This window comes from Marmota monax, unplaced genomic scaffold (assembly GCF_021218885.2).
Source record: "Marmota monax isolate L192 unplaced genomic scaffold, Marmota_monax_Labrador192_F-V1.1 WCK01_AAM20220418_F8-fsc00068, whole genome shotgun sequence".
In the NCBI taxonomy this organism is placed as follows: Eukaryota; Metazoa; Chordata; class Mammalia; order Rodentia; family Sciuridae; genus Marmota; species Marmota monax.
In genome coordinates, this window is record NW_026692352.1 from 1,795,357 (window position 1) to 1,865,690 (window position 70,334).

At 37.0% G+C, this 70,334-nt stretch overlaps 5 protein-coding genes across 5 annotated transcripts; 3 read left to right on the plus strand and 2 right to left on the minus strand.

Annotated features, from left to right (window-relative positions):
* Positions 1-14,048: 14,048 nt before the first annotated feature.
* LOC124091226 (olfactory receptor 51F2-like) lies at positions 14,049-14,999 on the minus strand. Its single transcript, XM_046442195.1, has one exon. The coding sequence runs from the start codon at positions 14,997-14,999 to the stop codon at positions 14,049-14,051; it is 951 nt and encodes a 316-aa protein (XP_046298151.1).
* Positions 15,000-20,628: 5,629 nt separating this feature from the next.
* LOC124091215 (olfactory receptor 51F2-like) lies at positions 20,629-21,573 on the minus strand. Its single transcript, XM_046442182.1, has one exon. It carries the CDS (start codon positions 21,571-21,573, stop codon positions 20,629-20,631), a length of 945 nt encoding a protein of 314 aa, XP_046298138.1.
* Positions 21,574-35,533: 13,960 nt separating this feature from the next.
* LOC124091189 (olfactory receptor 51E2) lies at positions 35,534-53,154 on the plus strand. Its single transcript, XM_046442150.1, has 2 exons — positions 35,534-35,610; positions 50,730-53,154. The coding sequence occupies exon 2, from the start codon at positions 50,774-50,776 to the stop codon at positions 51,734-51,736; it is 963 nt and encodes a 320-aa protein (XP_046298106.1). The 5' UTR covers positions 35,534-35,610; positions 50,730-50,773; the 3' UTR covers positions 51,737-53,154.
* Positions 41,475-43,097, plus strand: LOC124091190 (olfactory receptor 51F2-like). The gene has a single exon (XM_046442151.2). The coding sequence runs from the start codon at positions 41,496-41,498 to the stop codon at positions 42,438-42,440; it is 945 nt and encodes a 314-aa protein (XP_046298107.1). The 5' UTR covers positions 41,475-41,495; the 3' UTR covers positions 42,441-43,097.
* Positions 53,155-69,236: 16,082 nt separating the features above from the next.
* On the plus strand, positions 69,237-70,199 carry LOC124091154 (olfactory receptor 51I2-like). Its single transcript, XM_046442124.1, has one exon. It carries the CDS (start codon positions 69,237-69,239, stop codon positions 70,197-70,199), a length of 963 nt encoding a protein of 320 aa, XP_046298080.1.
* The last annotated feature ends 135 nt before the right edge of the window (positions 70,200-70,334 follow it).

Sequence of the window (70,334 nt, forward strand, 5' to 3'; positions counted from 1 at the left end):
TGCTGAGAGGCAGAGCCGCCCCCTCCCCCCAGCGCCTGCAAGGTAGACGGAACTGTGACCACCATCAGAACAGGCCAGACCTGCAACCGAGAGACAGAACAGGCCCAGTGGCCTGAGGAAGGGTAGAGCCGCCCCCCCCCCCCACGCCTGCAAGGTAGGCGCACCTGCGACCCACTGGCAGTACAGCCCCAGAGGCCTGCAGAGGGGCAGTGCCGCTGCCTGCGCCTGCAAAGTAGACAGAACTGTGACCACCGACAGAACAAGCCTAGCGGCCCACAGAGGGACAGAGCCGCCGCCCGCGCCTGCGAGGGAGACTTTGCAACTATACAAGACCAATATAAATATATAGGGGGAAAATTCAATAGCACAACAGTTTCACCAAGTAGAAAGGAATGCGAACAGTATGAAGAGACAAGGAAAGAAAGGACCACAAGCATTGCAGGTCAACTCAACGTTAGAAGAGGTAATAGCTGCAGCAGATGGAATGTCAGATAAAGAATTCAGGATATACATGCTTCAGATGATCTGGAGTCTCAAGGAAGACATCAGACAGCAAAATCAGACAATGAAAGATCACTTCAACAATGAATTACATAAACAAATCCAAGAAGCAAAAGATCAACTATACAGGGAGATAGAGGTTATAAAAAACAAACAAACAGAAATCCTAGAAATGCAGGAAGCAATAAACCAACTTAAAAACTCAATTGAGAATACTACCAGCAGAGTAGAACACTTAGAAGACAGAACATCAGACAATGAAGATAAAGTATTTCAACTTGAAAAGAACATAGACAGCTCAGCAAGACTGTTAAGAAACCATGAGCAGAACATCCAAGAAATATGGGATAACATCAAGAGACCAAATTTAAGAGTCATTGGGATACAGGAAGGGACAGAATTTCAAACCAAAGGAATGAGCAATCTATTCAATGAAATAATACGAGAAAACTTCCCAGACTTGAAGAATGAGACAGAACCCCAAATCCTAGAAGCCTACAGGACGCCGAATGTGCAAAATCATAAGAGATCCACACCTAGACACAGTATAATGAAGATGCCCAACATACAGAATAAGGAGAGAATTTTAAAAGCTACAAGAGAAAGGAAGCAGATCACATTTAGGGGTAAGCCAATCAGGATAACAGCTGATCTCTCAACACAGACTCTGAAAGCTAGAAGATCCTGGAATAACATATTTCAAACACTGAAAGAAAATGGGTTCCAACCAAGAATTGTGTTTCCAGCAAAATTAAGCTTCAGGATGGAAGATGAAATTAAAACCTTCCACGATAAACAAAAGTTAAAAGAATTTGCAGCTAGAAAACCATCTCTTCAAAACATCCTTGGAAAAACATTACAGGAAGAGGAAATGGAAAATAACAATGAAAACCAACAGTGGGAGGTAGGACACTAAAGGGGGGAAAATAATCAAAGAAGAAAACAAACCATGTTTAGTAACAGAAATAAACAAATATGGCTGGAAGAACAACCCATATCTCAATAATAACCCTAAATGTTAATGGCTTAAACTCACCAATCAAGAGACACAGGCTAGTAGAATGGATCACAAAACAAGACCCAACAATATGCTGCCTACAGGAGACGCATTTGATAGGAAAAGACATACATAGGCTGAAGGTGAAAGGTTGGGAAAAATCATATCACTCATATGGACTTCGGAAACAAGCAGGAGTATCCATACTCATATCAAATAAAATAGATTTCAAGCCAAAGTTAATCAAAAGGGATAAAGAGGGACACTACATACTGCTCAAGGGAACCATACACCAACAAGACATAACAATCATAAATATATATGCCCCAAACAATGGTGCAGCTATGTTCATCAAACAAACTCTTCTCAAGTTCAAGAGTCTAATAGACCACCATACAATAATCATGGGAGACTTCAACACACCTCTATCACCACTGGACAGATCTTCCAAACAAAAGTTGAATAAGGAAACTATAGAACTCAATAACACAATTAATAACCTAGACTTAATTGACATATATAGAATATACCACCCAACATCAAGCAGTTACACTTTTTTCTCAGCAGCACATGGATCCTTCTCAAAAATAGATCATATATTATGTCACAGGGAAACTCTTAGACAATATAAAGGAGTAGAGATAATACCATGCATCCTATCTGATCATAATGGAATGGAACTGAAAATCAATGATAAAAGAAGGAAGGGAAAAGAATACATCACTTGGAGAATGAACAATAGGTTACTGAACGATCAATGGGTTATAGAAGACATCAAGGAAGAAATTAAAAAATTCTTAGAGATTAATGAAAACACAGACACAACATATCGGAATCTATGGGACACATTGAAAGCAGTTCTAAGAGGAAAATTCATTGCTTGGAGTTCATTCCTTAAAAAAAGAAAAAACCAACAAATAAATGATCTCATACTTCATCTCAAAATCCTAGAAAAAGAAGAGCAAAACAACAGCAAAAGAAGTAGAAGGCAAGAAATAATTAAAATCAGAGCTGAAATTAATGAAATCGAAACAAAAGAAACAATTGAAAAATTTGACAAAACTAAAAGTTGGTTCTTTGAAAAAATAAACAAAATCGACAGACCCTTAGCCATGCTAGCGAAGAGAAGAAGAGAGAGAACTCAAATTACTAACATACGGGATGAAAGAGGCAATATCACAACAGACACTTCAGAAATACAGAAGATAATCAAAAATTATTTTGAATCCTTATACTCCAATAAATTAGAAGATAGTGAAGGCATAGATAAATTTCTTAAGTCATATGATCTGCCCAGATTGAGTCAGGAGGATATAGACAACCTAAACAGACCAATATCAATTGAGGAAATAGAAGAAACCATCAAAAGACTACCAACTAAGAAAAGCCCAGGACCGGATGGGTATACAGCAGAGTTTTACAAAACCTTTAAAGAGGAACTAATACCAATACTTTTCAAGCTACTTCGGGAAATAGAAAAAGAGGGAGAACTTCCAAATTCATTCTACGAGGCCAACATCACCCTGATACCTAAACCAGACAAAGACACTTCAAAGAAAGAAAACTACAGACCAATATCTCTAATGAACCTAGATGCAAAAATCCTCAATAAAATTCTGGCCACTCGGATACAAAAACTTATCAAAAAAATTGTGCACCATGATCAAGTAGGATTCATCCCTGGGATGCAAGGCTGGTTCAATATACGGAAATCAATAAATGTTATTCACCACATCAATAGACTTAAAAATAAGAATCATATGATCATCTCGATAGATGCGGAAAAAGCATTCGACAAAGTACAGCATCCCTTTATGTTCAAAACTCTAGAAAAACTAGGGATAACAGGAACATACCTCAATATTGTAAAAGCAATCTATGCTAAGCCTCAGGCTAGCATCATTCTGAATGGAGAAAAATTGAAGGCATTCCCTCTAAAATCTGGAACAAGACAGGGATGCCCTCTCTCACCACTTCTGTTCAACATAGTTCTCGAAACACTGGCCACAGCAATTAGACAGAAGAAAGAAATTAAAGGCATCAAAATAGGAAAAGAAGAACTTAAATTATCACTATTTGCAGATGACATGATTCTATACCTAGCAGACCCAAAAGGGTCTACAAAGAAACTATTAGAGCTAATAAATGAATTCAGCAAAGTGGCAGGATATAAAATCAACATGCATAAATCAAAGGCATTCCTGTATATCAGCGACAAAGCCTCTGAAATGGAAATGAGGACAACCACTCCATTCACAATATCTTCAAAAAAAATAAAATACTTGGGAATCAACCTAACAAAAGAGGTGAAAGACTTATACAATGAAAACTACAGAACCCTAAAGAGAGAAATAGAAGAAGATCTTAGAAGATGGAAAAATATACCCTGTTCATGGATAGGCAGAACTAACATCATCAAAATGGCGATATTACCAAAAGTTCTCTATAGGTTTAATGCAATGCCAATCAAAATCCCAACGGCGTTTCTTGTAGAAATAGAGAAAGCAATCATGAAATTCATATGGAAAAACAAAAGACCCAGAATAGCAAAAACAATGCTAAGCAGGAAGTGTGAATCAGGCGGTATAGCGATACCAGACTTCAAACTATACTACAGAGCAATAGTAACAAAAACAGCATGGTACTGGTACCAAAACAGGCGGGTGGACCAATGGTACAGAATAGAGGACACAGAAACCAATCCACAAAACTACAACTACCTTATATTTGATAAAGGGGCTAAAAGCATGCAATGGAGGAAGGATAGCATCTTCAACAAATGGTGCTGGGAAAACTGGAAATCCATATGCAACAAAATGAAACTGAATCCCTTTCTCTCGCCATGCACAAAAGTTAATTCAAAATGGATCAAGGAGCTTGATATCAAATCAGAGACACGCCGTCTGATAGAAGAAAAAGTTGGCTACGATCTACATACTGTGGGGTCGGGCTCCAAATTCCTCAATAGGACACCCATAGCACAAAAGTTAATAACTAGAATCAACAAATGGGACTTACTCAAACTAAAAAGTTTTTTCTCAGCAAAAGATACAATAAGAGAGGTAAATAGAGAGCCTACATCCTGGGAACAAATCTTTACTCCTCACACTTCAGATAGAGCCCTAATATCCAGAGTATACAAAGAACTCAAAAAATTAGACAATAAGAGAACAAACAACCCAATCAACAAATGGGCCAAGGACCTGAACAGACACTTCTCAGAGGAGGACATACAATCAATCAACAAGTACATGAAAAAATGCTCACCATCTCTAGCAGTCAGAGAAATGCAAATCAAAACCACCCTAAGATACCATCTCACTCCAGTTAGATTGGCAGCCATTATGAAGTCAAACAACAACAAGTGCTGGCGAGGATGTGGGGAAAAGGGTACTCTTGTACATTGCTGGTGGGACTGCAAATTGGTGCAGCCAATTTGGAAAGCAGTATGGAGATTTCTTGGAAAGCTGGGAATGGAGCCACCATTTGACCCAGCTATTCCCCTTCTCGGTCTATTCCCTAAAGACCTAAAAAGAGCATGCTATAGGGACACTGCTACATCGATGTTCATAGCAGCACAATTCACAATAGCTAGACTGTGGAACCAACCTAGATGCCCTTCAATGGATGAATGGATAAAAAAAATGTGGCATTTATACACAATGGAGTATTACTCTGCATTAAAAAATGACAAAATCATAGAATTTACAGGGAAATGGATGGCATTAGAGCAGATTATGCTAAGTGAAGCTAGCCAATCCCTAAAAAACAAATGCCAAATGTCTTCTTTGATATAAGGAGAGTAACTAAGAACAGAGTAGGGTCGAAGAGCATGAGAAGAAGATTAACATTAAACAGGGATGAGAGGTGGGAGGGAAAGGGAGAGAGAAGGGAAAATGCATGGAAATGGAAGGAGACCCTCAGAGTTATACAAAAGTACATACAAGAGGAAGTGAGGGGAAGGGGAAAAATAATATAAGGGGGACAAACGAATGTCAGTAGAGGGGGTAGAGAGAGAAGAGGGGAGGGGAGGGGAGGGGAGGGGAGGGGAGGGGGGATAGTAGAGGATAGGAAAGGCAGCAGAATACAACAGACACTAGTATGGCAATATGTAAATCAATGGATGTGTAACTGATGTGATTCTGCAATCTGTATATGGGGTAAAAATGGGAGCTCATAACCCACTTGAATCAAATTGTGAAATATGATATATCAAGAACTATGTAATGTTTTGAACAGCCAACAATAAAAAATTAAAAAAAAAAAGAAAAAAAAAATTCTTTGTATTTTATCATATGGAACATATCAAATTTTGCCCCTATGGTTTCTGACCTATTCTGACCTCTTCATGTTTTTTTTTTTTCAGTTTCATTATTAGCAAATTATTCCCCACTTTGGGATTATATAAATAGTAACTGTGATTTAACCTAAAATATATGTGCTTTCTTGATAGTTACTTACTTACTTAACCATGAGGAAATAATTTCAATATAAATTGTGGTGATCTGATTTTTTTTCCAAATGGATGGTTGGTTTATCTTACTCCTATTCAATAACTCACTTTATTACTACCAGTTTAAATGTCTATGTCTATATTTAACAATGTTCAAAGTTCACCTGGGCTTCTTCCTGTACTCTTAATTCTGCTCTAGTGTTCTATTTGTTTCCAAGCAGGTACTGAATTCTTTTAATTATATTTAATATGGTAATGTAGAAACATTTATCTGCATCTGATTCCTTCAGTAATCACAGCAAATCCTTTGGTGCTAACAAATACATGTCAATCCCTTCAGATGAAAAATTTATTTTCTTGATTTTTTTTCTGTATCAGCCTCCATTCTCAATTATAAAATAGCACAATATTTCAGGTTTTATATTAAAGATATGACACAGCATCAGAATAATTCAATGTAGAATTTTCCACTAAAAGGAAAGAACAATATAATTTGTTATTCAAATAAAAATAAATAATATGAGAAACAAAGAACCTAGTATTTTTAAAATTTATTTTGTAGTTGTAGATGGATGGCATGCCTTTATTTTATTTGTTTATTTTTATGTGGTGCTGAAGATCAAACCCAGTGCCTCACACATGCTAGGCAAACACTCTCTACTGAGCTATAGCCTCAGTCCCAAGAACATAGTATTTTTAGGATCAAATATTCAGAAGCTCAGTATTAAGCTTCAAAAAGATAATTTCTTTTGTTTAAATATAAAAGTGATTTGTCACAATTAGCATATGAGCTTTTAGTTATTTTTTTCTAGTAATGGGGATAATAATGCTCTATTCAGAACAAAAGACTTTAATATCTTTAACGATATCAGAACATTCAAACCAAGCTGCTAACAAACAAATGTATTTTAGGTCAGTTGATTGAAGTTATATACGTCAGCACTCACTATGAAAATGGTCAAAATAAATCAAAGTGTTCCTAGCTCAAACCTATAATCCCAACATACCCTACTAGGCAACAGAAACATTAACTTAGTAGATGACTGTTGAAGGGGAAAAAAATCATATGAATATTTGCCATTTTAGAAAAATATCCTCTTATTTCCCAGAAACATAAATGTGGAAGCAGGGGACAGGGCACACTAAAATCACTGGTAAATGTCTTCACATGTTAGAGCATTGACAGATCTGAGCAATTTCTTAAAGAATCATAGATCTTGGGGCCATGAATGCTTAGAGTTTTCATCATCATTCAGAAAGAGCTTATACAAAGTAAGCTAAACTTTAACAGGAAAAAATATAGATAAAATGTCTGGTGGCCCTTTTGGCATTCAAGAAAAATTCAGTATCAGCTAGGTCATACCTAATTATAAGAAATGGGTATCATGAATCAACATCAGTTTATACACCTCCAGAACCCAAAGCATTCATCAAGAAGGTTCATCTTTCTTGTATTGGAAAATCCAAGATGAACTATGATTATACCTTAATTGTGGAATAGATGTCTAAGCCACTGGACCACTAAAACTTTCACGGATGTGGCTTATCAGTGCATATTTGTAAGGAAAATTTCTTTTCTTGACTTTTTTTCTGAAAAGTGTTTATTAGCTACTTCTTGTCCATTTCACATAATGACCAAGGTTCATCAATAGAGCCGACTAGCATGAGTCTCTGAGGGAAATTCTACTGCTCCAAGTTTCTTCAGACTGTATTATGACAGAGATCCATAGAGACATATAGGCCTGGATCAAGGCCATGTCAATAGCCACATAACAGGCATTGGAAGCTATGTCAATATGCTCTAGAACAGCAACAGCAAAAGAAAGGCTACGGTTTAGTTGAGTTTGCAGTAGTCAACTCTCATTTTCTAAGGTCTCTCTTTTTTCCAGAGACCAAAATGATAAAAGAAGATCTGGTGAGAAATTCCACCTCCACCTTGTAGATCTTTAAAGGCGCCGTTAATTCCTGCCATCTTCTTCCAATGTTGACTCTAAAAAACAAGGAGAAATCAGACTGCTGCTGTACCATGGGAACAGTGAGCATCATATCTGGAAACTCAGAGACTTCACTGGCGCTACTTATGCTCCATATCCTGTAGTAAAGGCAAGTGAAATACTATAGCAAAACCGGTAAGAAAGGGAAAGACCAATGAGGATACAGTACTTTGGGAAATAAAAATTTGGTTAAACCACCGGCCAAAGTGATAGCTAAGGAAAAGGTGATGTGTAATAGTGAGATTTTTTTGTATCATAAATATAAGCTATGGTTTCATGACCAACTACAAAAATGAAGACTGCATTATCTATGCATATTTAATATAAATACATTGACCAATTATGTTTTCCCTTTTCCCATCATTTTGTAGGAGGAATGCTAGTACTGCTTAACTTCATAATCTATTACACATGTCATCAGTGTGCAAGAATCACTGCCCAAAGCTTGGAAAATTTGTTTATCACTTGGAGATCCTGTACTCCCAATAAACACTATGCTTGAAGGCTTTCTCATCTCTACTTTTTGTAGAGAAAAACAGGGTGGTTTGTGTGTGTGTGTGTGTGTGTGTGTGTGTGTGTTTGTGAATCCCTGATATCTATTGGATTGAATCATAAAGCTATCAAATATATTTGATAAATAGTAAAAAAAAAGAGTGTACTGTGGTTACCTTGAATAGGTTTGCTCTCAAGTCCTTTTTTTCTTACTCAAGTCTGCACATATCTCAATGAAAACCAACCCTTCAGTTTTCCATATTAATTGTATTCCAACTAGGTTTTGGCCCCTGGAAGATATTAATATAAGACTGAGGGCAAATCAAGGCATAGGAATTTCTCCATGCCCCTCTGTGCTTTGGGTAGCTTCTCTGGCAGTGTTACATTTTTCCCGTGTTCCTCCCTTCTATCTCCCTGAGATCCAATAACACCAAAAAGTCTCCATCCAGGAGGTTGGTGGTAGTTTCCTGTAATTGGGTTAGGACATCATCACCTGCTTGGCTCTCAGACTCTTCACCACCTAAATAACAATATCCTTCTTTGAAAACATGACATGACTTCATATTTTCTACATAAACGCCAACTTCTGTTTTCTATTTTTCATTTAACTTCCAGAGAGCTTAACTTACATATGAAACAGAGAGATGTTTATAGTAAATATTTGAAAGCTTTAGATAATATATTTAATGAGATTTTTTGTTCACAGCAAAAGATTGGGAACAAGTTAAGTGTCTGTGAACAGGAAGACTATTTTTTAAAATGTGATATGTTTCTAACATAAGATCTTATTCACATTTTAAAAGCCATACTTCATGTTACAAATATTATGGATATCAATATATACACTCTCAAAATAGTTTTAATAAATAGAGTGAAATGAACATTGGATATATGAAATACCAAGCATTTATTTGACTTTAAAATCTTTAAACAATCTGTATATTAATGTGTGTGTGTGTGTTCATGTATATGTACTCAACAAAAATTGTAAAGCTTTCAAGGAAATGATGTTCACTACTTTCAGAATAGTGTTGATCTCTAGCAAGCACTTCCTAGGAAAGGAAGGGAAACAGAATGGGGGGGGGTAAACAAAAGGGAAATACTGAGCCTTTGATCTGATTTGCACATAACTTGCAGCCATGCACACATATGTGAAATGGATATTTGTGTGCAGAAGACTTAATAGAGTGTACTTCTGCAATAGCATCTATAAGAGAGTAAAGGGAGACCTCATTGGGTAGAAGGAAATGCTGTCTTCCTCTTACTTAGAGGCCTCAGAAGTCCCATGGGAGCCCCAGAGCTGGAATGATCTTCAGACCTGTCAAAGCAAGGGGCTGGTCCTCTTGTATTGGCCAACCGTTGGAGAAAGGACTTGAGAACAAAAAGAAGGTGTTCTGCTGTGCATGTGGAAACTCCATACAGCTTTGGTTACTACTCAGAAAGGGAATCAGCTGTAAATATTGATTTCTTCTTCAGTTATAAAATAATGTTTTCATAAGAAAACACTTTCCTAAATTATTCATTTAGGCCCTTTCGAATTTTCATGCCCAATGAATAATCCAACTGTGAATAGCATCTTTATTAATTTTTTCATATCTTAATTTTCATTGACATTTCTCTAATTAGAATTTCTGAACAAAATAACAACTTAACAACTGCTAATACCTATTCCATTGTCCATTTTACCTTCCAGGAGAGCTATTCAGTTCACACTCACACTAACTTCTCACAAGTATATTCTGCTCATCTACACTTAGCAATATTATGATGTTTTACTTAAATCTTTGTTAATTTATTAGCTATATCATGACAGTTAAGTGTTTTATTCTATGACTTCTTGATCACTACAAATGCTAAAGAGGCTTGGAAACTTTTTATAGGGTTACCAGGAACCTGGTACTGAGCCAGGCAGTTAAAGGAAAATACAGATATGTTGTTTATTTTTTTTCCAACTATGGCCATAAAATTTTCTTTTTAAATAGTAAAAGTTTCATATTTTCTAGTTATAAATATTTAATGACTGTAAGCAAACATTTTAGCAAATGCTATTAAACAGACCATTTGATGCCTCATGAGCAATATCACCTTGTAAATGATCTGCTTGAAAGTAAAAGACTGTATTTTATAATGTACCCAATGGTGATGAATATACATTATGCATGGGACACTTTCCTTAAAGCAAGTGCAGTTTCTTTTTTCTTCCTCTCTCATTATAGTTATTCCAGTGGAAAACACCTTTCTTGACCCTAGTTGAAAATATTGGCAAACAATATAAATTTTATGCTTATGCTTAGAAATAGAAAGTCCTACTTTGGGTCGGAAAACACATTTTCAATATAGAAATTGCAAGAATCCAGTTTGATAAACTAATTAACACTTGCATCTTCATTCAAAAACAATAACTCTCCCTGCTACCTGAGCTAGAGCTAAGGTAGGCCTCCGTATATTTAGGAAGAGGCTGCATTTGGCTGGCTCCCTTAAGCACATAGTTTACATCTGTACAACAGGACACACTCATGCAGCCTTGTCATGGGCAGACTGGGAGAGAGAAGTATCGACCCAATGTACAAAAATGACAATTCTCCTTTTTCTACCACCACAAAAAACTCCTCACCCCTTTTCTGGCTCTTTGATTTTTCTCAGAAAAAAAAAAATCACTTGGAATTCCACTATCTTTCCCAGCTCTCTCTGAAGGATAGCAGTATGTCTGTCCCCACCCACCTGCTTCTTCCTCCTCTGGTGAACAATTTTAGATCCTTTTTACTTATTTGTTTTTGTTATATTTTTATTTGTGCTTGCAATTGTACACAACACTGGGGTTCATTGTGACATATTCATACATATACATAAAAATTTGCTCTATTTCATTCCCAAGTACCACAGTTTTCTCTAGACTAGTCTTCTTCACAAATCTTAAAACAAGCACCCCATTTGATAACATTTCCCTGTGTTACAGTGTACCCTGTCCAATTTATGTCTATGTCAAAATCCTCAGACCTAAAAAGAAAAGAAAAAAAGAAAGAAAGAAGTTCTTAGAAAACAAGGCTAAGACAACAAAGGCTGACAGTTTGCACAGAGGCCATTTGCCTCTTTTTTTAAGATACAGAACTAGCTATGTATTAGGGTGTAGAGAAAAATGTTTGCAAATTCAAAATGCCAAGAAGACTGTTCTATATGTGTAATCCTACTTCCCCTTTAGGTATACAGATTGATAGCCAAAGACAGTCTTATATTTCACTTTTTAGTCTGTTCTCTTTATACCTGCAATAATTTCTTCAGTTCTTTCCTGAATTATATATTCACAGACATTTGACCTATCTTCTATTTTGATAATCTTACAACTCAAATTGTAATTTAGTATCTATAGTTTTCCTGCCTCAGCCATAACCAGATAGAAAAAAATCCAATTTTAACATTGTATTATAGTAATCAATGAAGTCTATGCTATTGGATTCATTTAAATGTAAATTTCTCCCTACAACTTTGTAACCCTTTCTGAAGATTTTTGGTAGGACTTCGGCAACTTCAGTTTTAGCATTAAGATTCTACAAAAGATTTGGGTATTACTCTTGCTTCTAGACCAGACTATTAGTTCCTGGAAGGCTAGAAAGGCAAATTTCTAATCTGCATTCCACAAGGTAAAGCACAAGGTAACCAGTAAATGGATTATTTCTTTTTTTATTGATTTTTTAAAATAAATGACAGCAGAATGCATCACAATTCTTATTACACGTATACAGCACAATTTTTCATATCTCTGGTTGTATATAAAGTATGGTAACTTCTTTCAATATGTTTAATAACCTGGATCTCTACTGCTGGCCATTGAAAAGGAGATGGGGTTGTGATAGGAAAACTAGAGATTTGCTAGAAAGGAGAGAAAATGCCTCCAAAAAAGACCTGAAATTTGTCAACTAGTGGTTTTCCAGCAGATTATAATTAATAATACCTGATGAACCGCAGAAGCACTTGGCTTGCTATCATTAATGGTTACTGCTGTTATTATTTAAATCCCAGGTTGGAGCATCTAATAAAACTGCTGTCATATTCACAGTGATCTTAATCATGTTATAAGCCCCATACCCCATCATGCTGGTTGTGAAGCTACTGTATTTCAGCTCCAAAACAACAATTCTACAGACTCTCAGCTTATGAAAGAAGGCTGAAACTGATGAATCACATAGTTTATCAGTTCCCCACATATACTGCTGATTGGAAGATACTAGAAGGAAGACTGGAAGATGCTAAAGAGACAAGTATATCCATTATGTTTGCTTACTGCACCTGTCATTGCCTTACAATAGTTCTTACTAAGTTGGATTAGTTCCAGTTTGTAGTGTTACACTCTCCTATACTTCTAGCACTAGTCCCAACATGTCCCTTCAGAATGGAGCAAACCACCAGTAGATCAGTTCTAAAAATTTGAGTTCCAACTCCATGAGAAGTCCTCCTCTTGCTCCTGGAGTAAGCTCCAGAGGGAAGTGCTTAACCCTCAGAGGTTGGGTCTTAACTCTAGGTGTTCTACCCTCTGAGCTGTTCAGGTACCAGAATGAAAAGATCAAAATTCTCTCATTATAGGTGCAAGTGTTAGTTCTAGGGGAATACAATTACAAGCCTCTATATTTTAATATGCCCGAATTCTACTCAGTGCCCAAAGTCATACTAGTGGAAGAAACTTACTGCAGTTATTAACTCTGTTTGCTTTCTTGCTTCCTTGCTTTTTTAACTTTTAGTCCTCCAATTAAACATTCCCTGGGTTATAATATGGGTTACTGATATGATTTCTATGTTACCATCTAAAGCCTGATTTGCATACGAATGACAAAATTCTTTAAGGAGAAGGTTCAGATATAGCACTAAAAACACAATCAGATTAAAAGTATTTCTATATTTGCTTATTGATGATTTCAAGGTTTCAAAGAAAATTAATTTATTTGGAGAAGTTATTTTCTAAAAATAAAAACAGATTTAGGAAGTAATTATCATAAAATTATTGACACACAAAAAAACTTATAGTCCTGAAGAGTTATGAGAAAGTACAAATATTTGACCAATTAGGTTAGGTTGCTGATGAAGCAATAAAGTATTTATTATTATGATAGTAGCTCTTAAACAAGGAGGGCAGGAAGGGCAGGGGAAAGTATGAATATTTGGAACAAGTAAGTAGCCAAGGGTACTGTCAATTTTATATGATAGATTCACACGAAAAGTTTTGGTGATTCAGAATTGTTAATACAATTTTTATTCTTATTTATGAATTGGAGTGATGCCATTTCTCACAGTAAGGCAAAATTTAAATGAGTCAATAGACATTCTACTTCTTGTATTTAAAAAAAATAGTTGTATGCATGAAAATTAAGTTGAGTCATTGGCTAACTACGTCTTTCATCTTGAATTTTAAAATGATTTTATTATCCCTGTGAATATTTTAAGATATTAGTTAAACCAATTAAAACCTCACTTCATATCAAACTCTATTAGCTAACAAACTTCTTACATAATAAAAGTTAGTCTTTGGGAAATTTTCAACACAGCATCACTTTAACTTTCTGACAGGTATTTTACTCTTCCATGCAATAACAAACACTAGAGAAAATTTTAGAAGAACCATCTAGGTCTTTGTCACACTTGAATGGAAAACTTTCAGCACAGCCTTGCGTATCTGTTTGGTCTTCACACTGTAGATAATAGGGTTCATCACAGGAGGGATCAGCAGGTAGGCATTGGCAATCAAGGTATATACATAAGGTGGGGCTCCTTTTCCAAATCTGTGCACAAAGGACAGACTGATCAATGGAATGTAGAATACAGCCACAGCCCCAATATGGGAGACACATGTACTAAAGGCTTTCCTTCTCTCTTCAGGGGAAGCAATGCTGAGGACAGTCCTAATGATCAAAACATAGGAAAGCATAATGAAGATTGAGTCCACTCCAGCAGTGGTGATCAGGGCAGTCAACCCAACTGCACTGTTGATCCTGGTGTCTGTGCACGAGAGCTTCATTACATCAGGATAGAAGCAATAGGAATGGAGGAGCACGTGGCTACGGCAATAGGACAACCTTTTAAGAAGTACCACCATAATTGTAAGAGTAAGGGTCCCCCTGGTGATAATTGCTACACCAATCACCACTATTTTAAGATTGGTTAGGACAGAAGCATACCTAAGGGGATTAGAGATGGCCACAAAACGATCAAAAGCCATAGCCAACAGTACTGAAGATTCCATGACAGTGAATAGTTGAATGAAGAACATCTGTGACAAGCAGGCATTGAAGCTGATCTCCCTGGTATTGAACCAGAATATGCCCAGCATGGTGACCACAGTGGATATGGACAGCCCAAGGTCTGTGGTGGACAGCATGGACAGGAAATAATACATGGGTTCGTGGAGACTGGGCTGCGTGATAATGACGAAGAGAATCAGGCTGTTCCCTGAGAGGGCAGTTGCATACAGAAAGCAGAAGGGAATGGAGATCCAGATGTGAAAGGCTTCCAGCCCAGGAACGCCAGTAAGCAGGAAAATGATGGAAGAAGATGTGAAGTTTTGGGAATTTGACATATGGAACTCAAACAACAAAATCTTAAGGTGTGTCCTGCAATGATAAACTGTATTTATTATGCATTCAACCTGAAATTAAATTTTTCCCAGATGAACATTTCTAAAAGCCAATACTTGTGTTATACAAAGAGCTCATGAAATCTGGTTTTGCAAAGCAAACTATTAAACTACATCAAATGAAGGAGCAGAAAAGAGTTATTGCAAAATTACATGAGGATACAGAATTTTTTTCAGAAACAAATGAAGCACACATTACTAATGTAACTCTACATGTCTTATGAGTGCTAAGGCTGGAATTTTGGAGATTATTTCCAGAACTCATGTCATAGGGCAGTCAGATGTTACTGGTTGAAATATGGGTGAACAGTTCTATGAAATTTAGAATGATAAACAATACATGCAACAATTTCAGTAGCATGTTTTTGAAAATACTTGAACTGTAACTATATAATTTTATATGATTGCAAATATCAACAATTAACACAATTACAATAGAATCACTTGAGCTTAGAGGATCTCCAATATAAATTTTATGGAGAGCTTATGATTTTTATCCTCGATCAGAAGTCAATTTTACTATTACTGCGTAGTCTAAATTTTGATTTGATACAAATGCTCTATCAAATCCAAGCTGGTTTATCAGAGAAAAATTACTAAACTGTAAGGTCCTTATCTCTTATATAACATATATTTCTTAATGCATATCCCATAGGATCATTGAAAGAATTGAAATTATTATATGTTAAAAAGTCAAGAAGATACATCACTATGGTTAAATCTCACCAAATATTAAACATAAATATTAAAAAATTACCCAAACATTTCTCAGTCATCTCTTACCTATATGTCTCTTCCTAACCCTTCTTCACTCATTTACTTGTCCTTCCATTTGACAGCCTTAGAATGATGGAAATATGCTCAAAGTCAGACTGTACAATGGTCTTTGGTTAAAATTTCCTCCTAATTTGGTCTCTTCTTTCTCCAGAGTTATATTTTTTTCATTGTTCTGGATTCATCTAAAGAACATTTTCTCCTCTCCTTATAGCCCTTCTATCTAGGTTCTTTATCGATGTTGACTCAGTTATTTTAACATCAATTATTACATAGTATAAGCCATAATTCAGAATAAGGGGAAGGAACCAAATCAGATAATACCCTTAAGGAAAGTAAGAAAAAACTAGGGGAGTTCAGTAAACAAATGTGTAAATAAACATGTAAACAGAGAGATTATGTTTAAAGTACAGAGTTTGCACATATTAGAAACTTGTATGTGGAGGCATCAAAAGGCTTCTTTGAGTAGGTAAAGAATTGCTGTGCAGAGGCTGAAAGGTGGAAACCATCGTGAAAAAAAATCTAAGTATATCCACAGGCAATGGAGTTCCAGATATGTTAGAAATACCACTACAGTGTGATATGCAAACTACTGAAAGGTAGTGTTCAAGACAGTGAAATGAATCTCACGTAACTTTCCTATGTATGTATTTGTATATGCCACAGTGAATCTCAACATCATGTGCATACACAAGAATGGATCCTAATTAGAATAAAATACATTACAAGCCTGTAAAAATATATCAAAATAAATTCTACTGCCCTGTATAACTAAAGAGAACAAGTTAAAAAAAAAAGAGGAAATAGGGATTAAGTATGGAATTATCTTGCCACATTCAAAAGAGCAAGGAATTGGTACCAGAACTACAGTCTACATGGATGTGCTGATTTCTTCCTGAACCTAAACATAACTAAATAACAACCTCAACTTGCCACTGAACCCATGTCACTCTTACATGTGTCTCTATCCTCCACCACCACTCAAAACACGAGTTGTCTGAACTCATCATTTAAACCTCTTCAATGGTTCATATATAAACTTGAAGTCTGGCTTCTCTTGTTGATGGAAACATACTCTGCTGCATTAGTCACATATGGCTACAAAAAATTACTAAAACTTTAATCGCTTGACACAAGGCCCTTTTTTTAAATCCCATAGCTCTATAAGTACAATGTCAAAGCATAGACAAATGAGATCCTCCACTCAGGATCTCACAAGGTTGAGTCAGAGGTTGCCACCAGGTCTGTGCCCTCATCTAAAATTCAGGGTCCTCTTTCAAACTCGTGCAAGATTATTGACAGCATTCCGTTCCTTGTGGTGCAGGTCTGGGGTCTGATTTCTTTCTGGATGAGGACTGGAGGTTGCTCTAAGCTCCTAGAGGCTGCTTTCAGTCTTACTTGTGTAGTCTTTACCACAATGATATGGTAATTCTTCAAATCCAACAGGGAATCTCTCTGCTACTCCTTGCCTCTTACAAAGGCTCCTGTTTAGGTCAAACACACTCAGCATACTCTTCTTTTCAATTTAGATGAAGTTCAGTAATAAGAGACTTTATTTGCATCTATAAAACCTTTTGACACATACTCACACAAATGATATCCCACCACACTCAGAGGCCCCAGTAATATTAAAGTGATGGTTAACATTCATGCAAATGCATCACAATGAGTATTAATTTTTGAGGTGCTGTGAGAATTCTGCCCACTACAGCTGCCAAGGCATTGCAATAACCAAATGTTCATAGGTTCAACTTCTGCAATGTCCCTGGGATAATTATATTTATCCTCCAGTTCCATCACCATTACTTTACATGAAACTCTCATCAGTTTTTTTCAGGATGTCCATTAATATGTGCATAAGTAATTTCACTTCACTATGTTTCAAAGGTTTTTGGGCCTTCCTTTCATGAATGTTGGTAACATGTTTAGAAAATACATCCTCATATTCCTCATACAACCCTTCATTGACTTCAGCATAAAGTCAGACTCTATCTTTTTATCCCAGCCAAAAATATTTTCTCAGTCTGATTAATGTCTACATCCATAATGACCTCCCTGCTTGAATACCTCAAGAAACATTGTGATATATTCAACCTGTTTTTTTCCTTATATCACCACAATATCAAATAGAGGAAGTTCTTTCATACTGGTGTGCTTTGCAATTATTCATGTATGTTCCTTTTCTTTATTATTCACTCTTTGATTTACAGAACCACATATAAATTTATTATGAATTTGTCTATTTTAGGAAGCAAACAGTGGCATCACCCTTACTAACTAAATCAAGTCAAAAGAAACTGTCTTCCTCTGAACTGATAGCATTTTATATATCTAGAATAGGGGTTGTTTCATGGTGTGACAATGAGTTATTTGGAAATATGCCTTTCTAACCAAATTATTTATATCATTCCTCATTCAACATCACATCTTGGTACTGCACTTTATCTGGAACATTGTGAACAGGTAATGTATGTTTTCAAAATAATTCTAATCCAAGAGTTGCAAGATGAACAAGGATTTTAGAAACATCTCAGATTTCAACATTTTGCAGTTTCATTTGTTTAAATCAGGCTGCAGGGCCTGAAATTACATATCACCAAGCTTTCCTCCATTTCCATAAACTGAGGTGTACGTGAGTGTGTGTGTGTGTTCCTATTGGGGTTTTTGATGAAAAACTCTTCCCTGTCATAGGAGGATAAACTTTGGCATGCTCCCCCAATTATTGAAAGTGTTTCGCTTCATATGATAATAATATGTCTGTTCTGTGCAGAGCTAACTTGACTTCTCTCTCTTCTTTGAACTTGACTTCTCTCTCTTCTTTGATTATGGAGTCAGCAGTATGATTATAAGATCAGGCAAACCTGGGTCAACTTCTGTCTCTGAACCCATCAAGATGGAGCTCTTTAAATGAGCACTTTGCATCAGATTCCAAGTCTCTGAAATTAGTAGCTCACCATTGGCATGGAAAGATTCAATAAGATTATCATTTGGAAATCACCTCATATGCTGACTACTTCTTAGAATATGAACAGTGGTGATGAAGGTGAAAATGATGGTAGCTGTGGATGGTGGGGACAGTGGCAGCTTACCTTAGGTCACAACTTTAAAATGTGGTACAACTAACTGAAAACTCACACTTGGCATGGATATATTAAGCTGCTTTAAGCAGAAAGAAAAATGGCATGTAGAACAACTGAGCCTCCTGGGTTAAATAAGGTGCCTCTAAAATAGAGATTTCAGGAAAGAACTTCCCACAATTTTTCTTAGGCACCCAGGAGAGCTCTTTGAAGTTACTAAAGCCTTCCAGATTCTTAAAAGAAAGAGAATGTAGAAAGAGCTTAATGTTTCCCCTGAATGCAGCAATTTCACTTACACAAGGTAGAGATGTGCTCTTTCTTGCTTTGTCTTCCAGGAAGGGACCTGAGAAGCAGAGAAGTGTGTTGCTCAGGAATGGGTGGTTTATATTAGGGGTCAGGTCTCAGGTTGCCTAACATCTCTTAATCAGCAAACTCCTGGGGGGGCTTTTTGCAGCCTCAGAGTATGGTGCTCCCATGGGTTCCTTCAAGTTTGTGGCTTCTATCCCCTTAACTTCATTATGTCTACTCTACTTTTATAGTTTCCATGAAGGAACCAGTATTCTATTCTTTCATCTGTTTCCTGATAAAATTGAATTAAATTTGTAAAAACCTGGAAACAATAACAACTGTTATTTCCATGAGCTCACCCCTCATCCCCACAGACTACAAATTCCATGTGATAAAGTTGTCTTTTTACAATACTATTTTGGTGGGTTCTATAAAATTCTTAGAAGTCTCTTTATTTATGCTTCACCCAGAACAAAAAATATTCTTTATTTATTCTTTCATGAAGCATTTTACATATCTAATAATTTCAGATCTTTGCATAGATGATGCAGATAATGGAACTGAGTCTCTTACCTCCAGACCTCACAACTAAATAGAATTCAGTGATTACAATATTCATTTATATCCTATTAATTATTATTTTAATTGTCTATATTTTGGAGATATAGTGTGATAATTCAGTACAAATATACAATGTGTAATATTCAAACCAGTGTTTAGACTTTATATCTCCTTAAACATTTAAAAATTTTGATTAGTGGTAATAATTATGTTATAATTAATATAATTATATATTAATGAGGCACAGTATGAGAATTCAATATATGTGTACAGTTGTACTGATAAAATCAGAGTGATTTTTTCCTTTAGCCACATATTTAGATGATGAGTCACTTATATAATTAAAATATTAATCCATTTACAGAGTAATTCCAAGGATTCTTATAAGAATTAGGAAAGTATTTCTTCATGTTTGTTCTTAATTATTGCACTTATATGAATTCCTCAGTCATTAATTATTTATTTGGGTAACAATAATCATTACTAATAAACTATAGGAATTACTGAAAGCAATCCTGTTCTTATTCATCTATATTATGGGGCATATCTTGAATAGCTACACACTCTAAAAGGACTGAGACAGTCTGGACCTATAAAGCATGAATTCATTTGTCCATATTTACAGACAATTTTAATCATAATCCTATACTGGTCCAGGTGGAGTATCACATAGTCAGAAGGACCCAAGATGAAGTTCCTGAATTCAAAGAATCCATAATCTAAAACTGTGTAAATAGTAAACCAATTTATCATCAGAAGAGAAAAAACATGAATTTATAGATTTTTTTCAAAGTATAGTGGTAACTCACACTAGCAAATAATAAATCATAGTTAAGGGAAAAAAATCAAAAGTGGGATACTCTAAAACTTGCCTAAACTACCTTGGGAATAAATAGTTTAAGCACGGCCTTGCGAATTTGTTTTGTCTTCACACTGTAGATTATGGGATTCATTACAGGAGGGATGAGCAGATAAACATTGGCAATGAGAGTGTGCACCATAGGAGGGGCATTCTTCCCAAATCTATGCACCAGAGACAAGCTGATCATGGGGATATAGAAGATGGCAACAGCACTGATGTGGGAGATGCAGGTTCCAAAAGCCTTTTTCCGCTCCTCTACGGATGCAATGCTGAGCACAGAGCGGATGATCAGAACGTAGGAGAGAAGGATTAACACAGAGTCCAGACCAGCGGTAGAGATGACAATGGCCAGGCCAAATGCACTATTTATCTTTGTGTCTGTGCATGAAAGCTTCATCACATCAGGGTGGAAGCAATAGGAATGGTGGAGCACATGACTGTGGCAGAAAGACAGACGCTTAAGGAGCAGGAGCAAAGGCACTAGGGCTGTTGTGCCCCTGATAATGATTGCAAAACCCACTTTGATGATCCTCGAATTGGTCAAGATCATGGAATATCGCAGAGGGTTACAGATGGCAATGAAGCGGTCAAAGGCCATTGCTAGGAGTACCGAGGACTCCATGAACGTGAAGCCATGAATAAAGAACATTTGGCTAATGCAGGTGTCAAAGCTGATTTCTCGAGCATTGAACCAGAAAATACCCAGCATGGTGACCAGTGTGGATAGACACAAACCTAGGTCTGTGAAGGACAGCATGGAGAGGAAATAGTACATGGGCTCATGGAGGCTCGACTCAGTGATGATGACAAATAGGATCATGCCATTCCCAGAGATGGCAATGGCATACAGACAACAGAATGGGATGGAGATCCAGATGTGAGAGGCTTCAAGACCAGGGATGCCAGTAAGGAAGAAGACAGCAGGATGGAAAATGCTCTGGTTGAAGGGTGGCATGGTGACCAAAGGAAGCAGATATCCTTGGGAAAAAGGACCATACCCTATAATAAAAGGGAAGAAAATGTTCTCACTGTCAGGTACATACCATACAATTACAGGATCATTAGTTAACCATGTCCTTTTAACTTTTATCTCCTGGTCCCTTTCCTCTCCTGATCTCCCTTTGATCATGAGATTTCCACCCAGCCACCTTTCTTTTACATTCTTTCCTAACTTCCACATATGACAGAAAACATATAATTTTGGACTCTTGACCTTTTGAGTTGGGCTTTTGTTGTTTTTTTGTTTTGTTTTGTTTTTATGTTTGTTTGGTTTGGTTTGGTTTTTCTTTTTAACCAGGGATTGGACCCAGGGACACTTAACTGTTGAGCCACATCCCCAGCCCTTTTTAATTTTTTTTTGTTTTTGAGAAAGGGTCTTGCTAAGTTGATTAGGGCCTCACTAAGTGGATGCGGCTGGCTTTGAACTTGTGATCCTCCTGCCTCAGTCTCGTGAGCCACTGGGATTATAGGCATGTGCCACTGCGCCCAACTGAGTTTGGTTTATTTCACTTAACATATTAGTCTCTAGTTCCACCCATTTTGTTGTAAATCGCATAATTTTACTTTTACTATGACTGAATAAAACTCTATTGTGTATATATACACCACATTTTCTTTACCCATTCATCCATTGTTAGACACCTAGGTTGATTCCATAGTTTGGTTATTTTGTATTGTGTTGCAATAAACATGGCTATAGATACTCTTCAAATTATTCCATGAAATAGAAAGGGACAGAACACTTATAAATTCATTCTATAAAGCCAATAAATTCCCTTATGCCAAAACCAGATAAGGGTGCATCAAAAAAAAGAAAAGGAAAGAAACTCTGGACCAACACTGCTGATGAACTTAGATGCAAAAATCCTTAATAAAACTTTAGCAAATCATATTCAACAACATATTAAGAAGTTGGTTTTACCCCAGGATTGCCAAAATAGTTATTACATGAAATCTAATAAATATAATTCACCATATAAATATAAATAAGGACAAAATTCACATTGACATTGTCATCCCAATAAAGGTAGAGAAAGCTTCTGAAAAAATTCAGCACTTATTTATGGTAAAAACACTGAAGAAACTAGGGATAGAAAATACTTACCTCAGCATCATAAATGCTGTATATCACAAATCCAAAGCCAACATCATAGTGAATGGGGGAAAACTGAAAATATTTTCTCTGTAATCAGGCATAAGACAATCATGTCCACTCTCAACATTCCTATTCAATATAGTAGTAGAAATTCTAGCCAGAGCAATTTGGCAAGACAAGGAAATAAAAAGGATACAAATAGGAAAGAAAGAAGTCAAATTATCACAGCAGATGATATGTCTATACTTAGAAGATGCAAAAGCTCCACCAGAAGATGGCTAGATTTAATAAATTCAGCAAAGTAGCAGTTTAGAAAATCAACATACAACAAAACAACAGCTATACACCAATAATGAATTGGTTAAGAAATCAAGAAAACTTTCTCATTCACAATAGCCTGAAAAAAATAAAGCTAAGGATGTGAAAGACATTACAATAAAAACTACAAAATACTGGGAAAAAAAATTGAAGAAGCCACAAGAAAATGGAAGGACCTCCCAAGTTCATGGATATGCAGAATTAATACTGCTAAAGTATTGAGCCAAAGCAAGACTGAAACCCAGCAAGGCAAACATTAAATCTTAAAGTATCCAAAGCACATTTTAGCAGGATGTATATACCTGAGTGCTTGGGGTGCCCTGCCTCTATGGCCTCTATAGCAGCCTATATGGCTACTCTCTTAGGCCAGCTCTGCATGCAGCATGCAGGCATTCTTCAAACCTGACATCTCTTCCTTCCTGGGTTCTCCATTGCAGCTTCAGCTTCACTGTTGCAGCCCCACACATCCTCTCAGGGACCACTTTCAGGGACTCCAACCCTGCCACACACTTCCTCGTCTCCAAATTCTTCTCTGAAATCTCATCGGAAACCTCCATGACCTGTAACTTAGAATCTGCCTGCCTGAAAATCATCTACACATGAATGATGCCAACATCTGCCACCCGTGCAAGCTGTACCTGGGCCCATGTGAACCATGGCAGCAATGGCCTATGAGTTTGTTGTCCACAGATTTCTCAAGGAAGCCCTGGGGACTCAGGGAACTCCACAGCTCTATTCTCCAAAGAATTTTCCCTGGAAAGTCTTTGAATCAAATTTTCATTTTTATACTTTTGAACTTCTGATGTATGGAGTCTTGTTAATTCTGGAAACACCCTCAAGGCATCTTCCCTATTATGCTTGTGAAAAGCATGTGGCTCATTCTGCAATTTGTATACGGGGTAAAAATGGGAGTTCATAACCCACTTGAATCAAAGTGTGAAATATGATATATCAAGAACTATGTAATGTTTTGAACAACCAACAATAAATAATTTAAAAAAAGGCACTGATCTCTTCAGCAATTGCACCCTCATTTAATTCTCCTTTAAATATGTTCCTTTTCTGGTCAAACTGTAAAGTTTCTAAATTCGTTTGCTCTGTTCCTTTCTGCTTCCAATGCTCACTATAAATTTCGCTAAAAGCAGACAGTGAGACCCATGCCACTGCCTGAATACTATGCTGTCTTAAAATTCCATCTGGCAGATAAATAAGTAGGTCATACTTAGTTTTATCTTTCTTTTTCTTTACTTCTCTTCAGGTGTTGTGTTTGTTGCTGTTGTTGCTGCTGTTTTCAGACAGGAGTTTTGCTATGTTGCCCAGGCAGGTCTTCAACTCCTAGGTACAAGTGATCCTCCCATCTCAGCCTCCAAAATATATTAGGTCACTTTAAACTCAGCCTCCCATTAAGTTTCAGAAGAATAAAATGCATCCAAAATACTTGCCACTCTTAATACTGGTGACTGTAAGTTCAATTCCCAATGAATCCTCATTTCCATCTGAAATCTCAGCAATCATTTTCTGTCTGCAGTTCTAACAATATTCTGGACTTCTGAGTCCTCATCAAAATCTCTGCTTAAGTTCTGATTACAACATTTTACAGTTTTTCTAGCCTGATCTTCAAATTTTTCTAAATTCATCCAGCAAACCAATACCAAAGACTCTGTCAAATCATCAGCTGTAGTCACAGCAATGAATATACTCCTGATGCCAGTTTTCTGTGTTAGTCAACTTTCTGTCATTGTTATAGAATACTTGAGGTAATCAACTTATAAAGAGGAAAGGTTTATTTGGCCTCACAATTGTGGAGGTTTCAGTACATGATTGGGTACCTCCATTAATTTAAGATTGTGGCAGCATATCATGGTAGAATCATATGGTAGGGCAAAGGTTTCACCTTATGGGCACTAAGAATTAGAGAGAAAGAGGAAAAGACCAAGGATCCACACTTCCCTTTGAGAACAATCCCCCAGTGACCTAAAACTTCCTACTAGGCTCCACTCCTTAAAGGTTCCACAATTCCCAACAGCATCAATCTGGAGACTGTCTTTAATACACGGGCCTTGAACATTAAAGATCTAAACTTTAGCAAGTATTGTGCATGTAGGAATGTGTTAAAACAAATCCCACTAATTTGTATAATTATAATGCACCAACAAAATTTTTAGTTTTTTTTTTTTAATTGGGAGCTAAAACAAAATAAAACAAACTCTTTGGGTTTGGACTTAGCCCTTAGACCTCAACCGAAAAATAAGGCTCACTTTTTCTTCTGTAACTTTCTACCCAAGAACTGAAAAATGTACCGACATTTGTATCCCAGGAGAAATGACTTCTGCCCTGATAATGAGGCATAAGTGTTGTCAGACTAATGTCCGCTTGAAATCACAGCAGTGGGAAAATGCTGTGGAGTAATAAATCTTAAGGAAAAGAGGTCTTAGTGCAGAACTCTGTACAACAGTAGCATTTAAAGAAAAGCAGAAGTACCTTCTAATGAGACTGCAGAGACAAGGCCACTAAGGTGAAAAATGACTCCCAGGAAACACAGGAGCTCTCCAGTTTTCTCAGATCTATGGTCTCAGAGTCAGGAAAAATGCTGGTCACAGTAGCATTTAAATGAACCTTTTATATGAATGAATTGCTTCTAACAAATAGTGAGAAACCTAGACACTGAATATTCGGGTATATACTGTGATTTCTTATATACAGTGCACTCAAAATAGATGCGAAATTCAGGTCAATATATTGGCATATTTTTAGAAGGAAGAAATTTTCTTGTTAATCTGGTATTCATCCTTGACACTAGGAATCTGCTTAAATTTGGACATGGTGATAAAAACAAGTTTTTCTAGATGATGTGGAAAGTAAGAAAGGAACTTAAAATCATATACTCTTAACCTTAAAGATGAAAAAGAAGGTTCTTGATTAATGTTATTTTTATTACAGTAAATAAATTAAGAAATTTCATTTAAAATTAATATTCAAAATATATGAACAATTATACAGCTCAACAGCAAAAGACAAATAATAAAATTGAAATGGAAAAATGACATTAATAGACATTTCTCCAAAGAAATCATACAAATGGCCAACAGGTATATGAAAAGATGTTCAACATCACTAATCATGAAAATGTATATCAAAATCATAAGGAGATATCACTTCATACCTATGAGGGTGTCTATTATTTTTTAAAAAAGACAAATGTTCAAAAGGACATGAAGGAATCAGAATCCTTGTACACTATTGATGTGAATATAAAATCATACAGCCATTACTAGAAGCAATATTTAGCTTTATCAAAAAAATTTAAAATATAAGTGCCATATATATGTGTTTGATAAATACCACTTCTGAATATATGGTCAAAGGCAATGAAATCAGTATGTTGAAGAGATACCAGTACTCCTGTGTTGATTGAAGCATTTTTCACAATAGTCAATATATGGAAACAACCTAAATAGCCATCAGCAAGTGAATGGAGAAAGAAGATGTAGTATATACATACATCAGCTTTAAAAAACAATAAAATTCAGATGCATACTGTAACATGGATGAACCTGGAGAACATTATACTAAATGAAATAAGCCAGTCACAGAAGGACAAATACTGCATGATTTTACTTATGAGTAGCATAGTGAAATTTTTAGAAACAGAGTATGGAATGGTGTTTGCCAGAGTATAAAGGAAGGGGGATGGGGAGTTGTTATTAAATGGGTGTAAAGTCAGTTACGCAAAAGAAGTAAGTTATAAATGTCTGCTGCTACATTTCTCATGGTATCTTTTTTATTAATTCCTTATATTCACAGAGAAACAGTAGGGCTCTTGTAACATAGGAAATTCTTTTAGCAAACTTAAAGGAAGAATATTTAAATTTTAAAATTTAGATTTTTAAAAAGTTCTATGATTCTTAAATCCATCCTTCACTTGTCTTGTATAACAAGCAAATACCTAATAACTATTCCTAGATATATTAAATGTCTCTTTCTCCCCAGTTGATGTTCTTTTAAGCCAAGGACTATGAATTGCATTTATCTGCAACTGAAACACCAGGAATAGCTAAATAGCCTTCATACATACCACTATCCCAAAAACATCATTGGATATTATTAGCTCTATGCTATGTATGAGAAACAGACTAAGACAAGAAAACCAAGGCTCAGAGAAATCATATTACTTTCTCATTCACCCAGCAAGATGATGGCAGATCCAGGAATTGACCTCTGTTCTGGCTCTAAATTCCATGGCTTTGATACTATTTATTTTAAAGGAATTAATTTAAAGGAATTGAATGTTTAAAAACCACAAAATTAGGGGCTGGGGTTGTGGTTCAGTGGTACAGCACTTGCCTAGCACATGTGAGGCACTGGGTTCAATCCTCAGCACTACATAAAAATGATAAAATAAAGGTATTGTGTCCATCTACAACTAAAAAAAATAAAATTTAAAAACCACAAAATGAATGAACACATGCTTATGACTATAGTCTATATTTGCAATGACTATTTAGAATATTAAAACATTTTAATTGACATATTAATCCATTGAATGTATACTCATGGATTCCTCTGAACCATTCTAAGTTGCTTTTATAAACTATCTAGTCTTCAGTGCTCTAAAACACCAACAGCATGCACAGAGATATTCTTGGATCTAGATTGTGAGGTCATTTATCCTGCCCTCTGCTTTTGTAAAATTTTTATTTATGATTTGGTACTACGGATTGAACCCAGGGGTGCTTTACCACTGAGCTACATCTCCAACCTTTTGATTTTTTTATTTTGAGACAGGGTCTCATGAAGTTGCCTAGGCTATCCTCAAACTTTTGATCTTCCTTCCTCAGCTTCCCCAGTAGCTGGGTTTAGAGGCATGTGCCACCATGCCCAGACTGGCCCCTGCTCTTTGAAGGGTCATCACAGGCACCAGATAATGTTTGAGAGAGAGAGAGAAAGAGAGATTATGTCAACCTCCCAAACTCACCGGTAGAACGGTCCTTCTAGACTAAAGCTGGGGGATCAGTTCCTGATTGGCCCTACCCCCTGACACTGTCACTGAAGTGGCTCTCTTTCGCCAGAAACCCATAGGGAAAAAATCCAGGAATGGAAGTACTATCAGATTTAAGAAACAGAGCTTTATAAGGAACTCAGAAGCTATTTGGTGAGAGTCATTTGCCCAGTAGAAAAACAAATTCTCAGGAGAGAACTCTGTACAGCTGTGTCCTGCTAACCCTTTGTGTTCCAAATGATAGATTGTAAAAAACAATTTCTTTTCAGTCTAGCTTCACTCTAACTTCTCCATGGGAAATCCTGAAGATGAGCTACAATTTCAGGTCTCTTTCGAGAACAGTGTCACTCACAAACAGTTGTGGGACAAAGCTTTGCATCGAGCCAGAGAAAATGAATGTTTAAAGAAATATTAATGGATCATCCATGATTTTGTTCAGCTGTCATTTGCCAGATTTACAGCAATCATAAGACACTCATATAGAAAGGGAGTCGCTGAGTAACTACATTCACTGAAACCAGTGCAATGGTTATCTGGTTCAGAGCCTAAGGCCTCCCTTGGTGTTCTGAATATCTTGGAGTGGCTGCCCTCCTGTGCATAGACAAAGAAAACAATTTAAGAGGAAGTAATTAAGGCAAGACTAGTACTATATTTTGTGAGTCCCTCTGTGTCTCTTGCCAGTTTTCAGAGTTATGAGTTTTTTCTGATAGCTGGACCCAAACTTCTACAACTACAGGTAACACTGCAGTGGAGAATTAACCCTGTTTGTTTTGCAGTGCTGGGGATTGAACCCAGGTCCTGTGCCTGCAAGGCAAGCACTCTATCAACTGAGCTATATCCTTCCCCAGTCTGAGTTAACCATGTTTTGTGGGCAGTTTTTATTAACCTTCGAGTTTTTGTGGACACTCAAAATTGGGTCTCAGGCTGTGTCCATTAATTTAGCCTTGGATGCTTAGTAGTGAACTTGACTGGCTGATAAGTTCAAGAATAACTAATTAAATGTGCTTCTTGGCACAAGAAACTGTCAAGATGGCATTACTTGACAAAGACTTGCTATATGAAAAAAGGGAATGAAGAAACTATTTCCGTTAGCGTTATCACAGAGCAGATACCTTCATTGACCTATTTTTATTTATTTATTTATTTTCTTCTTACAAGATTCTAGATTCCTGGGAAAGTCTACAAAGTTTTTTTTTTTCCCCCAGAGGATTTCACCAAGAACCTAAGAAAACATTCTTTTTAAGGTAACTTCTGGACTAATAAAAACAACCTTCCCCAGAAAGCATTTCAACAGTTGGGGAAACATTTTCAGTTTGGGATGAACTTGCCACAAAGTACGTGAGACTCTATGGGGAAATACACAATTTCAACATACCCTTTTAAGACACAGAAGCAAAAGGAGATGACCAAACTATTACAGGGATATAAAACAGAAAATCCTGCTATTCTAAGGACTACATTCTAAGGAGTATTGGTCCATGAACACAGCTGCAGGAGATGGGAAACAGCAGAACCCCAAGATTGTTTTCAGTGTAAACCCCAGGGAGTTAAGTCATTTATTACAAGGCAATAATGAGCAGTGGATACACAGGCAGAGGCCATAAAAAATGAATGCTCTCAGTGTTGACACCCTTGGTATCTTATAAAAATATATATTATGATTCAGAAGATTGATTTTTTAAATATTTCTAATAAGCTTTCAAGTGATGCCAATGTTGTTGATCCTTTAATAGAAAAGATTTCTGTTAATATTTCTCTTTTAAGTGTTAACATAGTATTGCAATTTCCCATGTATTTATTTATATCCCCTACTAGACTTCAAATTCTGTAATATCTGGGGTGATGTCTATTGTGTTCACCATTATACCTTCAATATCTTATTCAATATCAGATATGAAATGTGTATATAATATTTTTGTAATGCTAAATAATCAAAAACTCTGATAACAGCATGTATAAGACATTGATGGGAACAGAGATGAATGGAATAGACAAGACTAACAGGAAGAGCTACCAGAAGTTCATAGGAAGAGGTTAAGTATGAGCTATATTTCTATATGCACTGACATTGAATAGTCAGTGTCAGCCAAATCATTAGGGCAGGAAACTGCTCATAATTCAACATGGATGAAGCCAAGAAAAGAAGCGAAAGTGGCTTTAGAGAGGTGATGGGGCTTTCCTCAGACCATGAAGGGCCAGTAGGTGATGTGGGGTCTTAATATATTTTACATACAATTTTTGATACAGAAATCAGTTTTTGTTGCTGTTGCCATTGTTTTCTTGCTTTTAAGTTTATTTCTACAATTTGCATACATTAACCCCAGATTTCCTGATTTGTCTCCGGTTTCTTTCTCCTGTATCACTTTCTTTCTGAACCTGCACCATTTACTGCCTTGAAAGACTCAGACCTAAAACCTGCCTTCCAGTTTTCTCATCTGGCATAACTATTCACAGAAGCAGCTACATACATGAATTCAAAGGTCAAACAACTTCCCAGGACAAAATAAATATACCTTATGTATTCCATAATCATTGATAATTTTAACCCATATTTTTACTAGTGTAAAAATAATACTGCAATAAATGTTCCTGTGCATAAAATGTGGACTCACTCTGTTATTTTCCCTTCAATAAATTTTTAGAAATGGAAACTTATGAACATTTTAAGACAATAATATGCTGGAAACTCTACTTCCATAAAGTTTATGCAAATATTGTAAAATAATACTTAGTCCACCATAGCACAGCGACACAACACTAAGTTTTTAAAACTATTTGCTGATTGGATAGGCAAAAATATTTTGCTGTATACTACAGCAAAATGCTGACACTAAATAAGATTTATTGCAAGTCCTTACAACACAGTTTTCTTGTGTCAAATTCTGCCCTTCCTGGTTGGATTACCAAGTTTGGGAAACATTACTCTGAAGTCCAATAATGTCATAGACTATGATGTGTTTTCCAGATTCAATATATAGATATTGACATATTAATAACAAATGTCTTTATGTAATTTTTTGAGAAACATTTTGCTTAGACTCCTAGTGTAATAAAATTGCCAGTGATAGTTTTGCTAAGCTGACAGGAAAGTAGGATAACAAAATATATATATTATATTGATATATATTGTGTATATTATATATAAATATATTTATATATTTATTGTATCTTATATATCATATATATGTATGTATACACACATACACACACACACATATACACACATATATTGCTGGACTGATGGGGACTGAACTCAAGGCTTTGTGCATGCAAGGCAAGCATTCTATAATCTAAGATTCATCCCCAATTTTAAAGGCCATTTTTTAAATTATTTGTTCTAATTAGTTATACATGACAGTAGAATGCAGTTAGACTCGTTGTACACAAATGGAGCAAAACTTTTCATGTCTTTGCTTGTACATGACACAAAATCACACCACTAATAAATCATACGTGTACATGGGGCAACAATGTCCAACTCATTTCACCATACTTCTTCCTCATACCGCTTCCCCTCCCATCACTCCCCTCTGCCCAAAGGTCCTCCATTTTTCCCTTGCACACCCGCCCCCCCATTATGGATCAGCATCCACATATCAGAGAAAACGTTTGGCCTTTGGATTTGGGGATTGGTTTATTTTGCTTAGCATGATATTCTCCAATTCCATCCATTTATCTGCAAATAAAAGGCCATAATTTGAAGAATATGGACCAATGTAGGTAGGTATGAGTACTTTGACCAATATACACACCAGTTTTGTGTACGTGTGCAAAGATCAAAACAGAATATACATACAACTACTATTCTTACAATTGCTCTGAGAGAAGAATAATATCCTTTAATCTGGGGAAAAAATAAATGAGACCATTCTCAAATAGTTTCTGAGATGGGTGGTAGAATTTGCCCAATCTGCCAGAGGAGAGTTTTTCAAAGATCTCAAGAAATATACTGTCTGGAGACACAATAGTGGAGAAAAACTCCATTATGTAAAAAGTTTAAGCATACACAAGTGATGACTGTTAACATCCAATCTGCCACATAAGCATGCATGCATGCTATTGAGTTTAAGTGACTTAAATTTGGAAGTATTGCTGAATGGACATCATATGAAGACTTTAAACAATGAATTTTGAATATTGAAAGGCTGTCCAATATCTGAGGCTTTGAATACTGGTTATGCCACTCACTGAGAGACCTAAGTAAGTTACTTAAACTCTCTAATTCTTGGATACTGCATAAATCAAACTAACAGTGGATTTTTCCTATCAAATTGATCTTAGAGTTGTATAGGTCAGAAATTGATATGGATCTCACTGAGCTAAAATCAAGGTACCAGCAATTTTCATTTATTTATAGAGGATCTAGGGAAAATTGACAAATGACAAATCCTTTGTCATTTGTCTTTTTGGAGATTATCCACATTTCTTGACTTGTGGCCTCCTTTTGCCACTTCCAAATCTAGCAGCAGTGAATCAAGTCCTTCTCACACTGACATCTCTCTGGTTCTCCAATTTTAAGGATTCATGTGTCTAGAATGAAGAAACACACAGCCCAACTAATCTCTCCAACTAATCTTGAAGTCTTTAATTTTAATCACATCTATGAAGTCCCTTTTTCCATATAAGTTAACATATTCCAGGTTCAGGATGTGGACATCTTGGATATATCAATATAATACCATTGAATCTGGAAAACGCATCATAGTCTGTGACTTCATTGGACTTCAAAGTAATGTTTCCCAAACTTAGTAATCCAAACAGGAAGGACAGAATTCAACACAAGAAAACTGTGCTGTAGGGACTTGCAATAAATCTTATTGAGTCTCAGCATTTTGCTCCAATAAACAATAAATATTTTTGCCTATCTAATAATTTTGCCTACCACAAACTCTCGGCATAGTAACTTGGACATAAAATACACAATACAATATGATTGATATTGTTTCTTTTTTGTTACTTTGTAAAGAATAAAATACCTCAGGGCAAGACATTTTTTTGTACTATATATTCAGTGCAACAGACTTAGTGTGAGGCAAATGAGATCAGAATGGAAACAAAATAAGGAAACTACTGAAATTACATGAATAAGAGAAAATTTTTTACTTGATAAAGGTGGAAATTTTGGACATCATGAAGAATGATCAAATTCTTATTGTATTTTCCAGGAGGCTGATAAGACTTGCCAATAGATTGGACACAGGATGTAACAGACAGAAATCAAGTGTGACTCAAAGATCCCCAGGCCCAAGAGGGGTGTAGAAATGCTGGAAATATCTGAGGATTTAAAAAGGCCAGAAATAAAAATGAAGACTAGATAATACATAGCAATCTATGGGTACAATTTACTAAAGACTAATGAGGGTGTTATGGTTTGGATCTAGAAAAGCTTATATTGAAGTCTTGGGCCCCAATGCAGCAAGGTTCAAAGGGAGATTTTTAGGTAATGATTGGATCATGAGGGCTGTGACCTCATCAATTAATATAGTAATCCATTGATAATTGGATAGACCTAGTTGAAGCTAGTCACTGGGGGCATGCCCTGGAAGGATTTATCTTCTCCCTGGCCCCTTCTTCCCGCTCCTTGTCCCTATCTCTCTCCATCTCCTTCTCTGTCCTTCCTGGCTATCATGAGCTGAGCAGATTTCCTTGGCCACACTTCTACCTGAAGTTTGGCCCCACCTCAGGCCCAGAGCAGTGGAGCTGGCAATTATGAGCTGAGACCTCTGAAGCCATGAGCCAAGCTGTTCTTCTTTGGGGCAAAGTGATGCAAAGCTGACTAACACAGAGATCAAGAGTTACCTCATATCAGATGACATCTCTGGCCAAATAACAGCAAATCCTTGGTACAATACAACATTCTCAAAAACTGAACACAATAATTTGGGAGAACCCCGCATTATTATGATTAATTTTCTTCTACCTAAGGGATTGGAACTTCAAAATAGAAAATAGATCAAATCAAGAAAAATTAAATAAAACAATATTTTCTGTGCCCCTAAGTTGTGGGCTGAGATTTTGACCCATGGTATTCATCAAGCACTTGCTTTATGCCTCTAAGAGAGCCCTGTCATTGGTTAACACATACTCATTGGTTGATCATATTTAACACTAAAACCCTGGACAGTAAGAGGTATGTTGTATTCTTTTTTTTTAAATCTCTAGCATTTACCAAGATGTTTGGAATATAAGTGTTTTTTAATATATGTTTTAATATATTTTTTAATATAAGTTAGTTTTTCATCACTCTGACCAAAAACCTGACAATAACAATTTTAGCAGGGGAAAAGTTTATTTGGTGTGAGTAATTTCAGAGGTCTCAGACCACAGACTGATGACTTCATTGCTCTGAACCCAAGATGAGGCAGAACATCATGGCAGAAGGGTATGGAGGAGGAAAGCAGCTCATCACATGGCATTTAGGAAGCAGAGAGAGCTCCCCTCACCAGGGACAAAATATAAACCCCTAGTGACCCACATCCTCCAATTACCTCCACCTTCCCACAGTTACCACTCAATTAATCCATGTTAGTGGATTAATCCACTGACTCAGTTAAGACTCTCACAACCTAATCACTTCACCTCTGAAAATTCCTGCTTTGTCTAATATATGAGCTTTTGGGGGACACCTCATATTCAAACTATAATAATAAAACACTCTTATAAAATACCTATGGATATATGCATGCATGAATAAATGAATTATTGTTCCTAGTTGTAAAAGATTGCTGCCACTATAAAAAAATTACAGGTAACAAAAGAATACCACACTAACGAACCAGTACTACTGTGAATATGACAGATGGTAAGGAGTTATGGGGGACAGTATTACTCACACTCGTGATAGGAGATGCCTTTAAGCAATTTGGTATAAATTTCATATTTTAAAGTCATCCCCTTTTAAAGGACTGCTAATAATGATGGGGTTTCTTTTGGGGGTTGTTAAAATTTTTTCCAAAATTATATTGTGAAGGTGATTGCTGCATAAGTCTGTGACTTTGCTAAAATCTTTTAAAATATACACTATAAATGGATGAATTTTACAGCATATTAATTAGATCTCAATAAAGCTGTTAAGGAAAACTTTTTTTAAATAAAATGGCACAACAGAAGAGTTACATCATTAGCCAGGCCTATAATCCCAGCAGTTCGGGAAGGTAAGTCCAGAGGATCACAAGCCCAAAGCCAGACTCAGCAAAAAGCCAGGCAGTAAGCAACTCAGTGAGACCCTGTCACTAAATAAAATATAAAATGGGGCTGGGACTGTGGCTCAGTGGCCAAATGCCCCTGAGTTCAATTCCCAGTACAAAAAGAGTTATACCGGCCCATAAATCATGAAGCTACAATAAATAATTGCATAATGGAACAAATATAAAAAAGCTGTATCAAGCAAGTCCTCTGGGAACCCATAACCCAGAGACACGGTGAATTAGCACCACCAATGGGAACTGGCCTCTCAGCTCTATGCCTTTCTCCAACCAAGCTGAAATAAGTCTCATAAGTTCAGTCATCGTCTGGAATCTGAAGCTTCCTCCAGCATCTGAGTCAGACTGAGAGGACAGCAGAACTGCTGGATGTGCTCTGTGAGTAACTGTTCAGTGAGCATGCCTGACTCTAGGTGAGATGCCCCTTCTTATCCACAGGGAAGAATTTTATCACAATGGGCAGAATTAGATCAGATAATAGGTTGGTGGGATTAAGAAGATGATACAATTTATAGAGTTATTTATTCCCAGGAAATCTGCAGAAAATGGACAATTTGTTCTGCCTGGCAGGGCTTGGATACTGTTGTTAGATAATTTAATTAGTGCACTATTACATTTACCATGATTAGTGAGCCTCATTCCTAAGCCCAATGCCTTTTACTAAACCTTTAAAATTAGCAGTTTGGAATACCTTCTGCATGCCAGAAACCTGTTACGCATAGTATCTATCCTATCTTATAGATGAAGAAACTAAATCAAAGGATGTTTACATTTTTTGTAGGCATCAGTGAAATAAACTTTCCTGAAAACATTGGAATTAAAAAGCACTGAGTTAAAAATCCCAGCTCTGACATTCACCAGTTGTGTGTGATCCTGAATATGTTTTTATCAGTGCTCTTAAATTCAGTTTATTTATCAGAAAAGTGAGTTTAAAGTGAATCTATTAATAGTTGCCATATGTGTTCTAGTACAAATTAAAAGAATCTTATAAAGCACAATAATGTTTGCTGACCAAGTGTCAAAAAAAATGTAGATTTGTATTACTACACAAGGTCTCAAAACCTGTCAGTATTTGAGCAACGAGCTATACACTATAACTGTCATACACTATAACCATGCCATCAGTGATGTTTTAGAGAATACTGATGAGGCCATATGGTCTAACTTAGCAGCTAAAGACAGCCACAAGCTACAGCGCTTAACAGTGCAATGAGAAAAGAGTGTCTTTGAGATCCGAATAGGAAAATTAGTTGAGAGAATATAGCTTATTTCACACAAAAGAGAATTTCAGTGTATGTGGATTGGAGAAAATGAGTCAGATTTGAGAGTGATGGAATTTAAAAAAAAAAAAGGTAGCTTGGGAGAAGTATAGTGCTTCCCTCAATGAATATTCATCAATCCCTTTTTATTCTCTACTATGAGCAGTTTGGGGTTTGTTTGTTTGTTTAACCAAAGTAAAAAAACTGAAATGAAATACAACTTTATTTTCTCAAAGTAAGAAAATTGCAATGAAATACAACAAATATACCAGCAACAGTTTGCCACAGTTTCCTAGACTTGGTGTTTACATATAGACCTCCTGAGGCTCCAGTTTTTGACCTTTCGGAAGTAGAATCAGTATAAATTAATGAATATTTGTATGTAGGGCATGAGAGACAGAAAGAAATAGGAAGAGAATGTGTATATGTTGTGGGTGGAGACTAATTCTAATTAGATGATTACTAGAGCTTCATGACATTTGCTGAAAAATGTAACAGAAGAAAGAGCTGGGTTTAGAATGGGGCAGAGAATGATTTCTGTTTGGCTTGCATTGAAGGTGAAGTACATGAGGGTTTGTGGATGGATGGGGATGTCCCTCAGAGGTAAAGTACTTCATTCACTTTTTATTTACTAAAAGCAGGAGTTCTGATTTTTTTTCCTCCAAACTGCTGCCAGAATTTCTCTAATTGGAAGATTTGATTGCCTGCTTTCACTTTTCATTACTGCCTTCAGTTTAAGCCCAGACATGTTGCCACAACAGTCTGCTAACTTTTGAAGCATAGATCTCAGGATATGCTATAATTAGATTGCAGACTTGTGAATTATCTGGATGCAAGGTCTGTTTAAAGCCATGGAAATAACTAGGATATTCTAAGGACATTGTATGGAGAGAAAGAAGAGGAACTTCTTGGAAGAAAAGCACCCTTTAAGGATGCCACAATTTGTGAGACAGAACAAAAACATTGCTTGATAAATAGGAAAAATGCCAGAACAACTGGCATTGAAGCCACTGAAGGAGAAAATTTCAAGGAAGAGATAATCCCCGTTGCCAAAATTTGAGATGATGGAAAGAAAAACAAATCTGAAAATAAACTATTATACTTGGTATTTATAAAATCATCAGTGACATCAGTTGGGGGAGTCTCTGAGAGTTATTAGAGAAAAACATTCTGTTACTGAAGGTGAAGGAATAATGAACAAAAGCAGACTGTTCTTCAAATAACTTTTTAGCATTATAAAAATGCAAAGAAGAAAGAAGATTTGTGTTTTATATTCTTTGCTATCTAAGCACAGAGGTCAATAATGAGGCTATTCAATATATACTGATCAAATTGAATGTGTGGAAAATATCTATACTACAGTGTAGGAAGCTTTCATTTTTGAGTTGGGACAAAACTTGAGTATTGGAGACTGCAGAAAAGGAATCAATGGTAGCAAACAAAATACTAAAGAAGGAAAGGAATTTTGTTGGAGTTAAATTAGAAGAGATGGAGAATGATTTGCTTATTTATTCATAAAATATTTGGAAATGCCTGGTGTTTGATGTTGTGCAACTAAAATCAAAGTCCTTCTTCCTTCCCTCAGAATTCAAGTTGTATGACCTGACCCTGATGATTCCTCTAGCTTCATCACCCACAGCACCCTGCCTCACGCTTAAGTTTCCATCATGTTAATTTTCTTGCAGTTATATGATAAACTGATAACTATTATTTTTCCTTCATATCTCATGTTACCTATGCTCCTGTTATCTACGTCAAAAACACCCTTTTCCTGTTGCTCATCCTTGTAAATTCACATACACCCATCAAAACTTTACACAGTTACAATTCATCTACTCTGTTCAGATTTCTTGGAACTTATTCTTCTTGACACACAGAAGTAGACATACATACTCCGAATCTGTCACTCCACACAATTTCCAGGCCTTATCTCTCAGATATCTGATATCTTTGTGCAATCTATAGCTAGTGACTTTCTTTCTTTGTCTCTTATTCCTTTGAAAAGCACTGTCCCTAATACCGTGTCTGACATGCAGCAGGTGTTCAAAATCAATTTTCATTTTTATAATAATCACCAGATTCTTAATAAACATAATAAGATATTATAAGAAGATATAATAATAATAATAATATAATTCACCCTTCTAAGCCTGGGTTTTTCAGCCCTTGACAAACGCCATGGCTTCCATGGGCACAAAACCTCTGTTATTTCACTTGCTTCCTCTTTTTAGTGGCTGACACAAGATTCAGTGGATGCCCAATGTGTGTTTGCTATTGAACTGAACTAACATTTATGATAGGAGGCTAAGTAGAGCTATTGGCCGTGAGAAGGAACATGCAATCAATCACCTGTCTCTGAACCCAGCATGGATGAGGACAGAATGCAGGAAGATATGGTTGAAGAGCCATGAAAAAGAGAGGACTTGAAGACAGACCAGATCAAACTGTGCTCTGTGGTTTGGTGTCAGGTTTGGTTTATGATCTCTCAGCAAGAAAAGGAAGGAAAAAGAATGAAATGGGCAACAAATAATGAATTATTGAAACAATATAAAGAGAGCCATTAAAAGGTTAGGGTGAAAAATAAATTGTTCAGGTAGCAGTTTAATTTTTTAAAGTGTTTTTTAATAGGATTTTTGAACTCAATGATGAAAATTGGAACTCAATCATTGCATATGAAATAAAAGTGATGATATCCAGAGTTAATTGGTATGTACAGAAAGTCCTCTGTACTTCCATAACCATTTTAATATTTATCTTATACACTAGATATTGAAGTTATTAAGACGCAGTACTTATCTTTCTCACTTACTTGATTATAAACTCTTTAAGGGATTTTTATTTATTTTGTTCCTTAACTTTTAACAGCACTATGCAAAAATAGGTACTCAGTAAATGTCCTGAGAGTGAAAGGGAATATCAAGGTAAGAAATTTCATGAGAGCATTCCTGCTCAACATTTTTACATATTGCATTCTAAAGGACTTGTAACTCTTCACCTCAATTGAGACAGCACACAGAAATGGTTGATTCTTTTTAGTGATACATAACATTAGGATTCATTCTGACATAATCACAAAAGCACGGAATGTAATTTGCTCTAATTCAGTCCCCAGTACTTCCCTTTTCTTCCCTATCTCCTCCCTCAGTTCCCGTCCCTCTATTCTATCCATCTTTCTGCTATTTACACATAGTTTTGTTTTGTTTTTTAATTAGTGTCTTGTGGATGTGCATGATGATGAGATTTGCTGTGGTATATTCATATGTGTGCACAGAAAACTTAGGTCAGATTCATTCCACTGTCTTTCTTTATCCCATCCCTCCTCCGTCTCCTTCAATTCCCTTCATCTACTCCAGTGATTCTGTTTTATTTTATTAGCAACACCTTTTCTAGAAAGTCTTCTCCAAATTCTACAAACCTATTGAATGTTCACTTTATGTTTGTCTCTTTTAGTTTATAAAATTATTTTACTTCTAACTGACCGATAATACTGTGTATATTTATGGGACACAATGTGGTATTTCCATACATGTATACCTTTTGCAATGGTCAAATCAGGCTAATTAGCATATCCTTAACTTTAAATATTTATTATTTCTTTGTGATGACAACAGTTAAAATCCTATCTCTAGTAGCTTTGAAGTAAACAATGCATTGTTATTAAATTCTCTTCCTGTTGTGAAGTTCCATTATACGTTTAAGACATTACATCCATCACTCCCCTGAAGACACTCATTACTGTCAATATCAGAACATAAACTTATAGTTTACTTATTTGGTCAGCTTATATAACACACTTCTTTTTTTCCTCTAATTTTCTGATAATTTTAGCTAATTTTTTTCATTTTTTTAATAAAGTTTTTTCAGGTGATCTTTAAGTTAACACTTTTTCTGGGTGAGTTCTTGGGGTCTGGAAATTTGGGATCCTTTCATTCCCCTTTTTATCTTACACTTGCTGTCAGCTGCTCAGTACCTTTTTTCCCTCTGAAGAACCTATCCTAAAATTGCTCTTTCATTGATTGAACCTTCTCCAGACAAAGCCATAATCTCTCTATTTTTCCCATTTGTCCCTATTTTAAACTCACATACATATCTCTCTTCCTAGTCACCAACTCTCTACTCAATAAAGAAAGAATTGTGATGTTATCAACAAAGTTGTATCTGTCCCTTCAAAACAAAACAGTGACATTCTATTAGGTATCTCCTGTGTCTTAACAAAATGGAGAACATCTGTTCTGGAGAACAAGTCTTCAGGCATAAACAAGACAGATATATACTTGAACGTGGCAGCCCATTATGCCAGGTGAAGAGCAGCATTCTCTGTCTCTAAGTCTAGTGGTAGGTCTGTGTTCTTCCTCTCTGTTTCTTCCAAATGTGATGGCAGGTGCTGTGGCGTAAGGGCCCCTTTAATGATTGGATGCTGCAGGCAAGTGCATGACTGCCCTAGTTTCTAGTTTGTTTATTTGTCATTTCACATATGTTACTTTCTGTAATAATTATCTCTTTATCTATAATTTCTGGCTTCCAATATTGTCTGTAAGTGTCTCTGCTTTCCATACTTACAGCTAATTACCATTAACTCCACATTCCCAGTCTATTTTTCTCTGGTGCCAACTATATAGAAAAAAATTAAATGGCTACCTCTTTCTTACAAAAAATCCCAGGAAGAATGAAATATGATTTGGCAATCTAGGATAAAGTGTCTATTTTTAGTCCAGTCATCTACAGCTATAACAGTGGAAGAGAGGTCACATGAGATAAATATAGCTAACAGCAAAGAGCCCCAGAGAAGGAAAATTGTGGGCTGAGGCAAATATTTTTAGGATATCTACCCCAGTGGTTGAAATCTTACATGTCATTTTTATCAATTTAAGTGATCCATTCATATTTTTATATATTATATAGATATTCATCTTTGGTCAGTTTTCTGTTTGAATATTTATAATTAGAAATAATCCTAATGTAGCTTTTTTGTTTCAGACTTGTTCTGTGTACTTTTAATCCAGTATGTCAAGTTTCCAGAACTTCACATCCTCTTCCATCATTTTCCTGCTTACTGGTATTCCTGGGCTGGAAGCCTTCCACACCTGGATCTCCATTCCCTTCTGCATTCTCTATGCAACTGCCCTCTCAGGGAACAGCCTGATTCTCTTCGTCATTGTCACGCAGCCCAGTCTCCACGAACCCATGTATTATTTCCTGTCCATGCTGTCCACCACAGACCTTGGGCTGTCCATATCCACTCTGGTCACCATGCTGGGCATATTCTGGTTCAATACCAGGGAGATCAGCTTCAATGCCTGCTTGTCACAGATGTTCTTTATCAAACTCTTCACTGTCATGGAATCTTCAGTACTGTTGGCTATGGCTTTTGATCGTTTTGTGGCCATCTCTAATCCCCTTAGGTATGCCACTATTTTAACCTACTATAGAATAGCTCAGATTGGAGTGGCAATTGTCATCAGGGGAACCCTAATGTTGACACCAATGGTAGCACTTCTTAAAAGATTGTCCTTCTGCAACAGCCACGTGCTCCACCACTCCTACTGCTTCCACCCTGATGTGATGAAGCTCTCATGCACAGACACCAGGATCAACAGTGCAGTTGGATTGACTGCCATGATTTCTACTGTTGGTGTGGACTCAGTCCTCATCCTCCTTTCCTATGTTTTGATCATTAGGACTGTCCTCAGCATTGCTTCCCCTGAAGAGAGGAGGAAAGCCTTCAGCACATGCATCTCCCACATTGGGGCTGTGGCTATATTCTATATTCCATTGATCAGTCTGTCCTTTGTGCACAGATTTGGAAAAGAAGCCCCGCCATATGTACATACCATGATCGCTAACACCTACCTGCTGATCCCTCCTGTAATGAACCCCATTATCTACAGTGTGAAGACCAAACAGATACGTAGAGCTGTGATAAAAATTCTCCATTCTAAAGAAACATAGAATCGTAGTAGTCTAGAGATAGATGGATCCTTCTACCTCCAGCCATGTTATCAATTAAGAAATCAAAACAAAATCTGTTGCTCATTGAAACTGAATATACAATTATTTAAAGTTAAAGCTGGAATGTTTTCTAGAACATCAGCTATTCTAACCTTCCTAGTTTATAGATGAGGAGGAATAGATATACAAATGGGAAGCATGAACATTATTAGCCTTAAGTCTAGAATTTCTCCCCCTTACCACTTTTTCTTCAAACCAATGTTGCCTTTGATCCCTTTCGACAGCCATTTTACTCTTGCCTCAGCCACCTCATAGAAGTTAGAATGCACACGAAGAAGTCCCTCCTTTGTGAAAAGTAGATAATGTTTTCCAACTATACTAATAATTTATACTAATATTTATTATTTCCCTTGACAGGTTATGAGTCTTAAGTATTTTTACATGAATTAAAATATTTTTTCCAAATCCACATTATTCCATTACTAAGGAGAAATTTGAGTCATAAAATATTAAGTAGCTGGCTTAAACATCTAGTAAGTGGCAGAGCATACCCATGCAATCTGACTCCAGGGTCCCCACACTCTTAAATTAAGTGCTATACTGCTACCGATAGTGTAATATAATATATATGTATATATAATTAGTATATGTACAAGTACATCAGTCCATATTATTTGTGCTGGAGGACATAAAGAAGTAAAAATACAAATAAGTTTTTAAGAAATATACGCCTCTGTCCTCCAGAAATTTTCAACCAAATTAGGAAGAAAACACTCAAATCAAAATCTTCAGACCTTACAAGTATGTCCTATCTGATGATCTTTCCTGACTGAAACATATACTGAAATTTCTCTCAGCCCTCCATCAATTCACTTGAAATGACCATAAATTGCAAATTAACTAAAAGTTGCATCATTTACTTAGAAATGTTCATATATGTGTCATGTCATGTGACAGCTTACTCTAGAATGTTAGTCATCTGTACCCTGTGTATTTACACTAATTCTCAAGTTTTTAAAGCAGATACTTCAATGACATGGGCATCATGAACATTCTAAGCCTTAAGTCTAGAATTTCTCCCCCTTGATATCACTCAGGTAAGTTGGGCTCTAGAGCTGATATCAGGTCCAGATAGAAAACAGAAGTATTCATTCATATTTACAGGGAATTTATAAAGTGACTACAGTACTGGCTACTTAATAATAAGGGTGATGTAAGAATTCTCAACATGTGTACAATAATATTTTCATCTTGGTTGTCATTAGTCTTCATTTTCATATGTTAGAATACCTTGGTATTTTTTCCTCAGACCTTTTTCTTTTCCCTTTGTCCTACTCCCATTTCACCTAACATCATGACTTTAAATATCACCCATATCCTGACAAAACCCAAGTTAGTATTTATATTCCACACTCACCCAATTGCCTATGCATCAATATCTATACTAAAATGTCTCAAAATTCTTAGACTCAACATGTACAAAATCCTACTATTCCCATCAAGGAAAACACAGGCTCATCCAGTCGTCCCTAACCAAGAATTACCCGAATGCCTCTCTTTCACTTTTATTCTAAAACCAACCTATCAGCAAGTCAAAAATTCACTCCCTTACATCACTTCTACTGCTACCATCACAATGCCAGCCATCATCTTGGACCTGAAGTCATTTGTGTATAGCTTCATAGAGGGTCTTCTTTCATCCATCCTTGCTTGATAGCCCATTTCCCATCACAGCAGCATGGGGTTTAATAGCAATCATACCAGAGTGCTTGTTTTAATACACAGGCAGATCTTGTTACTTTCTCTGTTCAGCATGTTCCAGTGGCCTCTTGTTTTATCTGTGGAAAATTCACAGTAATAGTTCATGAGCAATCTGTCTGATCTGACTTCCCCCACCATCCCAACCAACTCCATCCCCTGTTACTTGACTAATCCTACTATACCCACACTAATCTGAATTTTTTTTTTTTTTTTAGTTCATCAAGCAGGTTTCATCATCACATTTCACACTTACTATTCTCCCTGCCTGGAATGTTCTTCCCTCATAAACCCACATGGCTGACCTCCTCACTTCATGCAGGTCCCTTCCCTGTTCGAGTGCCTTATTGCAGGATTCTTGATGGTATGAAAATAATAACACCACCACCTTTCCCTCAATTCATGCCTTGTATCCACTCTCATTCTTACCTGCTATTTTTAATTTTTAGCACTTTTACAGACCAACATGTTAATATTAATATATGGTTTTTTTCTGGTTTCCTCATCAGAAATAAGGTTTGTTAAGGATAAGGAATTATTTCATACATGCTATCTTCCAAGGATTTGACACATAGTAAAAATAATAATATGTTTCAATGACTGACTCTATTGACCTCTCAAGTTTCACTGCTTCTCCTCTGCATAATGCTCCAGGCACAATGAACACCCTGCATTTCCTTAATCCTGAGTGACTGCTGTCACCTTCAAGCCTTTGCACAAACTGTTACCTCTACCGATAGCACTCTGTCTCCTTCCCTCTGATTTACAGGAGAGGTGATCCTATTTCAAAGCCTTTACTGACCCCTTCTGTCTTCATGGTGTCCTCCCAGGTACCCCTGTAACACTTTGTGCTTCTTGACAATCCTCTTCAGACTCTCCAGTATCCTTTCTTCCCACAGCAGGCTCTGAGCTCACTTTTCAAGACAAGGAACTGAGTCATAGTCATTGCTGTTCCTACATTTCTATCCACAGTGACGGTCCCACAGTAGCTTTTAATCTTGGTTGGATTAATGAATAAACAAACTACATCTTAAAAGGAACATAAGGCTTTGGAGGGCACACAAGAAGATAACAAATCTCTCCAATATTCTTAGTGTCTACAGATAAATTTTCATGGAGCTCCATATTTTGAAGGTGACAGTAGGAGATGCCCCCTTCAATATGAAAGTTTCACCATGATTCATGTAGCTTCATGTAAGCTTGCCCTCATGCCATACAGCCTTAGTTCTTCCTCTCTCCAACACACCTTATCTAGTCATTAATGAGTGCTGATAAAAACATAAAAGTGAGAAGGCCATTTTAAAGAGGTGATTTATATTTTGAATCAATAGCCAGTTTCTGTTTATTTCTATCCTTTTCTGTTCCCTCACCTGTACCCTATAGATCATCCTCATTACACACACCCCAAAAAGCTATAGAAGGTCCAGGATGGAAAGTAGAAGAGCTCAAATGACATAGGATGAGACACTAGATTTTTGTTTAATTGTTTCCACACAATACATAAAGTGGGGTGTGGAGAAAGTGGGGAAGGAAAAGGAATGATGTGGGCTGGAGAAGCATTGAGGTACTCAGAGTCCTAAAAAAAGGAGAAAAAGAAGGAATTTCATTCTCAAGAACCAAACATCTGACTGTTCACACCACTTCCACAGATTTCCCCCCAACCCAGCACCTCCCCTCCTATGCACTAACCTGTACGCAGCCCTACTGTCTAGCAATCCAATCCTGGAAAATGGTGAGCTTTCATCACTAAGAAGTGAGCAAGTTGGATGTTTGCGGAATGGGTGAGCTGCAGAGAAAACGCCATGCTTCAACCAGGACGGACAAGCTCACAGTGTGCAGGGACCCAGAAGCCAGAGCAGTAGCAGTCACAGGCCACTGTTACAGCTACTTGAACACAGTTGTGGGGGTAAAAATGAGAATAAAAGCAAACATTCGATAGGTTATTAGAAAATTTAGACAAGATTAGTTTAAGAATTAGATGTGAGGAATGAAGAAAATTGTGTAATTTAAGTTTTCATTTTTCTTAACTAAATTTGTAAATACATCCCATCTTAGATTGCATCAATATCTGTGAACACATTTAAAGCAAGGACTTAATCTTATTTACCTCTGCAGCACCTAAGCACAGCAATGGTACCCACATAAGATATTACTAAGGAAATGTTTATTACACAATGAATAAACTCCAAGGCCAGATACAGGTGAATAATAAGAAACTCTTGGTGTCTGATTGATAAGAAAGTATTTCTGTTCCTCTTTTCAGAGATTGCAGTGAAATGATAAGTGTAGACTAATGTGCTTAGCTCTCTAAGTGTGGAGAGGCTGGGGGATAAAGTACTACATAAAATACAAAGATAACACTGTTGCATGTGATGCAGAGCATATGTCATTGGAGGATAAAGATCAGGGGGTCAGAGGGCCTGGGGATGCTTGCTGGAGCTAGGTCGTAAAGGCTCAAAGCATGAAGAAGTCACAAAAAGGAAATGAGGAAAGAAAGATCAGAATGGGCAATGACATACCAAGGCAAATGAGTCTAGAGGGCAATTAGAGAAAACCATTCTGATAAAATTTAAAGTCTAACTCACTTCAGATCCTTTTTTATAAATCTTTCTGTAAATTTTTCACATAGACCCTCAGCACACTCAAAGGCTAAGTGAAAGTCCTTAAATGGCCTGTAAGTCCTTAAGGCCCAATATGGCCCAATTCCCAGAACCCTCGATTCATCCCTTCTACTTTCTACCTATTCTCTCTGCTTAGGAGCAATGGCTTTCTACCAGAAACACTCCCTCCTCAAGGATTTTACTTGTAATATCTGTTCCTTCTTCTTGGAATGGTCTTCCCTGTATATCCATAGATATATTCCTCACTTCTTGGGCCTCTCCTCAGATCACTCCATTATGTGAGGCCTTCCTTGGCAACTTCATCTGAAGTTCAACTTCTTCCCCCTGATAGTTATCTGTTCCCTTCTCCCTGATATTTGTTCTTCTTATGAAAACCTAACATCTTATTTAGTTTATGTATTAATTTCTTTATTGTCTGCCTCCCTCATCAGAATGTACACTCCATAAGGTGGGGATTTTTTGTCTATTTTGCTTATGATATTATAGGCACTTGACAAATATTTGTTGAATGTGAATGAATGAAAAGTCTGCATATAGATTTCTCCAATCATTGTAAACACTGTAACCTACAGCAAAGAGTTCTTATTGCATCTGTCATTTATCTATGACACAGGTGCAATAAGGAAAGATTTCACTACCTCAAAGGCTGTTTTTCAACTGAAAGAGAAACTGAGGAAACATATGGAGATGCGCATGACCCTATTTTGAATTGTAGGGCTTCTTTTTTGTGTACCCATCTTGGTTTTTAAAGAAGATGTGAATTTCAAGAGCCCAAGGACCATAACTGTTCACCCATTTGCCTGTCGTGTCCTGCAGAGTGGCTAATGAAGAAACACACTACCCCTGGGGCTAACTGTGAGAGCTTGGGTTGGCTGAAAGAGTCAGGCCACATTGTCAAGAGACCTGTGTGTGTCAGTGTGATGGCAATGGCGGAGGAAAGGAGCCCTTTGAGATTGCCCCCCTAGAAAGAAACAGTGGGAAGCCATGAGAGTGGCACACAGTGGACATGGAGATTTTATTCCTCTGCTGCCAAGTCCCTGGGGCCTCAGCTCCTACTCCCACAGCCTGTTCCCATGGGCCTTCCAGGGAGCGTTATAAAAAAAAAAGCCTGTTACAGAAATAGAAGGCCAGCTCCAGCTGCTTTCTCTGAATTGGACTCACCATTCTCAGGTGAGTATATCCTCACCTGGAGCCTGACAAACTGAGGCTCCTGCCAGTCTCACAGACCTTGAAGCTCCCACAAACAGGTTCATGATAGGACAACACTTGTAACCCACCCACACCTTCATGGACTTAAAAAGTCCCTTAGCTGCCAGTCCAGAAAGGCAGGTGAGAATGAACCTAGCTGTCACATTCAGATCCAAAGAGAAGCTGGAGCTGGGTATAGCAAGGAGACACTTCAGGCAGGAAGCAAGAAAACATGAGGTCTTCTTGGATAGGGACATTGGGAGACAAGATGATTGGCCAGAGTTTCTGGAATTCAGTAAGGAAGTACATGTACCAGCAAAGCAGAAAAGGTGTTATGTGAAGAGAGGGGTTAAGGAAGTACAGGATCCTGTGGCCAGCAGAGGCCCTGCGTCTGTCAGCACAGGGAAATATCATGCTCTCCTTGATACCCCTCCATGATGGACTACTCTTCACCCTGGGCCCCATTGCTCTTGGGGACAGTGGCCTAGTGACCTGGCCTTTCTCCAGGAAAGGTTCCTTAGCTCTGTCCCACATTGTTCAGCATGATTTGTTTGAATTACTACCTCCCTCCACAAGTTCTTTATGATGGAGACATAGATGGATGGATCCAAGATACCAGCTCTTCTGTCTCCCTGAAGAATATAATTGTTTGCCTCTGAAAAGTGCTCTTTGTGTTTCAATAGCACTGGTAGAATAATTGGTATTTGATATTTGTCTAGAAAGAGAAGCTATTGTGCCTCTGTACAAATTCTAAACATGGAGAAGAGAAAATAGACGTGAACCCTGGATCTGTTTGCCCTTGCTCATCCAAGATGGGGAGAATCCAATTCAAAGCTGTTAGTACTCACTTTATCATATCATATTTCAAGACTGCTGGTCTCTAAACCCCTCTCCATTAAGGCGTATTGAAGGGTATCTCCCAGCTGCAATAAAAACCCAGGTTAGACATAAAAAATCCTGTGAGGGATCACATGAAAACCTGAATACTGTCAGTGGAAACACCTGAAGAATTGATTTCCAAGAGTCAGAGCATCCTTCTAAAATGGCTTTTTAGAGACAATTACCTCTTAAGGCCTGGTACTAAAGGAATGTAGCAGAGAAAAAGATTAATAAGGTCAGAGCCCAGGTGTTTGAGTGGAGTAGGAGGTTGGGACAAAGCAACATAGAGCTTCCAAAAATGAAATGTCATCCTTGACATGAGCAATTTGTTGAGACAGGTTCTAGGAAAGACAAAGATCTCAAAATATCATTGTAAAATCAGGACTTCCAAAATCAGGACTCAAACCAAGCTCTCTTTGGGGGAAGTGGGAATGGCTTAGAGGCACCTTTCAGGTTGGGTGGTATCTAACAGCCAGGAGCAGAGTGAAGAGTCTGCACAGGGAATATTCTAGGATCTGCTGGAGGTGACCTTGGGGTGAAGAAGTTATCACAGGAAGTAACTACCTTTGATTTTACAATTCCAGATGAGTTTTGTTTTTTTCTTAAGAGATTGACTTTAGGCCTTTTTCTCTTACCTGTGGTTTGTTTTCTTTTTCTTATTTTTCCATTGCAATTGCATTTGTTTTCCCACTTGCTGATCTTAGAACTAAGGACCAACTATTTACCTAGAAAACCTGTGGTGTTTCCTATCTCCACTGCCTTGCTTTTACTCCCTTCTCTAACTTTCTCTCGTGTTTCAAGACTGAACAAAAGAATCATTTTTTCCAGGAAGGTTCCTCTGATCATGCCTCTCCCCTTCCAATGCATTAAATGTGTACCTTATGCTAGCATTTATCATAATACTCAAATTCATTGATTGTTTGTCTGTCTTCCACCCAAAGCAAGCCATGTAGAAGGCAAGGAAAATGTTTTTCATCTCTAAATCAACATAACCGTGTGTTGAAGCCTTGGTTTTCAATGAAGTGCTGTTTAAAGGTGAGGCTTTTAGGAAATGATTGGATTATAAGGACGCTGGTCACTGAGGGCGAATGCCCTGGAAGAGTAGTAGGTCCTATCCTTTGTTCTTCTCTCTCTCTCTCTCTCTCTCTCTCTCTCTCTCTCTCTCTCTCTCTCTCTCTCTTTTTGCTTTCCAGACACCATGAGATGAGAAACTCTACTCCACTACACCCTCTCTGCCATGATTTCCTGCCTCGCTGTAAGCCCACAGCAAAAAAGTCAGTTGACCATGAACTGAAACTTCTGATGCCATAAGCCAAAATAAATGTCTCCTCCTTTAAATTGATTTTCTCTGGTTATTTTGTCCCAGTGACAAAAAGCTGAATAATATATCATACAAGAAATGCTTATGGAATACAAAATAAATATAAGGAAGAAAGAAAGGAAGGGAGAGAGGGAAAAAAAGAGTGGAGGGAGAGGCAGAGAGAGGGAGGGAAAGAAGATAGGTTTACCTAAAAGGAGTGTACCTAATTTAAAAAAAAAAAAAAGCCACCTCCTTCTCAGACAATGAAGGTTTGGGCCAGAGGAAAAACCTGAGAAAATTTGGGAATTCTTCATTTAGGGATAATCATCTGTCTCCCTGGGTCCCCTTTCAAAAATTTAAATCTTCCTGGAGGGCAGTGAATAATCAAAGAATTTGAGCTGTCACAGTCCTTCCTTTGGAAAAGAGGGACTTGGAGCTTAAAAAAGAGCTTAAGTGGTGGTGGGAAACAGAAGGGAAGGAAAGCTATAAGTACTCACTCCCAGGTTTCCAGGGGACTCTCTGATTGTGCTTATGTCTTAACAGGCTGCCAGTGGGACCTCTGCAGTTCCCCCTCCTCAGTGCCAGCTATGAGTTCCTGCAACTTCACACATGCCACCTTTGTACTTATTGGTATCCCAGGACTAGAGGAAGCCCATTTCTGGTTCGGCTTCCCCCTGCTTTCAATGTACGCCGTGGCCTTGTTTGGAAACTGCATCATAGTCTTTATTGTAAGAACAGAGCGCAGACTGCATGCTCCCATGTACCTCTTTCTCTGCATGCTGGCAGCCATTGACCTGGCCTTGTCCACATCCACCATGCCCAAGATCCTTGCCCTCTTCTGGTTTGACTCCCGGGAGATTTCTTTTGATGCCTGCCTTGTCCAGATGTTCTTCATTCATGCTCTCTCAGCCATTGAATCCACCATCCTACTGGCCATGGCCTTTGACCGTTATGTGGCCATCTGTCACCCACTGCGCCATGCTGCAGTGCTCAATAATACAGTAACAGCCCAGATTGGCATGGTGGCTGTGATCCGCGGATCCCTCTTCTTTTTCCCACTGCCACTACTCATCAAGCGGCTGGGCTTCTGCCACTCCAATGTGCTCTCACACTCCTACTGTGTGCACCAGGATATGATGAAGTTGGCCTATGCAGACACATTGCCCAATATGGTCTACGGTCTTACTGCCATTCTCCTGGTCATGGGCGTGGATGTCATGTTCATCTCCTTGTCCTACTTTCTGATTATACGAACAGTTCTGCAACTGCCGTCCAAGTCAGAAAGGGCCAAAGCCTTTGGGACCTGTGTATCACACATTGGTGTGGTCCTGGCCTTCTATGTGCCACTCATCGGCCTCTCGGTGGTGCACCGCTTTGGAAACAGCCTTGATCCCATCGTGCATGTTCTCATGGGGGATGTCTACCTGCTGCTGCCTCCTGTAATCAATCCCATCATCTATGGTGCCAAGACCAAGCAGATCAGAACACGGGTGCTGGCTATGCTCAAGATCAGTTGTGACAAGGACATTCAAGCTGTGGAACATAGGTGACCCTTGCCATCCTAATTCCCCTTATCCTTACTGGTTTAATATAATTATTTCATAACACTAATTTAATTCTAGTTGCCTGTAAACATATCAGTGCTTTTCTCCAGCTGGAATAGTAAACTACAGTCTAGTCGCTTCATGGAATAATAAGTAGGATAATCCATATTAATGGAATATTATCTGGTTAAAAGACTATAAAAATGAAACATTATAATATTAACTAAAATAATAAGGATATTTGATTGAAACTAGGTTGAAAAACAGCCTATGCCTTGGAGGAAATGTATACAAATGATTGATGATTTAGTTTTATTCCTGCTTTTTAAACTTTTTGTCATGTAGTTATTGTTTAGTTGACATGTACAGTTTTTTTTTTTTTTAATGGGGGAAATTAAACTGACAATTTATGGAAGCCAGGGCTTGCCACAGTCCCCACTGTTGGTTTATAATGTACTACCTGGGAATTTATCCAAGCCCTTAATAATAGTGTTTATGCACTTATCTTGTGTTCTTACAATGTTCCAGTCACTATGATAAGTGCTTTATAGCTTTTTTGTCATCCTCACAGCTTTATGGGGTTGGTACCATTTTTGTCTACTCATTACAGGTGATAGAAATGAAGCTTATAATAGCAAAGTGACTTAACTAATCACGTAGCTTTTGTGTGCTGTGCCAAGGTTTGAAATTAAATTTGATAATTGAATCCAGTTACTTAACTGCCATTTATATTGCTTCCTGTTTAACATCTGCCATTTATTTCCTCTGCCTATGCAAACCCTGTTTTCTCTCTGCTATGTACTAAGATGGTTATCTTTGTTTTTTGTGCCTGAGAGATAACCCTGTCCTGGTTGAGGGTGACAGAACCAGGTTAGTTCACGCTTCATGTTTAGTAGCCATGATCTGATAGCTTACTTTTTTCCAGGCTAAAGGAGAATGGTTTTGTCTATTTGTCTCATTCATATCTTATATCTCTTGGATCATGTCTTCCCTTTTTTAGTGTGTCCTGTATCTGTCCAATATTTTAAATGATACTGAGTTTTAATATAGGTGTCAGAAAATAATTTAAATTTTGTTATGCTTGATACTTTATTTTTATAGAATCCTATAAATTAATATTTGGAAATATGTGAGAGTCTCCAGTCTTTTCCATCAGTACAAGGGTCCCTGACATGTATTGTTTGCAGAACTGTAAAGATGTTAAATGCATTTTATTTCAAGGTAGAATATTCTCATTGTATGGATTAGAAACTCTAATGAGTAGTTGAAACTGGAATGAATACAATTGCTAGGCCTATGTGAGCTTGGGAAGTTACAGAGTTTCAGTTTGAGATGTTAAAAAGCTCTGGAAATGGATAGTGGTGATGGTTGCAAAGCAGTGTTAATATACTTGATGCTATTGAATTGTATGCTCAATTACTTAAATGGTGACTTTTATATTATCTATATTTTACCACAATAAAAAATCTTCAAAACTTAATGGAAAATATTTCATTATTAATTTTATGTCAAGAACATATTGAAATAATTTTATTTTGGCTTTATTGGATTGAGGAAAATATTATTTCTGAAAGGATGGTATTTATTCCAAAGTAACAAAGTTTTAATAGCAGGACTACTAATGTTGTAATTGGCCCATGATTTCAGTAGGAATATTTCCAGGCTTCAAATCCCATCATGAAGGACACTAAATATATTTATATCTGCATATAGCCTAAAAACAAATCAATAAAAGGGGGACAGAAAGTGTTCCTGTTACTGTGTATACTTGGGCAAATCACCCACGTTCTCAGCTCATCTTTTTCTGCCTATAACTTTATAATAAGCTTCATTTCTGAGGTAAAAATACAGAAATAGAAAAAAATTCCAAGTTCATTTTATATATCCATCCACTAATATTAGGTAATAAGTTAGCAAGTTTTTTCTAACTCAAATATTTAAGCAGTGATTACGTGTATGGGACAATCATATGACCTTGTGATGGTGAATGTTGTGTAACAGCTTGCCAAGGTCATAGAGTCAGACATTTTGGTCAGATGCATTTTTAGTTATTTCCATGAGAATGTTTTTGGATGTCATTAACATGTAAATTGATGGACTTTGAGGTAAGCAGATCACCCTCCATAATGTGGGTGTACCACATCCAATCAGTTGAGGGTCCTCGGAGACAGAAGATGGATCTCCTCTAGGCAATAGGGAATTCTGCAGCAGACACAGCCGTAACCTTTAAACTGTAGTGCTGACACTTCCTTGAATCTGTCTGCCCACCCTGCAGGTTTGGGATTTAATAGCCTCCATGAACATGTAAGCCAGTTCCTCAACATAAGCCTCTCTTTCTCTCTCCATTTCTCTGTTTCTGTTTCTATCTGTTTATCCATCCATCCTATGAGTTCTACTTCTCTGAAAAACCCTGAATAAAAGAGATATATGAATTGAAAAAAGGAAAAAGATCATCCTTGTGGCCAGCCAAGCCATGAAAGGAGAACTGAAAATTGAAAGAGAAGCCATCTGTACTATGTTATGTCAAACATAAAACAGATTAACTGTGCAAATTCAATATTCAATAGACATCACAAGCTATCTATTCAAGCTCAAAATTTTGTAATGTTAGTATGTCCAAATCATGTGTCTCAAGACCAAGGACAGACTGATCACCAACTCTACATGGACTCACATCTTCTAAACCTATTACCAAGGTTGCAGCCCTGAACAGTGGGTACTTGGCTCTCTCAGGACTTCTGTAAAGAAAAAAGATGTGTTAGGGAAATGTCTATCTAAAAGGAAAGTGAGAGCATTTGTCCATCACTTCTTACTCTTATAGCCAACTAGTAAGTTAAGGCACAAAGGAATTATAATTTTTTCAAAGTCACTCAGTAGTAAAATGCAGAGTCCAGACTTGAAGCCAGGTCTTTTTGATATTGGAGTCTTCTCTTTCACACTTTATTAGCCTCATCAGGCAGGCATGGATTGACATACGAAAAGCTGTAGAGATTTAATGTATACAACTTCATGCATTTGGATATGAGCCCACACTCCTGAAACTATCGCCACAATCAACACAGTAAATTTATCACCTCCAAGTTTCCTCCTGCTCCCTTCATCATCCTCGTCGTTTTCCTTCTGTGGTAAAAGCATTTAACATAAGATCTACTCTCTTGACAGATTTTTAAATATACAATACAGTATTGTGACTCTCAGACCTTGAATCCAGTTGCTTTTGAAGAACTACCTAGTCTCCTACCCCATATTGTGTGCCCTTGGAACAGGACCAGAGAGATCTGGAGAGGGACAGAAGCTTAGCCTACCCTGGACTCTGCATGAGGAGCTGTGAGATGGGGTTTGTGAGCTCTGAGCTATCTTTCTGTTCTGCCACTCCGTGGGTGATTTTATGTAATTTATACAATCTCTTTGGATTAATATGGTGCCTGAATCAGATAATCTCTAATTCCCAGCCCCATTTATATATATATATATATATATATATATATATATCATATATATATATATATATATATATATATATATATGGTATATATAAGAATGTATATGATATATTCTGAATACCATTAAGAATCCCCAGATAATTCCAAGGCCCTGCAAGACTGACACTCCTAGGCCTCCTTGGAACTGCCCCCTGGCCCACAGGAGAAAGAGCCAGCCCTCTTCCCTGTGGTTACACCTGCTATTTGCCCAAATATGGCATTTCTCAACTTGATCTCCTACCCACTGTTCCTGCCAATTATGGTTGTTTCTAAACTTCAACGTTGCTCCCAGAGACTGGGATTTTCCACCTGGGAGATATTCATAGACTCTCTAAAAGGAAGCTTGGGGCAATAGAAAGAGCAGATGTTCTGTGACTCACCCTGTCAATTCACTCTCTGTGAGACTTGTTTCCCTCGTTTCTAAGAAAGAAAGAGGTATCTACCTCTCAGTGCTTTTGTGAGAATTATGTGCAATAACCCATGGATAATACTTACTTAGCACAGTATTTAGCACATAGTATGAACTCAAAAAATACTTATTATTATTACCTTGGAGCAGGCAAAAATCTCAGCCTCTCAGGGATGTCAAAGGGCTATGAATGAGCATTGGAACTGTGACAAGAAAGCTACACAGATTTTCTTAAAATATTCAAAGAACTCACTTGATGACATAAGCAGGGAGCTTAGAATTTAAGAACTGAATTCTGTCTTGTCTTGTCCTGTCTTATCTTATCATCTCATCTTATCTATCATCTATCTCTCACCAGCACCAGGACTAAGGTTGGGGGTTGGGAAAAAAGAGGAGAGCACAGCGAGTGAGAGAGATGAGTTTCAAATAGAATTGAAAGGACTGATTTGTGCACTGGAGGAAGAAGCTAATAAGAAGACCAATTCCTAAAGTTTTCCCAGGAAAATGTGTTTGCATTGCAGAAGGTGGCAATCTTATGGAAGAAGTAATGGCCACTGCTTACTCCTCTTTCACACAGACCAGGGTCCTGGGAGAGTGCATGTCTGCTCCCATTTTCTGGAAGGGTTTCCTGGTAAGAGGATTTCTGGGTGCCTGGGAGGCTGAGTCAGCTCACAGAGATGGCCCGAGGCAGCCTGTGCTGTGAGAGGCCTCTGAAATTGGGAGTCTCAGGCAAGTGGTCACTATAATGAGAATATCTTTCCCAGTAAAACAGCGTCTCTAGGGACTGAGGACCATAAAAACACTGCCGTGTTCCCAGCCATGTTTATGTTGGCCTGGTCAGTGGAGGGCACCCATTTAGGTAGCCAATTCCCTTTGAGAGCCACAGTCAAGGTTGCCCAATTAATAGAACAGCTCCCATCCCCCAGTAATTTTATCTAGCCCCTATCTCTAATTAACACATCATTTATCCCAGACTGGGTTGGTCAGAAATAAAAGAAAAACTTAAATTTGTTTCTGAGGACAAAAATTTCCCTAGCTTTTTTTTTTTTTTTTTAAGATTTACACTCAATATATATTTACAACCAGATTCTACCAGCATCACAAATTGGAGATTCTTTTCAACAGTAATCACCAATTCTCCTCCCTGATGTCAAAGTTCATTTTGTTGTGCTGAGGATCAAACACAGGACCTTACCCATGCTAGGGCAATGTTCTACCATGGGGCTACCTCCCCAGCCCTTATCCACTTCTTAATATCATTCAATAATAAACATTCAGGAATCATTTATAATGTTCAACATCCTGAAACATGAAGGAAAAGCAAAAATAAATGATAGTGGATATCAGATATAAAACAAAATTTATTAATATTGAATCTTCAGTGCCCCCCACAGACAGATTTATGAGGTATAGTGGCCACAGAGGAGGGAGAAGTAGCGTTACCATAAGAACTAGGGAGAGATTCATGAGCAGGTAATATTTAAAATGAGGCCAGTCTGGGGTTGAGGAAAGTAAATGGAGAAGCATAGGGACAATATAGAGGGAAGAAACAGTGAGATGAACTCTGACATTATAAGAGTTTTGATTGCCAAAGCACAGTCTGTGTCTTCCCCTGGTTCCCCTTAAACCAAAGCCTATGTGCTACTCTTCTGGAGCTCAAATCCAGTGACCAGATGTGAGGGATAGTAGAACTGAAGCAGGGAAAAGAGAAATCCAAAAAATAATGCATGATAGAGTTGTCCATCCAAAAGGCAACTGTTGATGCATATTGCAAGATTGCCTAAAATTTGTCTCAGAATTTTCTTCCTTTTGAAAAGAAAGGAGAAGTCGTTTTCCCTCTTATACCCTGGTAGTAAAGAATTGCCCCACAGGGCACCAACTCCTGCCACTACTATGTTGCCTGTAAGCGAATATTCAGTGGATTCCCATGGTCCCCATGATACAGCACCAAAGGAGAAACCCCAGGTGGAAGGGAGGAGGTGCATATTCAAGGCTGAGGTGAAACTCTGGCAGGTTGTACCTTGTTGAGTTGACCAGAGACTGCTAAGAACTAGTGGACATAACAGTGACTGCAATAAAAAATATATATTCGTGGTTTACAACTGTATCAGGAGCTAAACCAAAAAAAAAAGAAAAGAAAAGAAATAGTTCTCTCCAGTGTTATTGGGATATAATTGACAAATATTATATGTATTTATAATATAAAACTTTTAGTTCTAATATACAGGTACTTAATGAAACGATTATCACAGTCTGATAGATATATCAAGTTATATTTTTGTTGTGAGAACATTGTAAGTTCTACTCTTTTAGCAAATTTCAAGCATACAATGCACTGTAACTATAGTCACCATGCTGTACAGGAGAACTGTAGAATTTATTTATCCCACAAAATATTGAAACTTTGTATACTTTGAACACTTTTTCCCACCCCACTCTCCAGTCTCTAGCAACCACCATTCTACTCTCTTCACACTACCAACCAAGGGCTTATTTCCTGATGTTCATACAAATAGATACTATGGCAACAGTGTTTACAAAAGGAAAGAGCTTTATTTTATGTAGGTGAACCAATATGGAGATGGGAAGCACACACAAATCTGTCTCTCCATTAGCCAGTGGTGAAGGAATTTAGATGGCCCTAGGGTTAGGGGAAATATAGGGCTAATTAATTGTAAACAGGAATCTCAGTGGAAAAGTCTGCACAGTACACGGGTCCTCATGGAACTTGTGGATAATTCTAGTCCATCTTAAAACTGTCAGCACTCCTCACTTTTAATCTGGCTCCATGAGGCCCTGTTCTTATTCCTCAGGTTCTGCAAGTCTCTTAATATCTTTTAGGTCAGGTCCTAGGCTTCTGCATCTGCATCTTGAAAAACATCTTGAATAATTTTTAGGAACAAGTAAGTTGCCATTTTATGAATCAGTTTCATCTATTTCTATGAGTTTGACCTTTTGAGATTCTGCATACAAATGAGATCATTCAGTATTCATCTTTCTGTGCCTGGTTTTTATCAACATATTATTGTTTTGATTCATTCATGTTGTCATTTATGTCATTTATTCCTTTTAAAGGCTGAACAATATTCCTCTGTGTGTATATATGTTTTACATTTTTATTATCAATTAATCTGTTGATTAACCATTTGACAAAATATGATGCCATATTTTAGCTATTGTGAATAATACTAAAAGAATCAGAATGCAGGCAGCTCACTGAGGTACTGGTTTCATTTCCTATATATGGTAATTCTATTTTTAATTTTGGAGGAAACTCCAGGCTATTTTCCATAATGACTGTACCAATTTACGTTCCCACCACAACTATATAAGGTAAGTGTCTCCTTTTCTCCACTTCCTCACCAACTTTAGTTATCGTTTTTATGTCTTAGAATAAGTACTCTAACAGATGTGAGGTGATGTCTCACTGTGGTCTTTATTTGCATTTCCCGGATGACTAGTCATGTTGACCATCTTTTCATATACCCATTGGCCATTTGTGTGTGTCTTCTTTTGTGAAATATCTACTCAAGACCCTTGCTCACTTTTTAACTGGGTTATTTGTTTTCTTGCTATTGAGTTGTTTATACTTTATATATATTATGGATATTAACTTTTTATTGGATGTGTTTTCTCCCATTCCATAGGTCATCTCTTCACTCAACAGATTGTTTCTGTACAAAAGCCTTTTACTTTGGTGGAATTCCACTTGATTGTTTTTACTTTTGTCATCTATGCTTTTGATATCATATCCAGAAACAAAAAATATCACATGGTTCAATGTTGGGAAATTTTTCCCTGTTTTTTTTTTTTTTTTTTTCCCCTGTAGTTTTACCGTTTGGGGCCTTAAATTCAAGTTTTTAATTCATTTTGAGTTGGTTCCTGTATAACAGATGAGGTATGGATTCAATTTCATTTTGTGGATATTCAGATTCCCTACATGATTTATTGAAGAGACTATTCTTTCCCCAGTTTGCATTCTCAGTAATGTTGTCCAAAGATGAACTGATCATAACATGTGAATTTATTTTTTGGCTCTCTATTTTATTCCATTGCTTTGTATGTCAGCTTTAATGTCAGTATCAGGCTGTTTTGGTTACTATAGCTTTGTGTGATGTTTCTAGCTTTTTTCTTCCTGATCAACGTTTTACTTTGGCTATTCAGGATCTTTTATGGTACCATAAGAATTTTAAGATTGTTTTTTTCTACTGCAATGAAAAATATCATTGGAATTTCGACAGGGATTTTATTGAGTCTATAAATTATTTTGGGTAGAACAGACATTTTTAAAATATTGATTCTTCTAAGAAATATGACATCTTTCCATTTATTTTGTCTTTTCATTTTATTCATCAAGATATTTTATAATTTTCAATGTAAAGGCCTTTTACCTCTTTGGTTACATTTGTTCTTAACTTCTTTGTTTGGGAGAATTTATAGTTTGGGTGGTCTTTTGTTCTATTATGTTTTGTTGTTTTTGGTTTGGGTAATGTTTCTTAAATCCAGGGTTTTACGTGCTCTATGCCCACACTCTATAACTAAGCAACAATTCCAGGCCCCTACATACTTATTTTTTTAAAGTTGTCGATGGGGTTTCTTAATTTCTTTTTCAGGTGCTACACTGTTAGTGTATAAAATGCAACTGATTTTTATATGTTGGTTTTGTATCTGGTAATTTTTGTATATGGTAACCCTCATATGTGGTAAGAAACAGAGTGAAGTGTTTGAATCCAGAATTACTTGTCTGTAATTGTTTTTCCTTTGTCCAAATTCTCTCATTTTCTCTAATTTTACTGAGTTCACTTATTTGGCAAATTTTTTGGAGGAATGTTTAGGGTTGTCTGTATATTAATCTACAAACATAGACAATTTTTCTTTTTCCTTTCAGATTCGGATGACTTTTGTTATCTTGTCTAATTTCTCTGGCTAATACTCTCATATTATGTTGAACATAAGAGGAGAGAGTTAGCATCCTGGTCTTATTTCTGAGCTTAGAGGAAATGCTCTCAGCTTTTCACTATAGACGATGACATTAACTGTGGGCTTGCCATATATGGTCTTTCTTATGCTAGTGTAGCTTCCTTTTGGACCATCAATATTCTTATATTGAGGTTGTACTTTTGTTTTGCAAGATGTTACCACTGATGAAGTTGAGTAAAGTGCACATAGGATCTCTTTAAATTAGAAGTACATGAGCATCCACAACTATCTATAAATAATAAGCTTTATTTTTATTTTTAAAAAATCATAAAGAGCTTTCAGTGCCATAATATGATATTCAAAATTTTTTTTTCAGTAAGTGATAGACAATTAAAAAAGAAGTAAACTGGTGGAAAGGTAGTCTTCATGAAGCAACATGTTCATGTGTCTCTGATAGGGTATGCATATAGGAATGGAAATAAATAAGATATCAGGTGGGTTGGGCAGGAAGTTTAGGAAAGACCCACTCTGTGTGAAATGGGAGCTATACCAAATTAGTTACTGAGAGAAGAGTGGGCAAGTTGGGTAAAGAGTTTGAGAAAAATGGTGATGGTCTAAAAATTGAAAGAAAAGAATTATGAAGTAGCTATAAGATCTCAGCTCAAGCCTTTGATATAAATTTTCAATATTATGTGATTTTTCTGTAAGTTTACTTATCTCTTCATAAAGAGAAAGGTAACCAGGACAGGCCTCATTCATCCTGGGAGAGTGTTGCCAAAGTCAAAGATGAGAGTATGTCAAATGTGCCCATAGAAAGTAGTTCCAGGTGAATAGCCATGGTCTTGTTCGATGTAGCAAAGAACTAAGGTCAGAGCAATTATGGAAGTTCTCTAGAAAGTGAGGCAGGAGGGGGGAAAAAAACCCTCATATGTGGTAAGAAACAGAGTGAAGTGTTTGAATCCAGAATTACTTGTCTGTAATTGTTTTTCCTTTGTCCAAATTCTCTCATTTTTGAACTGCTTGATTCAGTGGGTCAGACCCAGGGAGGAATGTGGGCACAATCTGTGCTAGCTTCCTTCCAAGGATTCAAGTTTTCAGTCCTGGTTTCTGTCCCAGAATGAGAGCTCCGGATTTATCACAGGGCCTTTGAGACTTCCAGAACCTGTACCCTCTCCACTTCCTCTAACGCTCTTCCTGACTCCCTTAGGCTAGGTCAGGTCACCACTGGGCTCCGCACCACATCTCGCCATATCCCTGTCCTCTGCAAAAAAACTGCAAGTTCCTGTAGGGTTAATTCTGTGGTCTGGCTCAGAGGAGGCTTTAGGAATATTGTCTTTGGAGGATCTCAAATTCAGAGGGGCCATTGAAGATAATAGTCTCCAAAGACGACTTAATTTGATGGAATATTAACCAGCCTATGATTCTGGACTCTATTTCGTTTGTATGGTTTTATTTCTCCAAACACTTGACCCATGATTACAAAGCCAGCCTCAGTTTTCCCACTCCGCAGGGACCTGAGTAGAATTACTACTCTGTGGCTCATGCCTAGCCTTCCCTGAAGACAGGTGCTCTGCTAAGGTGCCCTGTGCAATGAGATAAAACTCAATCTCTCTGCTATGCTCACCCTGGGCTCCTGCAGGATGTGAGTGTCAGGGCAGCCTGGAACAGCAGCCAAGGGTGAGTACCTGGGGCCTCAACTTCCCAGATGGATGGCTACTACATCTCAGCCTCAGATGGCAGTATCAATGGGAAAGTGCTGGATATAAAACAAAAGGAGAAGAAATACAAAATCAAGGACAATGAGAGAGAGTAGTCCTATCCCAAGAAGAAGGGCTGAAGGAGAATGCCTTCCAAAGGTCCTGTAGTTTATAGTTTAGATATAAATTGGAATCCCAGACCATATCTTTGGGGAGAGATGCCCCTCATAGAGTAAATGAGTGGATATGTGCAGTTCTCTTCCATTCTCTTCAGAGTGCCATTCTCAGCACTGATTCAGCATCTCATCTACCTTTATTTGGAATTACATTTATCCAGAGATATTCCTGGTCATGTTCTTCCAGCTGGGATGCCCAAGGTGCCCCTCAGGTGGGAACTCTGTGAACCAAGTGGGGAGACCTTGGCAGTCTTGCCTTTCCTAAGGTCACTTGTTTTTAATATTGTGTATCTTTCCTTTCATTCTGGCATCTCTGGGTCCACAGCCTTGTTAGTGAAGTTTTTTCCAGGAAATATTCTGTCTTCGGCAAGAATGGAAGATCCAGTTATTTCTTTTGAAGTGGATCTGTGGTGTGACCTCTCTATAAGAAAGTAGACTATTTCTGCCAGTTTCTTACCACTCTTCCTATTTTCATCCATAAGCCATAATGTTGTTTGCATCCCTTATATCCATCCTGTTCTTTAAGAGTTAATGACTTTACATTTCACTTTCACTTAAATGAAATTTTTGAAAGAGTAGTGATAAATTTTTGTACAAATCTCCTCATTTGATAATTTCCACTAATGTTACTTGTTATAGAGTTTTAATGTTACTATATAGAGAGGATGCTATTGATTTTACTAATATTTTACACAAAAAAATTAATTAAAATTATAGAAAGGATAAAATGGATCTTTGTAAACCTGTATGCAAATGCTATAATCATTAGCTCCTCACCACTCTTGTAGTTGTAAGTGTTCCAATTATTTTGAAATTAGTCTAAGTCACTGTGTCATTCTATAGGTTTAAAATGTTTTCAGATATTATAACATTCAACCAATATTTATTCACATTTCCTTGATTATCCTGTGAAAGTATTTTTCTTTGTTCATTTTTCACTTTTTTACATTTGGTTTGCTCAAAACAAGATCCTAACAAAGTCCACACATCTCACTTGGTTGATATGAGTCAGGTCTCTTTAAATCTATAGGTTTTTCCCTCTTCATTTTTAATTTTATTGTCATTTATTTGTGGAAGAAACTGGCATTTTGTCCTCTCAAATTTGTTGGGTTTGTAGTGTGTGTGTGTGTGTGTGTGTGTGTGTGTGTTTGTGTTTATTGGTTCATATTATTTATACAGAATGGTGGGTTTCATTGTGGCATATTTGTATATACATTAAAAAAGTGATTTGAACAATTTTATTCCCCAAATCTCCCCTTCCATCCCTACCTCTCCACCTGTGACCCCCTTTCTCTACCCTAATAGACTCCCTTCTACTTTCCTGGCATCCCATTTTTTTCTCCTGGTTTTTATTTCTAGTTTTCACATATGAGAAAAAACACAGGATACTTCTCTCTATGTATCTGACTTACTTCACTCAAAACCATAGTTTCCAGATCCATCCATTTTCCTGCAAATGACATAACTTCCTTCTTCTTTATGACTGAATAAAACTCTATTGGATTTTTCTGATTCAATCTGCTAGTAACTTTTAACATTCCTAGTTGTTTGCTCTCTCCTATATTTTCCACAAACTGGTAGTTAATTATGACTCAGACTTCTTATTTTGCTAAAGTACCACTTTTATTATTTGTATTAATTATAATTCTTCTATAAAGAGAAAATTTCCCTCGTCTGTTTTTTGTTTATATCATGTAGCAGTTTGTAGAATAAGAGCAGGCTATTTACCAGTGTTCGTAGTATTGAATTCCTAGCATCACTGACCAATGCAGAGTGACTAATGAGTACATATTTAATGTGTTTCATTCCATTGCTCTATTATGACAACATTTTTTTTTACTTTTTATTTGTTCTAAGTAGTTATACATGACAGCAGAATGCATTTCAATTAATTGTACATAAATGGAGAACAACTTCTCATTTCTCTGGTTGTACATGATGTAGAGTCACATCATTCACGCAATAATACATGCACATAGGGTAATAATGTCCATCTCTTTCCACCATCCTTCCCACCTCACACCCCCTCCCCTCCCCTCACTCCCCTAAGCCCAAACAAAAGTTTCTCCATTTTTCCCTAACCCCACCACTACCCATTATGGATCATCATCCGCACATCACAGAAAACATTTGGCCTTTGCTTTTTGGGGATTGGCTTATTTCACTTAGCATGATAATCTCCAGTTCCATTCATTTACTAGCAAATGGCATAATTTCATTCTTCTTTAAGGCTGAGAAATATCCCATTGTGTATTTATACCACATTTTCTTTATACATTTATCTGTTGAAGGTCATCTAGGTTGGGTTCTATACTTTAGCTATTGTGAATTGAGCTGCTATAGACATTAATGTGGATGTGTCACTGTAGTATGATAATTTTAAGTTCTTTGGGTATAAACCAAGAGTGAGCTATCTGGGTCAAATGGTGGATCCATTCCAAGTTTTCTAAGGAATCTCTATACTGCTTTCCAAAGAGGTTGCACAAATTTTCAGTCCCACCAGCAATGTTTGAGTGTACCTTTTCCCCCACATCCTCACCAGCACTTCTTGTTGCTTCAGTTCTTGATAATTGCCATTCTGACAGGAGTAAGATGAAGTCTTAGAGTAGTTTTGATTTGCATTTCTCTAATTGCTAGAGATGTTGAACATTTTTTCATCTATTTGTTGATCAATTGTATATCTTCTTCTATGGAGTATCTATTCAGTTCCTTAGCCCATTAATTGATTGGGTTATTTGTATTTTTGGTGTTAAGTTTTTTTAGTTCTTTATATATCCTGGAGATTAGTGCTCTGTCTGATGTGCATGTGGTAAAGATTTTCTCCCATTCTGTAGGCTCTCTCTTCATATTATTGATTGTTTTCTTTGCTGAGAGGAAGCTTTTAAGTTTGAATCCATCCCATTTATTGATTCTTGATTTTATTTCTTGTGCTTTTGGAGTAGTGTTAAAGACGTCAGGTCCTAAGCTGATATAATAAAGATTTGGGCCAAAATTTTTTTCAATTAGATGCAGGGTCTCTGGTCTAATTCCTAGGTTCTTCTTACACTTTGAATTGAGTTTTGTGCAGGGTGAGAGATAGGGTTTTGATTTCATTTTTCTACATATGGATTTCCAGTTTTCCCAGGACCATTTGTTGAAGAGGCTATCCTTTCTCTAATATATGTTGTTTCCATCTTCATCTAGTATGAGAAATACTGTATTTATGTGGGTTAATCTCTGTGTCTTCTATTCTGTACCATTGGTCTACATGTCTATTTTGGTGCCATTACCATGTTGTTTTTGTTACTAGAACCCTCTAGTATAGTTTAAGATCTGGTATTGTGATGCCTCCTGCTTCATTCTTCTTGTTAAGGATTGATTTGGCTATTCTGGGTCTCTTATTTTTCCAAATGAATTTCATGATTGCTTTTTCTATTTCTATGAAGAACAACATTAATATTTTAACAGGGATGGCCTCTTTCACCATTTCTATTCAATCTAGTCCTGGAAACTCTAGCCAGAGTTATTAGACAGACAAAAAAATTAAAGGGATCTGAATAGGAAAAGAAGAACTCAAACTATCACTATTTGCTGATGACATGATTCTATATTTAGAAGATCAAAAAATTCTACCAGAAAACTTCTAGAGCTAATAAATGAGTTTGGCACAGTAGCAGGATATAAAATCAACACCCATAAATCAAATGCATTTCTATACATCAGTGATGAATCTTCTGAAAGAGAAATTAGGAAAACTACTCCATTTGCAATGACCTCAAAAAATAAAATAAAATATTTGGAAATAAAATTAACAAAAGAGATAAAAGATCTCTTCAATGAAAACTGCAGAACACTAAAGAAAGAAAATGAAGACGACCTTAGAAGATAGAAAGATTTTCCTTGTTCTTGGATAGGCAGAATTAAGGTTGTCAAAATGGCCATACTACCAAAAGCATTTTACAGATTTAATGATGACAAAATTTCAACTAACTTGTTTGATTTTAAATACACATCCTTTTTTCCTTAGGATAGTGTTTATTTCCCAATATATGATAAGAATATTTATATAAAGATTTCCTTAATTTTTCAGAAAAATCTTATTAAAAATTGAAATATATTGTCAATTTTTTATACTTAATTCTCTTCAGGAATATATGTTATATTTGTAATTCTACTCTATTCAATGTATCTCATGTTAACTTAAATATTATCATCATTTTGGTATTATTTTGTTTATTCTTAATCATATTCTCCATAAATCTTAGTGTTTTAACTAGTGTGTCATTTTGTAATAAAAATATTTCAACTTCATATTGAATTTTATAAATTATTTTCTTTAGCATACTATGTTAATCTTCATTTTCTCTCTTTATTATCAATTCAATTTGACCCTTTAATATAACACATTTTAATTTGGTACATGCTTTCTTTAATTTATTAGAAAAATTAAATAGAGAAATTTCTTCTTTCTTTTAATAATGCTTTACCTCAAAAACTTACTTTGACATATTGTTACCTTATTTTGTCTCTTTTAGCTTTTTTTAAAAAATGTCCATACAAATTCTATATTGGAACTTCTTTGCTCCTTGCCCATCTTTCTGACTGGACAAACACCACTAGCAATTTTACTACATGTTTCTTAAAATTCTACTAATATATACTACTGTGTAGTCTTCTATCCCATAGCCCAGATGACCAAAGCTTGTCAACCTCTCCATCATTCTGCTCCCACACTACAAAAAAAAAATTGGTCATTTTTACCATTCCTTCAGAGTAAGCTGATTACATTGCCCAGGTTTGGCATTGACTGTAAACTTCAGTGATCATAATAAAACTTTAGCTCACAGATCTATTATTCTGTCTTTGGCATGTTTTTAAGTATGTGCTAAGATATGTAAGAGTGACTGTTTCCCTTGGGTTTTTTGTTTGTTTGTTTTGTTTTGTTTTTTACTGACCTACCTTCAAGCTATTTTTGATATTCTTCTTTACTTGTTTCTTGTTTGAAATTTAAAAAGCAATCCAGGAAAAGAAAAATAAGTCCCTAATATCTACCCTTTGGATGTCCACATATGTTTGCAGTTTATTTCCATGAAGTCACTACTTGCTATTCAAAATACAGTGTTATTCATTGGGCTCCTAAGAATTAGTTTGCATGTATATAAAGAAAATGTTTTTGTTATCAACTTTTGTGCTATGGGTGTCCTATTAAGGAATTTGGAGCCCAACCCTACAATATGTAGATCGGAGCCAACTTTTTCTTCTATCAGACGCAGAGTCTCTGATTTGATATCTAGCTCCTTGATCCACTTTGAGTTAACTTTTGTGCATGGCGAGAGGAGGGGATTCAGTTTCATTTTGTTGCATATGGATTTCCAGTTTTCCCAGCACCATTTGTTGAAGATGCTATCCTCCCTCCATTGCATGCTTTTAGCTCCTTTATCAAATATAAGATAGTTGTAGCTTTGTGGATTAGTCTCTGTGTCCTCTATTCTGTACCATTGGTCCACCCGCCTGTTTTGGTACCAGTACCATGCTGTTTTTGTTACTATTGCTCTGTAGTATAGTTTGAAGTCTGGTATCGCTATACCGCCTGATTCGCACTTCCTGCTTAGAATTGCTTTTGCTATTCTGGGTCTTTTATTTTTCCATATGAATTTCATGATTGCTTTATCCATTTCTACAAGAAATGCCGTTGGGATTTTGATTGGCATTGCATTAAACCTATAGAGAACTTTTGGTAATATCGCCATTTTGATGATGTTAGTTCTGCCTATCCATGAACAGGGTATATTTTTCCATCTTCTAAGATCTTCTTCTACTTCTCTTTTTAGGGTTTTGTAGTTTTCATTATATAAATCTTTCACCTCTTTTGTTAGGTTGATTCCCAAGTATTTTATTTTTTTTGAGGATATTGTGAATGGAGTGTTTTTCCTCATTTCCGTTTCAGAAGTTTTGTCGCTGATATACAGAAATGCCTTTGATTTATGCGTGTTGATTTTATATCCTGCCACTTTGCTGAATTCATTTATTAGTTCTAGTAGTTTTTTTGTAGACCCTTTTGGGTCTTCTAGGTATAGAATCATGTCATCTGCAAATAGTGATAATTTAAGTTCTTCCTTTCCTATTTTTATGCCTTTAATTTCTTTCGTCTGTCTAATTGCTCTGGCCAGTGTTTACATGAGGTGGGATGGAAAGGGAGAGAAAAGGGAAATTGCATGGTAATGGAGGGAGACCCTCATTGTTATACAAAATTACATATAAGAGGTTGTGAGGGGAATGGGAAAATAAACAAGGAGAGATATGAATTACAGTGGATGGGGTAGAGAGAGAAGATGGGAGGGGAGGGAGGGGGGATGGTAGAGGATAGGAAAGGTAGCAGAATACAACAGTTACTAATAGGGCATTATGTAAAAATGTGGATGTGTAACCGATGTGATTCTGCAATCTGTATTTGGGGTAAAATTGGGAGTTCATAACCAACTGGAATCTAATGTATGAAATATGATATGTCAAGAGCTTTATAATGTTTTGAACAACCAATAAAAAAAATTAAAAAAAAAAAGAAAATGTTGCTTTGTTCAATTGTGGAGAGAACTGTATTCCACACAATGATGTGATACTTTGTAGTATTTGGGTTTATAGCACATTTATATGCATTTTTCTTTTGAATGAAACTATACTTTATTTTTAATCTGCTTCATATGGGTCATACTTGCTATTCTGCTTGAACCCATGTCACCAGATATCAGAATTATTTTTGTCAATAACTTATTTTATCTCCTTACATTTCTTCCCAGATTGGAGAGGTCACATCTGTCTGGAGCCCTCAGCTGCCTTCCAAGGATGCTCCCTTCCCAGTCCTATGGCAACATCTCCTTCTTTCAGCCACCTGCTTTCCTCATGATTGGCATCCCAGGACTGGAGGACTTTCATGGTTGGATCTCCATCCCCTTCTCCTCCATGTACACTGTGGCACTCACTGGAAACTGCCTCATCCTCCTGGCTGTGAGAAGCACACCCAGCCTGCATCAGCCCATGTACTACTTCCTGTCCACGCTGGCTCTCACTGATGTGGGCCTCACCTTGTCCACACTGCCCACAACCCTGGCTGTGCTCTGGTTTGATCATCGGTTCATTGGTTTCAATGCATGTCTGGTCCAGATGTTCTTCCTGCACTCCTTTTCTGTAGTGGAGTCCTCAGTGCTCCTGGCCATGTCATTTGACCGCTTTGTGGCCATCTCTAACCCCTTGCGCTATGCAGCTATCCTCACAAATAATGTCATCATCAGGATTGGGATGGCCATTGTGGCTCGAGCCACTCTGTCCCTCTTCCCAGTCCCTTTCTTGCTAAAAAGACTAAACTACTGCCCTGGCAAGATCCTTCTGTCCCACTCATTTTGTTTCCATGCAGATGTCATGAAAAGGGCCTGTGATGACATCACTGTCAACATCCTGTATGGGCTCTACGTGGTTCTGTCCACAGTGGGTGTGGACTCCTTGCTTATTGTCCTGTCCTACACCCTTATTCTTCATACAGTGATGGGGCTGGCTTCTCCCAAGGAGCGTGCCCGGGCCCTCAACACTTGTGTCTCTCATATCTTAGCCGTGTTGGTTTTCTACATCCCAGTCATAGGTGTGTCCATGATCCACCGTTTTGGGAGTCACCTGCCCCCAATTGTACATGCTCTTGTTGCTTATGTGTACCTGGTGGTGCCTCCTGTGCTCAACCCCATCATCTACAGTGTCAAGTCCAAGCCCATCCGGGGGGCCATGTTCAGGGTGTTGAGGAAGACAGGCCAGAGATGATGATGTAGGATGCTTACAGGACTTGGAGCCCTGTAAAGAAGTTGCTAATCCCCTCCCACCCTCACCTCTGCAAAAAATAAAAATGAAGCAGCCAACTCCTGGTTACATCAAATTCTACCCATGACTTCATTATAT

Coding starts and splice junctions, on each gene's coding strand:
- LOC124091226 (XM_046442195.1), bottom strand. CDS start 14,999: ATGTCAAATTCCCAAAACTTCACATCTTCTTCCATCATTTTCCTGCTT.
- LOC124091215 (XM_046442182.1), bottom strand. CDS start 21,573: ATGCCACCCTTCAACCAGAGCATTTTCCATCCTGCTGTCTTCTTCCTT.
- LOC124091190 (XM_046442151.2), top strand. CDS start 41,496: ATGTCAAGTTTCCAGAACTTCACATCCTCTTCCATCATTTTCCTGCTT.
- LOC124091189 (XM_046442150.1), top strand. CDS start 50,774: ATGAGTTCCTGCAACTTCACACATGCCACCTTTGTACTTATTGGTATC.
- LOC124091154 (XM_046442124.1), top strand. CDS start 69,237: ATGCTCCCTTCCCAGTCCTATGGCAACATCTCCTTCTTTCAGCCACCT.